Source organism: Salmo trutta, chromosome 3 (assembly GCF_901001165.1).
Source record: "Salmo trutta chromosome 3, fSalTru1.1, whole genome shotgun sequence".
Taxonomy (NCBI): Eukaryota; Metazoa; Chordata; class Actinopteri; order Salmoniformes; family Salmonidae; genus Salmo; species Salmo trutta.
The window spans coordinates 12,053,656-12,125,744 of NC_042959.1; the positions used below are offsets into that span (position 1 = coordinate 12,053,656).

Here is a 72,089-nt window from a genome sequence, read left to right on the forward strand (position 1 = left end):
ACAGCAGCACTAGAGACAGTACCAACGAACAGCAGCACTAGAGACAGTACCAACGAACAGCAGCACTAGGGACAGTACCAACGAACAGCAGCACTAGGGACAGTACCAACGAACAGCAGCACTAGAGACAGTACCAACGAACAGCAGCACTAGAGACAGTACCAACGAACAGCAGCACTAGAGACAGTACCAACGAACAGCAGCACTAGAGACAGTACCAACGAACAGCAGCACTAGGGACAGTACCAACGAACGGCAGCACTAGAGACAGTACCAACGAACAGCAGCACTAGGGACAGTACCAACGAACAGCAGCACTAGAGACAGTACCAACGAACAGCAGCACTAGGGACAGTACCAACGAACAGCAGCACTAGGGACAGTACCAACGAACAGCAGCACTAGAGACAGTACCAACGAACAGCAGCACTAGGGACAGTACCAACGAACAGCAGCACTAGGGACAGTACCAACGAACAGCAGCACTAGAGACAGTACCAACGAACAGCAGCACTAGAGACAGTACCAACGAACAGCAGCACTAGGGACAGTACCAACGAACAGCAGCACTAGGGACAGTACCAACGAACAGCAGCACTAGGGACAGTACCAACGAACAGCAGCACTAGAGACAGTACCAACCAACAGCAGCACTAGGGACAGTACCAACCAACAGCAGCACTAGAGACAGTACCAACGAACAGCAGCACTAGAGACAGTACCAACGAACAGCAGCACTAGAGACAGTACCAACGAACAGCAGCACTAGAGACAGTACCAACGAACAGCAGCACTAGAGACAGTACCAACCAACAGCAGCACTAGGGACAGTACCAACCAACAGCAGCACTAGGGACAGTACCAACGAACAGCAGCACTAGGGACAGTACCAACGAACAGCAGCACTAGGGACAGTACCAACGAACAGCAGCACTAGAGACAGTACCAACGAACAGCAGCACTAGGGACAGTACCAACCAACAGCAGCACTAGAGACAGTACCAACGAACAGCAGCACTAGGGACAGTACCAACCAACAGCAGCACTAGAGACAGTACCAACGAACAGCAGCACTAGAGACAGTACCAACCAACAGCAGCACTAGGGACAGTACCAACCAACAGCAGCACTAGAGACAGTACCAACGAACAGCAGCACTAGAGACAGTACCAACGAACAGCAGCACTAGGGACAGTACCAACGAACAGCAGCACTAGGGACAGTACCAACGAACAGCAGCACTAGGGACAGTACCAACGAACAGCAGCACTAGAGACAGTACCAACGAACAGCAGCACTAGGGACAGTACCAACGAACAGCAGCACTAGGGACAGTACCAACGAACAGCAGCACTAGGGACAGTACCAACCAACAGCAGCACTAGGGACAGTACCAACCAACAGCAGCACTAGGGACAGTACCAACGAACAGCAGCACTAGGGACAGTACCAACGAACAGCAGCACTAGGGACAGTACCAACGAACAGCAGCACTAGAGACAGTACCAACGAACAGCAGCACTAGGGACAGTACCAACCAACAGCAGCACTAGAGACAGTACCAACGAACAGCAGCACTAGGGACAGTACCAACCAACAGCAGCACTAGAGACAGTACCAACGAACAGCAGCACTAGAGACAGTACCAACCAACAGCAGCACTAGGGACAGTACCAACCAACAGCAGCACTAGAGACAGTACCAACGAACAGCAGCACTAGAGACAGTACCAACGAACAGCAGCACTAGGGACAGTACCAACGAACAGCAGCACTAGGGACAGTACCAACGAACAGCAGCACTAGAGACAGTACCAACGAACAGCAGCACTAGGGACAGTACCAACGAACAGCAGCACTAGAGACAGTACCAACGAACAGCAGCACTAGGGACAGTACCAACGAACAGCAGCACTAGGGACAGTACCAACGAACAGCAGCACTAGGGACAGTACCAACGAACAGCAGCACCAGGGACAGTACCAACGAACAGCAGCACCAGGGACAGTACCAACCAACAGCAGCACCAGGGACAGTACCAACCAACAGCAGCACCAGGGACAGTACCAACCAACAGCAGCACCAGGGACAGTACCAACCAACAGCAGCACCAGGGACAGTACCAACCAACAGCAGCACCAGGGACAGTACCAACCAACAGCAGCACCAGGGACAGTACCAACACTGATTTGAAACTCCTCAGGAGCGATGGGAACATTGTGTTCTCATGAAGTCTGGATAGTTGTATAGTTGTCCATCGTTATTTAACAATTGTTGATAATGCTGTTGTCAAACCACTTCTGGAAAAACAAACGTTTTTTTATCTTGTCTTTATTATTCAGAAAGTATTCACACCCCTTGATTTGTTTTCACAAAGCCTGAATAAAAAAATCTACACGATTGAGATGTTTTTTGTCACTGGCCTGCACCCAAAAATGTCAGTGTAATTATGTTTTTTTCATTAAAAATGAAAAGCTGTAAAGTCTTTAGTCAATAAGTATTCAACTCCTTGTTATGGCAAGCCTAAATAAGTTCAGGAGTAAAAACCTTCTGTGTGCAATAATAGTGTTTAACAGGATTTTTGAATGACTACCTCATCTCTGTACCCCACACATTCATTATCTGTAAGTTTCCTCAGTTTAGCAATGATTTTCTAACACAGATTCAACCACAAAGACCAGGGAGGTTTTCCAATGCTTCGCAAAGAAGGGCACCTATTGGTAGATGGGTTAAAAAAAGCAGACATTAAATATCCCTTTGAGCATGGAGAAGTTATTAATTATACTTTGGATGGTGTATCAATACGCCCAGTCACTACAAAGATACAGGTGTCCTTCCTTACTCAGTTGCCGGAGAGGAAGGAAACCACTCAGGGATTTCACCATGTCACAGAGTTTAATGGTCTGAATGGTGATCTTAGGCTTGTGTGCGGCTGCTCGGCCATGGAAACCCATTTCATGAAGCTCCCGATGAACAGTTATTGTGCTGACGTTGCTTCCAGAGGCAGTTTGGAACTCGGTAGTGATGTTGCAACACTCACATTTGCTAGTGAAAGAAATTAAATGCAAATACGAAAAATAACTGGTTGCATTTGTGTGAGTGTGATATAAATGTAATTCTGCGTCCCATTAGTTGTATTTCCCCCGTAACATTACAAGGATTATGCAACCTGACAGACTGTAACATTGAACTTCCCAATGCACCAGTCTGAGAAGGGAATTGCGAAATCCGCCCAATCCAACTCCTCACACAATTTGTTGAGCATTTCACGGGCCCAAGAGAAACAGGATAGCCCACTGCTCCCGGCTATAGGTCCAGACCTCCAGACCTGTAGAGAAGCACATTACACTGTTGACAATGCTCCTATTAAAGGCAATGTTCCCAACGTTTGCAGAGATCCCATTCACGGTTCACGCAGTGGATGTATGCTAAACCTTTAAAAGTCTAGTGCAATGCACTTCTCTACATGTACCTTGGACTGAATCCTGAATGTGGTAAACATTCACTCTCTCTCTCTCTCACACACACACACACACACACACACACACACACACACACACACACACACACACACACACACACACACACACACGCGCATACATAAACATACACTATCACAGATACACTCTCACACACACACAAACATACACACACTCTCACACACACACACAAACATACACACACTCTCACACACACACAAACATACACACACTCACACAAACATACACTCTCACACACACACACACAAACATACACTCACACACACACAAACATACACTCACACACACACAAACATACACTCACACACACACACAAACATGGATATCTGAACCTTCACTCTGTATCTATTTATGTAGCTAGCTCACGACATGCACGTACTCTAACCCTGAACATAACCCTAAAGCTCACATCCACAAGGTGCAGGAGGACACACGACACCAACACACATGGCACACCAACACACACATGGCACACCAACACACACATGGCACACCAACACACACGGGGCACACCAACACACATGGCACACCAACACACACATGGCACACCAACACACACATGGCACACCAACACACATGGCACACCAACACACATGGCACACCAACACACACATGGCACACCAACACACACGGGGCACACCAACACACACGGGGCACACCAACACACATGGCACACCAACACACATGGCACACCAACACACATGGCACACCAACACACACATGGCACACCAACACACACGGGGCACACCAACACACACATGGCACACCAACACACACATGGCACACCAACACACACATGGCACACCAACACACATGGCACACCAACACACACATGGCACACCAACACACACATGGCACACCAACACACATGGCACACCAACACACACGGGGCACACCAACACACACATGGCACACCAACACACACATGGCACACCAACACACACATGGCACACCAACACACATGGCACACCAACACACATGGCACACCAACACACACATGGCACACCAACACACACATGGCACACCAACACACACGGGGCACACCAACACACACATGGCACACCAACACACACATGGCACACCAACACACACGGGGCACACCAACACACACATGGCACACCAACACACACATGGCACACCAACACACACGGGGCACACCAACACACACATGGCACACCAACACACACATGGCACACCAACACACACATGGCACACCAACACACACATGGCACACCAACACACACGGGGCACACCAACACACACGGGGCACACCAACACACACATGGCACACCAACACACACATGGCACACCAACACACACATGGCACACCAACACACACATGGCACACCAACACACACGGGGCACACCAACACACACTCACACGACACCACGTACGATCTCAAATCAGCTCACGTGAAAGGTACATGTACAGTATGATACACTCATATCAGTGGACTTCAAAGGTTATGTACTGTCTATTTACCTAGGATGAGACCTATGGGAGAGAGCTGAACTAGTGGAATGGTCATCTTGTTTAGTCCACACTATGAGATCACTGATAAGGCTTTCTTTACCAGAGGGCATGCAGACAGAGAAAACAGAAACAGGGTGTGTCTAAACTGCCAACAGGATCTTGTTGGTATTTTGACAAAACAAGTGTTCTACAGTACAGCGTTAATAGTGTTGTTCTACAGTACAGTGTTAATAGTGTTGTTCTACAGTACAGCGTTAATAGTGGGAAAGTTGTAGTTCTACAGTACAGCGTTAATAGTGGGAAAGTTGTAGTTCTACAGTACAGCGTTAATAGTGGGAAAGTTGTTGTTCTACAGTACAGCGTTAATAGTGTTGTTCTACAGTACAGCGTTAATAGTGGGAAAGTTGTAGTTCTACAGTACAGCGTTAATAGTGGGAAAGTTGTTGTTCTACAGTACAGCGTTAATAGTGTTGTTCTACAGTACAGCGTTAATAGTGGGAAAGTTGTTGTTCTACAGTACAGCGTTAATAGTGTAGTTCTACAGTACAGCGTTAATAGTGGGAAAGTTGTAGTTCTACAGTACAGTGTTAATAGTGTTGTTCTACAGTACAGCGTTAATAGTGGGAACGTTGTGGACAATGCCATAAATAGATACATATTTCCACATACAACACAAAATACACCACACACCACACACACACCAAACACACACACACACCAAATATGTTCTGAACGTTAGAAAACTTGTCCCATTGACCTTTCCCATTGCCCTTTCACCCCACACCCCGACCCTCCTCCGGTTGCCTGTAGAGTCAGATGGGACGATGTGCTATTTTCGTACATCTTCTCAGTATAAACAGACATGCACACACAGGCATAGACACAGACATACACACACTCAATGTTGATGCCGCTGTGTGGCCTTGGCGACAGGATAAACAGCTACTCAAATAGCAGACCCACTGACACACACACACACACACATACATACACCAGCATGTTTCCCTGTAAGAGTATTCAATACTTTACTTCCATGATTCCTCTGCTGTCCCACCTTCTCTTTCAGACCAACAGATCGCTAGGGTTCATTCCAAATAGCACCCTATTCCCTACATAGTGCCCTACTTTTGACCAGAGCCCTATGGGCCCTCAGAAGTAGTAAACTATATAGGCAATAGGGTGCCATTTGGGATGCAACGGGGTCTGCCTGGGTAGAAATAGATAGGCTTGGGTTTTATTAATCCTGCTTGCCCAGTCTCATACAGCGGCTTTGGGAAGAGACTAGGTTTGAACAGACACTACTGAGACAGACACTAAGGTAACTAAATATGGATCTTTCCCATCAAATTGATCATATATCAGTTATATCCGGACAAGGCAATTGCATTGCATCGCATCATGCAATAAACCAGAGCAACACAGATATCCAAAGCAAAATGGGTCAAAAACCTTGACACTAATTAAGAAATGCTGATTATTTTCTAAACTACACTGAACAAAAATATAAACTCAACATTTAAAGTGTTGGTCCCATGTTTCATGAGCTGAAGTGAAAGATCCCAGAAACATTCCATATGTACAAAAATGCTTATTTCTCTAGTTTTGTGCACACATCTCTTTACATCCCAGTTAGTGAGCATTTCTCATTTGTCAAGATATTTCATCCACCTGACAGGTGTGGCATATTAAGAAGCTGATTAAACAGCATGATCATTACACAGGTGCACCTTATGCTTGGGACAATAAAAGGCCACTGTTAAATGTGCAGTTGGCATGCTGACTGCAGGAATGTCCACCAGAGCTGTTGCCAGATAATTGAATGTTCATTTCTCTACCATAAGCCACCTCAAACTTTATCTTAGAGAATTTGGCAATACGTCCAACCAGCCTCACAACTGCAGACCACGTGTATGACGTAGTGTGGGCGAGCGGTTTGATGATGACAACGTTGTGAACAGAGTGTCCGCATGGTGGTGGTAGGGTTATTGTATGGACAGGTATAAGCTACAGACAATGAACACAATTTCATTTATCGATGGTAATTTGAATTCACAGAGATACTGTGACGAGATCCTGAGGCCCATTGTCGTGCCATTCATCCGCTGCCATCACCTTATGTTTCAGCATGATAATGCACGGCTCCATGTCACAAGAATCTGGACACAATTCCTGGAAGCTGAAAATGTCCCAGTTCTTCCATGAATACTTTCTGAAGGCACTGTATTCCATGCCTGCACACTCACTAAACATGTAATCGATTGAGCATGTTTGGGATGCTCTGGATCGACATGTATGACAATGTCTTCCAGTTCCCACCAATATCCAGCAACTTCGCACAGCTATTGAAGAGTAGTGGGACAACATTCCACAGGCCACAATCAACAGCCTGATCAACTTTATGAGAAGGAGATGTGTCCCACTGCATGAGGCAAATGGTGGTCACACCAGATACTGACTGGTTTTCTGATCCACGCCCCTACCTCCCTTTTAAGGTGTTTGTGACCAACAGATACATATCTGTATTCCCAGTCATGTGAAATCCAAAGATTAGGACCTAATGATTTTATTTAAATTGACTGATTTCCTACTATGAACTCTCTCAGTAAAATCTTTGAAATTGTTACATGTTGCATTTATTTTTGTTCAGTATACAGTATGTAGGCCATTGATGTTTGACTATCATGAAAGAACAGGTGGCCCTCGCAGGAGAGCTTTCCTGGTTAAATAAGAACAAACTAAATAGCAAGCCAAAGGGTGGATTGCTTCAGTAATGTTCTAACGTTCTATAATGCTCTCATACAGTATGTCATGTGGGTTGATCTGGTAAGGGTCATGGTATGTTTCATGGAATACAATGTCACTTCTGTCATAAAGTATTACAGTACGTGTTCACCTCTGGTGCAGATGAATCCACCTGTTATCTAGTGAATGTGCTATTTATGGCTTTGGATTAAAACACCTGTGTATCTATGGAACAAAGACAGCAGGGGCTAGAGTAGAGATGGGGCTAGAGTAGAGATGGGGCTAGAGTAGAGATGGGGCTAGAGTAGAGATGGGGCTAGAGTAGAGATGGGGCTAGAGTAGAGATGGGGCTAGAGTAGAGATGGGGCTAGAGTAGAGATGGGGCTAGAAGAGATGGGGCTAGAAGAGATGGGGCTAGAGTAGAGATGGGGCTAGAGTAGAGATGGGGCTAGAGTAGAGATGGGGCTAGAGTAGAGATGGGGCTAGAAGAGATGGGGCTAGAGTAGAGATGGGGCTAGTGGCTAGAGTAGAGATAGTGTTAGGGGTTAGGGGCTAGAGTAGAGAGTGTTAGGGGCTAGAGTAGAGAGAGTGCTAAGGGTTAGGGGCTAGAGTAGAGATGGGGCTAGAGTAGAGATGGGACTAGAGTAGAGATGGGGCTAGAGTAGAGATGGGGCTAGAGTAGAGATGGGGCTAGAGTAGAGATGGGGCTAGAGTAGAGATGGGGCTAGAGTAGAGAGAGTGCTAAGGGTTAGGGGCTAGAGTAGAGATGGGGCTAGAGTAGAGATGGGACTAGAGTAGAGATGGGGCTAGAGTAGAGATGGGGCTAGGGGCTAGAGTAGAGATGGGGCTAGAGTAGAGATGGGGCTAGAGTAGAGATGGGGCTAGAAGAGATGGGGCTAGAGTAGAGATGGGGCTAGAGTAGAGATGGGGCTAGAGTAGAGATGGGGCTAGAGTAGAGATGGGGCTAGAGTAGAGATGGGGCTAGAGTAGAGATATAGCTAGATGCTAGGGGCTAGAAGAGATGGGGCTAGGGGCTAGAAGAGATGGGGCTAGTGGCTAGTAGAGATGGGACTAGGGTCTAGAGTAGAGATAGTGTTTGGGGCTAGGGTCTAGAGTAGAGATAGTGCTAAGGGTTAGGGTCTAGAGTAGAGATAGTGCTAAGGGTTAGGGTCTAGAGTAGAGATAGTGCTAAGGGTTAGGGTCTAGAGTAGAGATAGTGCTAAGGGTTAGGGGCTAGAGTAGAGATGGGGCTAGAGTAGAGATGGGGCTAGAGTAGAGATGGGGCTAGAGTAGAGATGGGGCTAGTGGCTAGAGTAGAGATGGGACTAGAGTAGAGATAGTGTTAGGGGTTAGGGGCTAGAGTAGAGAGTGTTAGGGGCTAGAGTAGAGATAGTGCTAAGGGTTAGGGTCTAGAGTAGAGATAGTGTTAGGGGCTAGGGTCTAGAGTAGAGATAGTGTTAGGGGTTAGGGTCTAGAGTAGAGATAGTGTTAGGCCTGGGCTGGGGGTTATGTGCTAGGAGCTAGAATAAAGATAGTGCTAGGGGAAAGGGGATGTGGGCTAGTCTTTCTGGGCCTGCTATAATTTGCTATTGCCTTTTACAGCTGCCATATGTCACATAGCTGTCTGTCTGATGCCACATGGAATGCGACTGTGTTTCACCACCCTGTCTCCTACCAGCGTGTGTGTGTGTGTGTGTGTGTGTGTGTGTGTGTGTGTGTGTGTGTGTGTGTGTGTGTGTGTGTGTGTGTGTGTGTGTGTGTGTGTGTGTGTGTGCACAGTTCGACGCTAGGGACATCGGAGATAGAGCAGCACTTGCGCTCTAAGTCTTTACATGTCACACCTGTCACACAGCTGAGTGACACTGACCTCTGCTGGTGAGAAGAAGGAGTTGCATCTGTCATGGAAATGTACTGTGGCCTACGCTAGGGGCTTGGCTACTCTGTTCATTACATAAAACCTACTCACAAACATAAAATTGTTTGATTTATAGATACAGTATTATGTGTGTGAGGGGCCATGTCAGGACCTATGATGTGGTAGCCTATGAAACACTAGTTGTATCTTTAATCTATTTATGAAGTAGTATAAATATAAACACAATTTCACGTCTGTGTTTTTTAGGATTTTTATAAGCAAGTAAAGTAGACCGTATTAATTCAATTGTCATTTTTCTACAGTTAGCCGATAGATCTTATGATAAAACAATATACTAATCAATCTAATCGAAGACACAATATATTGATAAATATTGGTTCCTAAATTTATAAGACTCATTCAATGTCCTATTTCTGTGTAACTCGTCACATCTTTCTGTGATGTATAATTAATGACCGAGCAAGTCAGATGGTCAGTAGTCTTCACTTTCGATGAATCCCATTCACCAGACTCTCACCGCTCTCCGCTCTGATTGGTCCGTGAAAACATCGGTCGTTCACCACAGCCAACCAGTGAAAGGCGGGTAATGCCGTTTCGAACGTGTTTTTTCTATGCAAACCCCTCGCGCCACCATCGGGTGACGTCACGGTCCCCACACAACAGAGAGATGCGCACTGAGTTATAGACGAGCTGGTTGTTCAGTGCGGTAAAAAAAAAATAGAAGAAAAGCAATAAGCAATAAAGATCCTGCCGAATAGCTTGTTTTTTTGAAAGAGGAGTTGGACTTTCTGTTGATAACGGATATCATTTCTCATAAGGTAGGTGATAATATTGTGGTCCATATGTCTGTTAACGTTGCCTGTCTCTAAGTTGCGGCCTGTTGGGAAATTGCAGCTCGACAGGGTTGTTCTTGGGCTTTGGCCCTGTGCAGGTGTTATTTGTATTCCATCCTTGTCTTATTGAGGCGACCACGCAGCTGGGCCTCTTTCTCCAGGTACGTTGTATCCAACAATACATTTGACATAATAGAAAGGGAGATAAAGTCGTGTCAGACATCATTAGTTATGATAGAATTCGTGATATATTGATTTCTATGTAGCCTAATATTTTGAAAGTGGCCTATTGCAGCAAACCAACTGATCTAGCCTTTATGCTATGCTGTAGATGTGTTTTTTTTTAAATCTAGTAGCTAGTTGTTAATAAAGCCAAAGATCCGAGTTAAGTGTCATTTTGTTCCTTTGATATGGCATCAATGCAACAACACTGTAGGCTAACATGAGACGCCACGACAACACTGTAGGCTAACATGAGACGCCACAACAACACTGTAGGCTTATACGAGATGCCAGTGAAGAAGAATAGCCTAATAGCCTATTTTACACAGAAAAATCCCCCTCATAAATGTAGCCTATAAAGGACGTGGCAGGAAAAATAAACCTAATTGAGGGAGTGTTTTAGACGATCAACTGCACCATGTTGAAATATCATCCCAGTTCTTTCCATTTCAACAGTCATCTCTTGGTGAATGATCTATGCCCCAGCTGGCTGTGGTTCTAATAGGCCTAGTTGACTGTTATAACCCTGGACATTTATTCATTTAGGACTGGGATCTTATTGTGTTTGAGAAGTATGTTCCATTCTTTCACCATATACTGGAACCATACCCTCACTCTTAGTGTAAAACTGCAACCATACCCTCACTCTCAGTGTAAAACTGGAACCATACCCTCACTCTTAGTGTAAAACTGCAACCATACCCTCACTCTCAGTGTAAAACTGGAACCATACCCTCACTCTCAGTGTACAACTGGAACCATACCCTCACTCTCAGTGTACAACTGGAACCATACCCTCACTCTCAGTGTAAAACTGGAACCATACCCTCACTCTCAGTGTAAAACTGGAACCATACCCTCACTCTCAGTGTAAAACTGGGACCATACCCTCACTCTCAGTGTAAAACTGGGACCATACCCTCACTCTCAGTGTAAAACTGGGACCATACCCTCACTCTCAGTGTACAACTGGGACCATACCCTCACTCTCAGTGTAAAACTGGAACCATACCCTCACTCTGTGTACAACTGGGACCATACCCTCACTCTCAGTGTACAACTGAAACCATACCCTCACTCTCAGTGTAAAACTGGAACCATACCCTCACTCTCAGTGTACAACTGGGACCATACCCTCACTCTCAGTGTAAAACTGGAACCATACCCTCAATCTCAGTGTAAAACTGGGACCATACCCTCACTCTCAGTGTAAAACTGGAACCATACCCTCACTCTGTGTACAACTGGGACCATACCCTCACTCTGTGTACAACTGGGACCATACCCTCACTCTCAGTGTACATCTGGGACCATACCCTCACTCTCAGTGTACAACTGGGACCATACCCTCACTCTCAGTGTACAACTGGGACCATACCCTCACTCTCAGTGTAAAACTGGGACCATACCCTCACTCTCAGTGTACAACTGGGACCATACCGTCACTCTCAGTGTACAACTGGGACCATACCCTCACTCTCAGTGTAAAACTGGGACCATACCCTCACTCTCAGTGTACAACTGGGACCATACCCTCACTCTCAGTGTAAAACTGGAACCATACCCTCACTCTGTGTACAACTGGGACCATACCCTCACTCTCAGTGTACAACTGAAACCATACCCTCTCTCAGTGTAAAACTGGAACCATACCCTCACTCTCAGTGTACAACTGGGACCATACCCTCACTCTCAGTGTAAAACTGGAACCATACCCTCACTCTCAGTGTAAAACTGGGACCATACCCTCACTCTCAGTGTAAAACTGGAACCATACCCTCACTCTGTGTACAACTGGGACCATACCCTCACTCTGTGTACAACTGGGACCATACCCTCACTCTCAGTGTACATCTGGGACCATACCCTCACTCTCAGTGTACAACTGGGACCATACCCTCACTCTCAGTGTACAACTGGGACCATACCCTCACTCTCAGTGTAAAACTGGGACCATACCCTCACTCTCAGTGTACAACTGGGACCATACCGTCACTCTCAGTGTACAACTGGGACCATACCCTCACTCTCAGTGTAAAACTGGGACCATACCCTCACTCTCAGTGTAAAACTGGAACCATACCCTCACTCTCAGTGTACAACTGGGACCATACCCTCACTCTCAGTGTACAACTGGGACCATACCCTCACTCTCAGTGTACAACTGGGACCATACCCTCACTCTCAGTGTAAAATTGGGACCATACCCTCACTCTCAGTGTACAACTGGGACCATACCCTCAATCTCAGTGTAAAACTGGGACCATACCCTCACTCTCAGTGTAAAACTGGAACCATACCCTCACTCTGTGTACAACTGGGACCATACCCTCACTCTGTGTACAACTGGGACCATACCCTCACTCTCAGTGTACATCTGGGACCATACCCTCACTCTCAGTGTACAACTGGGACCATACCCTCACTCTCAGTGTACAACTGGGACCATACCCTCACTCTCAGTGTAAAACTGGGACCATACCCTCACTCTCAGTGTACAACTGGGACCATACCGTCACTCTCAGTGTACAACTGGGACCATACCCTCACTCTCAGTGTAAAACTGGGACCATACCCTCACTCTCAGTGTACAACTGGGACCATACCCTCACTCTCAGTGTAAAACTGGAACCATACCCTCACTCTGTGTACAACTGGGACCATACCCTCACTCTCAGTGTACAACTGAAACCATACCCTCTCTCAGTGTAAAACTGGAACCATACCCTCACTCTCAGTGTACAACTGGGACCATACCCTCACTCTCAGTGTAAAACTGGAACCATACCCTCACTCTCAGTGTAAAACTGGGACCATACCCTCACTCTCAGTGTAAAACTGGAACCATACCCTCACTCTGTGTACAACTGGGACCATACCCTCACTCTGTGTACAACTGGGACCATACCCTCACTCTCAGTGTACAACTGGGACCATACCCTCACTCTCAGTGTACAACTGGGACCATACCCTCACTCTCAGTGTACAACTGGGACCATACCCTCACTCTCAGTGTAAAACTGGGACCATACCCTCACTCTCAGTGTACAACTGGGACCATACCGTCACTCTCAGTGTACAACTGGGACCATACCCTCACTCTCAGTGTAAAACTGGGACCATACCCTCACTCTCAGTGTAAAACTGGAACCATACCCTCACTCTCAGTGTACAACTGGGACCATACCCTCACTCTCAGTGTACAACTGGGACCATACCCTCACTCTCAGTGTACAACTGGGACCATACCCTCACTCTCAGTGTAAAATTGGGACCATACCCTCACTCTCAGTGTACAACTGGGACCATACCCTCACTCTCAGTGTACAACTGGGACCATACCGTCACTCTCAGTGTACAACTGGGACCATACCGTCACTCTCAGTGTACAACTGGGACCATACCCTCACTCTCAGTGTAAAACTGGAACCATACCCTCACTCTGTGTACAACTGGGACCATACCCTCACTCTCAGTGTACAACTGAAACCATACCCTCACTCTCAGTGTAAAACTGGAACCATACCCTCACTCTCAGTGTACAACTGGGACCATACCCTCACTCTCAGTGTAAAACTGGAACCATACCCTCACTCTCAGTGTAAAACTGGGACCATACCCTCACTCTCAGTGTAAAACTGGAACCATACCCTCACTCTGTGTACAACTGGGACCATACCCTCACTCTGTGTACAACTGGGACCATACCCTCACTCTCAGTGTACAACTGGGACCATACCCTCACTCTCAGTGTACAACTGGGACCATACCCTCACTCTCAGTGTACAACTGGGACCATACCCTCACTCTCAGTGTAAAACTGGGACCATACCCTCACTCTCAGTGTACAACTGGGACCATACCGTCACTCTCAGTGTACAACTGGGACCATACCCTCACTCTCAGTGTAAAACTGGGACCATACCCTCACTCTCAGTGTAAAACTGGGACCATACCCTCACTCTCAGTGTACAACTGGGACCATACCCTCACTCTCAGTGTACAACTGGGACCATACCCTCACTCTCAGTGTAAAACTGGGACCATACCCTCACTCTCAGTGTACAACTGGGACCATACCGTCACTCTCAGTGTACAACTGGGACCATACCCTCACTCTCAGTGTACAACTGGGACCATACCCTCACTCTCAGTGTAAAACTGGGACCATACCCTCACTCTCAGTGTACAACTGGGACCATACCCTCACTCTCAGTGTACAACTGGGACCATACCCTCACTCTCAGTGTAAAACTGGGACCATACCCTCACTCTCAGTGTACAACTGGGACCATACCGTCACTCTCAGTGTACAACTGGGACCATACCCTCACTCTCAGTGTACAACTGGGACCATACCCTCACTCTCAGTGTACAACTGGAACCATACCCTCACTCTCAGTGTACAACTGGAACCATACCCTCACTCTCAGTGTACAACTGGGACCATACCGTCACTCTCAGTGTACAACTGGGACCATACCGTCACTCTCAGTGTACAACTGGGACCATACCCTCACTCTCAGTGTACAACTGGGACCATACCCTCACTCTCAGTGTACAACTGGAACCATACCCTCACTCTCAGTGTAAAACTGGAACCATACCCTCACTCTCAGTGTAAAACTGGGACCATACCCTCACTCTCAGTGTAAAACTGGGACCATACCCTCACTCTCAGTGTAAAACTGGGACCATACCCTCACTCTCAGTGTACAACTGGGACCATACACTGTACAAAGACCCTATGTGGGAGAGACCCCTGACTATACAACTGAAGGCCTAGCTGTTTGTACCACTACCAAGTCATGAAGTGATACTTCTGTAAAGGGTGGATTAAATGGAGAGATAAGAGAGGCAAACTCTCTAGCCTTTCATTGGGGCAAGTGAGTCAGTGTGGTGCAGGGTTGGCCAGGCGACCGGTACAGCCAGGTACAGGTGAGGTCTGTTTTGCCTGAAGACTATAATACGGATCAAGGAGAAAGAGGTCAGAAGGGCCATGTTTCTTGTTGTTCTAGATGCTAGTTTCTGTGAGTAGATGTGTGTTGTTGTTCTAGATGCTAGTTTCTGTGAGTAGATGTGTGTTGTTGTTCTAGATGCTAGTTTCTGTGAGTAGATGTGTGTTGTTGTTCTAGATGCTAGTTTCTGTGAGTAGATGTGTGTTGTTGTTCTAGATGCTAGTTTCTGTGAGTAGATGTGTGTTGTTGTTCTAGATGCTAGTTTCTGTGAGTAGATGTGTGTTGTTGTTCTAGATGCTAGTTTCTGTGAGTAGATGTGTGTTGTTGTTCTAGATGCTAGTTTCTGTGAGTAGATGTGTGTTGTTGTTCTAGATGCTAGTTTCTGTGAGTAGATGTGTGTTGTTGTTCTAGATGCTAGTTTCTGTGACTAGATGTGTCTTGTTGTTCTAGATGCTAGTTTCTGTGAGTTGATGTGTCTTGTTGTTCTAGATGCTAGTTTCTGTGAGTTGATGTGTGTGTCCTGTTGTCATGGTTGTTAGCTAATTAGCTCACATGGGGTATAGAGGGGTACATAAGCCTACGATATATCTACCTGTCTCCTGAGTTAGCTAGACTTACAGATCAGCTGTAGTTTGTGATGTTACCTGTCTCCTGAGTTAGCTAGACTTACAGATCAGCTGTAGTTTTAGTGATGCTACCTGTCTCCTGAGTTAGCTAGACTTACAGATCAGCTGTAGTTTGTGATGTTTGAATTCAGTAGAATACCTTTGGTTGACAGCCCTACTTTGTTGTAGTGCAGTATGATTTTGCTCAACAATCATTGCTACTAACATTTATACTGTTGCACTAGGCTGTGTGTGTGAGAGAGGTGGAGAGAGACGGTGATGATGCCGTTTCTCTCTGCCTGTGTGTGTGTTGTGGAAACAGTGTCAGTCATGGGTCAGTACAATGCCTCGACACTGGAAGCCCTTTTCCATCAATGACAAACTGACGGACAGTCGGACACACACTAGAGCTCAAACACAACTGAACTGTACCTAGGACAGGAAGAGGAAGGTTAGCAAACATTTCTGATAAACCAGTCCGTTATGGGGAGGAGAGGAGGTTGTGTAACTAGAATGCCACAGTGTTCTTAGGGTCCCAGGACCAAATGTTCTCCAGGGTAACGCTGTGTGTGAATGGGGTTTTAGCGTTAGTGAAGGTAGTCATTGAGAATCCACAGGAGCATCTGTTCCTCACAGCTCAGGAGAGTAACCATGGTTACTCAACTACCTCACCTGCCATCTGTTAAGTGTGTACAGGTGACATGTTTGGTCATCGTTTCATAACCCTTCAAGTAAAATCAAGACGTACACACACAGAATATGTGTGGAGATTTTTCATATTTGCAGCAGCCAGCAGGAGAAGATTAGGCCGATTTACAACACGCAGATTAGAGGACGATTAGGCCGATTTACAACACGCAGATTAGAGGACGATTAGGCCGACTCACAACACGCAGATTAGAGGACGATTAGGCCGACTCACAACACGCAGATTAGAGGACGATTAGGCCGACTCACAACACGCAGAATAGAGGACGATTAGGCCGACTCACAACACGCAGATTAGAGGACGATTAGGCCGACTCACAACACGCAGATTAGAGGACGATTAGGCCGACTCACAACACGCAGATTAGAGGACGATTAGGCCGACTCACAACACGCAGAATAGAGGACGATTAGGCCGACTCACAACACGCAGAATAGAGGACGATTAGGCCGACTCACAACACGCAGATTAGAGGACGATTAGGCCGACTCACAACACGCAGATTAGAGGACGATTAGGCCGACTCACAACACGCAGAATAGAGGACGATTAGGCCGACTCACAACACGCAGATTAGAGGACGATTAGGCCGACTCACAACACGCAGATTAGAGGACGATTAGGCCGACTCACAACACGCAGATTAGAGGACGATTAGGCCGACTCACAACACGCAGATTAGAGGACGATTAGGCCGACTCACAACACGCAGATTAGAGGACGATTAGGCCGACTCACAACACGCAGATTAGAGGACGATTAGGCCGACTCACAACACGCAGATTAGAGGACGATTAGGCCGACTCACAACACGCAGATTAGAGGAAGTCAAATTATGTTGTGTTAACTTTGTAGGAAACATGACTTGTTCCTCTTTTAATCTGACCTGTCTAAATTTGGGACTTGTAGTGTGGTCTTCTAACATGCTCTTAGTAGTATCACCCACTCCAGCCTCCCTAGAACCTCATCACAGTCTTTACTTAACAAAAGGCACGTCTCAAAAGGTGGTCCAGGTGCTTTTTGGCACTAGCTAGGTATCTAGCTAGTAAACGTAACAACACACAATAATACCAAAATCAATATCAGCATGTGAAGTAGCTACACTGAACGAAAATATATAAGAACATGCAACAATGTCAAAGATTTTACTGAGTTACAGTTAGTTCATATAAGGAAATTAGTCAATTGAAATAAATAAATTGGGCCCTAATCTATGGGTTTCACATGACTGGGAATACAGATATGCATCTGTTGGTCCCAGAACCTTTAAAAGAAGGTAGGTGCGTGGATCAGAACCAGTCAGTATGTGGCATAATCACCATTTGCCTCATGCAGGGCGACACATCTCCTTTGCATAGTGTTGATCAGGCTGTTGATTGTGGCCTGTGGAATGTTGCCCCACTCCTCTTCAATGGCCGTGTGAAGTTGCTGGATATTGGCTGGAACCGGAACACGCTGCCGTACGTGTTGATCCAGAGCATTCCAAACATGCTCAATGTCTGGTGAGTATGTAGGCCATGGAAGACCTGGGACATGTTCAGCTTCCAGGAATTGTGTATAGATCCTTGTGACATGGGGTCGTGTATTATTAGGCTGAAACATGAGGTGATGGCGGCGAATGAATGGCACAACAATGTGCCTCAACTCATCACAGTATCTCTGTGCATTCAGATTGCCATTTATAAAATGCAGTTGTGTTCATTGTCTGTAGTTTTTTGCCTGTCCATACCATAACCCCACCGCCACCATGCGGCACTCTGTTCACAACGTTGACATCAGCAAACTGCTCGCCCACACGGCGCCAAACACACTCCATCTGCCCGGTACAGTTGAAACCGGGATTCATCCGTAAAGATCACACTTCTCCAGCGTGTCAGTGGCCATCGAAGGTCAAGACCCTGGCGAGGCCGACGAGCATGCAGATGAGCTTCCCTGAGACGCTTCTGACAGTTTGTGCAGACCTACAGTTTCATCAGCTGTCTGCGTGGCTGGTCTCAGACGATCCCGCAGGTGACGAAGCCAGATGTGGTGGTCCTGGACTGCGCTCAATTTTCGAGGCCGGTTGGACTTACTGCCAAATTGTCTAAAACGACGTTGGAGGCGGCTTATGGTAGAGAAATTATCTGGCAACAGAACTGGTGGACATTACTGCAGTCAACATGCCAATTGTACACTCCCTCAACTTCAGACATCTGTGGCATTGTGTTGTATGACAAAACTGCACATTTTAGTGGCCTTTTATTGTCCCCAGCACAAGGTGCACATGTGTAATGATTAAGCTGTTCAATTAGCTTCTTGATATGCCACACCTGTCAGGTGGATGGATTGTCTTGGCAAAGGAGCACAATTTGAGAGAAATAAGCTTTTTGTGCATATGGACATTTCTGGGATCTTTTATTTCAGCTCATGAAACATGGTCCCAACACTTTACATGTTATGTTTTATATTTTTGTTCAGTGTTAGTGCAGTTTGTTTAGGCGATTTTACAGCTATCAATTTAGGAGTCTAGAATCTCACTGTGTTCAACCAATGTTTAATCTTACTATGTAACATGGTACCGCAAAACAAACGACCCCTATGGTAGAAGGGTTGTCTTGATGAGAGGAGAATGGTATATACAAAGAATTATGTTGTGAAGAGGCATTTAGAAAGATGGGTCAGGTGATCTGGGTCAGGTGATCTGGGTCAGGTGATCTGGGTCAGGTGATTTGGGTCAGGTGATGTTCTCTATACAATGCTCTGATTGTTGAGGGAGGTTGAGAAAGATAGAGATAGATGAGAAAGAAGTTAGCTCGGCTTTAGATGTTTACAGTAAACACTGTGAATATAGCCCAGCGAACGATGGAGGGACAGAGGAATGGGGGATGGAGGGACAACGCCTCACTGGCCCACTTTCCTTCTGTCCTGCAGTTTGTTGTGCTGTGGCATTCCCAGCTGATGGGGGAGGGGCAGTGTTTCACTACTAAACAGACCCAACGTAGGGCTTAATGGTCTTCTGGCCTAGAATCTAAACCCGCAGAATGCTCTACATGTACGTCTACCTTGTTACGACGACTGAATTTCTTGAGTCCTCTCGCTTGCTCTCTAACTCCCTCTTGCTCTCTCTGTCTCTCTCACACACACACACACACACACACACACACACACACACACACACACACACACACACACACACACACACGGCTAGTGGTCACAGCCAGTAGCTGCTTCCTAATTTTAAAGTGTGAATTATTGACTGTGCGTTTAGTCTCTTCTTGCCGTGAGTCCATTGTTAGCTGGATAGAGGGCAGAGAGGTTAGGCCACTCCATCTCAGGTTCAGGGGTGTGAGTCACAATGCACTCAGGCTTTGTATGATGTCATGAGAAAGATATGCAGTACTCGTCTCTTTGTACTTTACTACTTCCTTTAGGGTGCTAGCAAATGTATAGGTTGGATGTACGTGTGTGGAAGCACTTCCTCATAGAAGGGTTGAAACCTCTAGCTGACAGACTTCTCTGGTATGATGGACATTTCTAGAAATACAACTAGAAGCATGTGGCCATGCGTTTGACCTACACAAGGAAAACGGTCATACAACAGTGACATTGTACAATGACAACTAGGGATCAAGATGTTATTTTGTTGTTTATTTTAACTCTTATTTTCACAATGTATCTGCTGTTATTTCTTACAACCAACACGAACTCTTGAACATCACATCGGCTGTTACTTAAACCAATTCCAGCTTCCACTTCCACTCATCTGCCCTGGGCTCTCAGTAATTTCAACCCAAGAGGAAACTCCGGCGTTACAGAGGCAAGAGACGGGGGATCCTGGTGAGATGAAGGCGAAGGGAAAACTGTCCACCTCTTCCTTCCATTCTACAGTCACTTGATAATAAGAGGATGACCGTGCAGGTTTTTTTACCAACGGGGCTCTCGGAACGCGATAGATTCACCGGGCGGACAAGGCAGTAGAGTCGGGGAAATTGAGGGGGGAGGGGTTTACCTCGATCAACTACAACTGGTGTACCAATTTGCATACCACCTCCAATTTGCATACCGCCCCAACAGATCCATAGATGACGCAATCTCAATTTTATTTAATTTTTTTCAAATTTTCAAAATTTGACCCTTGGGTCTTGACTTGATGTGCATTTGCAATATGAACATTTACGGTGGAGCACGCTCGCCATCTATTGGATTTTTGCTGTGTGACACTTGGCATTTGCCATATGGCATTTGCAATATGTTTTGAATGAAACGCCGTCCAATTGAGTGGTATTGTACATCGTGTAGATGTTCGTACGGTGCCAATAAGATCCCATTCATTTTTGACCATTTCAGGGGAGTATTCCCCTACCATGACAAGCACTGGCTAAAGGGACTCCTGGCTAAAGGGACTCCTAGGGGCTTTCTCTCACACACACTTGTCTACTGTTATCTCCAGCCTGTGTTGACTCTCTGCAGGGCTGTGAAACTGCAACAATACATTTGTTTGTCGCTCTCCTCCAATCTCTTTTTTTTCCCTAAATGCTCCTTCCTCCTCTCTGTTCAGTTACATTCAACATAACTTTATTGGCTTCATTATAGGAGCAATACAAAAGGAATTGTGTTTACACATTAGAATAAACATTAAACATCTCTCTTCCTCTCCCCATCCGTCCCTCTCTTCCTCTCCCTCCCTCTCTTTCTACAGGTGTCTCTGTTGTCTAGCAGATGAATTTTGAGCAGCCTCCTCCGTACCAGGCCCCTGGTTACCCCCAGCAGGGTTACCTCCAGCAGGGTTACCCCCAGCAGGGATACCCTCCCCAGGGTTACCCCGTAAACATGGAGCAACCTGGAGGATTCCCTCCTCAAAACCCAGGCTACCCTGCTGGCCCCGGGGGACCTCCTGGACCCTACCCTGGCCAGGGACAAGCAGGCCCCTACCAGGAGGGCTACCCTGGACAGCCCCAGTTTGGATGGCAGGGAGGATCACCCCCAGGACCCATGTATGGAGAGGCACCTAAAAACACAGGTGAGAGGGAGGCAGAATGAGGAGAGTGGAAGAGGAAGAGGCAGAATGAGGAGAGTGGAAGAGGAAGAGGCAGAATGAGGAGAGTGGAAGCGGGGTGAGGGGAGGAAAAGAAGCGGGAGAAGGAGGGGTGAGGAGGAGAGAGAGGGGATGAAGAATACAGGGAGAAGGAGAGGACAGGGGTAAGGGGATGAAGAATACAGGGAGAAGGAGAGGACAGGGGTAAGGGGATGAAGAATACAGGGAGAAGGAGAGGACAGGGGTAAGGGGATGAAGAATACAGGGAGAAGGAGAGGACAGGGGTAAGGGGATGAAGAATACAGGGAGAAGGAGAGGACAGGGGTAAGGGGATGAAGAATACAGGGAGAAGGAGAGGACAGGGGTAAGGGGATGAAGAATACAGGGAGAAGGAGAGGACAGGGTAAGGGGATGAAGAATACAGGGAGAAGGAGAGGACAGGGGTAAGGGGATGAAGAATACAGGGAGAAGGAGAGGACAGGGGTAAGGGGATGAAGAATACAGGGAGAAGGAGAGGACAGGGGTAAGGGGATGAAGAATACAGGGAGAAGGAGAGGACAGGGGTAAGGGGATGAAGAATACAGGGAGAAGGAGAGGACAGGGGTAAGGGGATGAAGAATACAGGGAGAAGGAGAGGACAGGGGTAAGGGGATGAAGAATACAGGGAGAAGGAGAGGACAGGGGTAAGGGGATGAAGAATACAGGGAGAAGGAGAGGACAGGGGTAAGGGGATGAAGAATACAGGGAGAAGGAGAGGACAGGGGTAAGGGGATGAAGAATACAGGGAGAAGGAGAGGACAGGGGTAAGGGGATGAAGAATACAGGGAGAAGGAGAGGACAGGGGTAAGGGGATGAAGAATACAGGGAGAAGGAGAGGACAGGGGTAAGGGGATGAAGAATACAGGGAGAAGGAGAGGACAGGGGTAAGGGGATGAAGAATACAGGGAGAAGGAGAGGACAGGGGTAAGGGGATGAAGAATACAGGGAGAAGGAGAGGACAGGGGTAAGGGGATGAAGAATACAGGGAGAAGGAGAGGACAGGGGTAAGGGGATGAAGAATACAGGGAGAAGGAGAGGACAGGGGTAAGGGGATGAAGAATACAGGGAGAAGGAGAGGACAGGGGTAAGGGGATGAAGAATACAGGGAGAAGGAGAGGACAGGGGTAAGGGGATGAAGAATACAGGGAGAAGGAGAGGACAGGGGTAAGGGGATGAAGAATACAGGGGTAAGGAGAGGACAGGGGTAAGGGGATGAAGAATACAGGGAGAAGGAAAGGGAAGGATTTTGTTTGCCTTGACTTAGGGCTGTCCCCTGAAAAAATAAAAATGTTGGTCAACCGAGAGTCGTCGATTGGTCGAAATGTTGAAATTTATTTTTCAGGATGTAGACAGACACCCTATGTGTTTTGAATAAAATCAACTACATATGCACTGAGCTTGTCGGAAGCTTTAAGAACACTGTTTGATTAAATAATTCAGAGGCACAAATTACTCAGAGCCTGATGGTCACACTGTGTTAAAAAAATGATAGTGAGTGCCTATGTGACTGGCACACGTTGTCTCGCTCTCCTCCCTACTGCAGCGAAAAGGCACCACAGCACAATAAGTTACCAAAATCCCAAGTTCCCGAAATCCCAAATTTGTTTTCAAAAAAACATTCCCTCAACCCTTGCTCTCTTTACATGAAACATGTAAGCATCACATGCATGTGACCAATAGGGCCTATAGCCTATCATAATCACATAAATAAATTGGTTATGACAAACGACAGCAAAATGGATGCAGAGGACGTGAAATAAAAACTTGAAATGGGTGAATGTTTACTGGTTGCTCAGGAGGGAAAGAGGAAGTCAGATGTGTGGAAGACATTTGACTTAGTTGTGGAAACTACTGGAGATCCAGATAAAGGAGGGTATATGAGCAAGCACTGTGTGAGTTATGTGTGCCAAGTTGCTGTTAGATTACAATATTATATTTATATATTTTGTTTTTTTCATTTGGAACAAGTGTACCAGTCTATTCTAATGAAAAAAAGATTATATAAAGCCTTTATTACAGCAGACTAAAAACAGTTACATCGTCAATTGCGGTTTATTGTTTAGGCTAGTTATTCAAATCTCCATTTGTTATTTAATTTTAAAACTAAAATGCTTAATTGCATTTCAAAGCATGAATGTCTCATATGATGTATGATGGCAATAACGAATTAATGATTGATTGATTGATACAGTAGCCCATATATTGAAATATAGGCCTAAGTAAGTTACAGTATTAAGACTAAACAGGAGACCTACAGTTCGATGGTGGTTATACAAGGATACTATACAAAGACCACTAATGACATGACTTATTATCATAATAATAGTAATAATAACAATAAGGAGATCAAGAAAAAGGAGGCTATAGGAGTGAGAGCTGTGTGTATATTATGTGTGACAAACAGGTGCTGTTAGATTACAATATCATTGTTCTGCCTGTTTGAAACAGTGTAAACAAATCTAATTCTAAGTAATACCAGTCTGTTCTAACAAAAATAATTGTAAAGCCTTTATTACAGCAGAGCAAAGATTAAAACAGCCAAATCTGTGAAATTTCTTTATCCAACAATTTGCTGCTGCATGAGGCTTGGTGCTCACGGAATCAGTAAGTTATTAAACACACAGTCAAACAGGCAACAGAAGCAGGATGGGTCTTATTTCTGGAGATGTTTGTATGTATATGGATGATTTATAAAGCCAGGCACATTTAACAGTTGATTATAGACCTAATTAAATGGGGGTTTCCTCCGCCACATTGTTCTCAATCCCAATATGCTGGTTAACTTTGGTATTATGCACATAGGTATAGGTGGCAATTCTACGGCGTACTGAAGATTGTTTCAGAACGGTGGACAGCGACCGTATCCAATGCGGGGAAAAGCACATTTGTTATAATATTAGATTTATTAGTATTGCCATAATTATTACATAATATAACCATATGTCAGTATCACATGTCTTAGAGTGATGGACTGTCCCATCCCCGTGGCCTCCACGATGGATTAGTCCACTGAGACGGGCATAAATCAGACGGGTGTCTTGTGCTTGACTAAAGAAATCTCTCGACCAAATAATCGACCAGTCGACTAAATGGGGTCAGCCCTACCTTGACTTCTCTGAATGCAAAGACGCTGGAGGTGCTTTGGGAACAATGTCTCCCCGGAGATCCCCAGCTGATCCATGTATTTGATCTATTGGGGGCTCCTGAGTGGCGCAGCGGTCTAAGGCACTGCATCTCAGTGCTAGAGGCGTCACTACAGACCCTGGTTCAGCGGTCTAAGGCACTGCATCTCAGTGCTAGCGGCGTCACTACAGACCCTGGTTCAGCGGTCTAAGGCACTGCTTCTCAGTGCTAGAGGCGTCACTACAGACCCTGGTTCAGCGGTCTGAGGCTCTGCATCTCAGTGCTAGAGGCGTCACTACAGACCCTGGTTCAGCGGTCTAAGGCACTGCATCTCAGTGCTAGAGGCGTCACTACAGACCCTGATTCAGTGGTCTAAGGCACTGCATCTCAGTGCTAGAGGCGTCACTACAGACCCTGATTCGATTCCAGGCTCTATCACAACCAGCCGTGATTGGTAGTCCCATAGGGCGGCACACAATTGGCCCAGCATCATCCAGGTTTGGCCGGGGTAGGCCGTTATTGTAAATAAGAATTTGTTCTTAACTGACTTGCCTAGTTAAATAAAATATTCCAGAGGTAGCACACTTGATTGAACTTGTCAACAAATCATCAAGCCCTTGACTAAGGGAATCAGGTGAGCTAGTTTACCTAGTTCAGGCCCTTGACTAGGGGAATCAGGTGAGCAAGTTTACCTAGTTCAGGCCCTTGACTAGTTCAGGCCCTTGACTAGGGGAATCATTTAAATTGTGAAACATTTGGGAACCAGTGGGTCAGACAGTTCTATCTAGGGTTGCAAAGCTACCGGTAATTTACCAAAGTTGCCAGAATCTTCAGTAATTTAGGTAATGAATAGAATCTATCATAACTTTGGTAATTCATACTTGAATAACTTTTAAAAAGAAAGTATTCATTTATAGTATACATGTTTTATATCTGGATCCAAATTGTCAATGAGTTTCTAGTAGACAGACCATATGGTTCAAGAGAAAAGCCAAATTATTGAAAAATGCATCTAATCAACAATGGCACTATTTTCTCTGCAACACATCCAACTATAGACTTTTTTCACAACTGCCACCAGTTGACGCCTAACATTGACAACAAACACATATTGGCATAGTAAAATAAGTTTGAAAAAAAATATATACATAAATAAATAAATATACATACATACAGTGCATTCAGAAAGTATTCAGATCCCTGGACTTTTCCCACCTTTTATTACATTAGTCTTATTCTAAAATGGATTAAATAAATGTTTTAATCATAGTGCTTGATGGTTTTTGCAACTGCAGTTGAAGAAAAAAGTTATTGAAATGTTCCGGATTGATTGACCTTTGTCTTGAAGTAATGATGCACTGTTGTTTCTCTTTGCTTATTTGAGCTGTTCTTGCCATAATATGGACTTGGTCTTTTACCAAATAGGGCTATCTTCTGTATAGCCCCCCTACCTTGTCACAACACAACTGATTGGCTCAAACACATTAAAAAGGAAAGAAATTCTACAAATGAACTTTTAACAAGGCACACCTGTTAATTGAAATGCATTCCAGGTGACTACCTCATGAAGCTGGTTGAGAGAATGGCAAGTGTGCAAAGCTGTCATCTAGGCAAAGGGTGGCTACTTTGAATAATCTCAAATATAAAATATATTTTGATTTGTTTAACACTTTTTGGGGGTTATTACATGATTCCGTATGTGTTATTTCATAGATTTGATGTCTTCACTATTATTCTACAATGTAGAAAAACCCTTAAATGAGTAGGTGTGTCCAAACTTTTGACTGGTACTTTAAGTATTCAAACCATTTACTCAGTACTTTGTTGAAGCACTTTGGCAGCCATTACAGCCTTGAGTCTTCTTGGGTACAATGCTACAAGCTTGGCACATCTGTATTTGGGGAGTTTCTCCCATTCTTCTCTGCAGATACTCTCAAGCTCTGTCAGGTTGGGTGGGGAGCGTCGCTGCACAGCTATTTTCAGGTCTCTCCAGAGATGTTCGATCGGGTTCAAGTCCAAGTTCTGGCTGGGCCACACAAGGACATTCAGAGACTTGTCTTGAAGCCACTCCTGCCTTGTCTTGGCTGTGTGCTTAGGGTCGTTATCCTGTTGGAAGGTGAACATTCGTCCCAGTCTGAGATCCTGAGCGCTCTACAGCAGGTTTTCATCAAGGATCTCTCTGTTCTTTGCTCCGTTCGTCTTTCCCTTGGTCCTGACTAGTCTCACAGTCCCTGCTGCTGAAAACATCCCCACAGCATGATGCTTCCACCATCATGCTTCATCGTAGGGATGGTGCCATGTTTCCTCCAGATGTGACGCTTTGCATTCAGGCCAAAGAGTTCAATCTTGGTTTCATCAGAACAGAGAATCTTGTTTCTTATGGTCTGAGAGTCTTTAACTCCAAGCGGGCTGTCATGTGCCTTTTACTGAGGAGTGGCTTCCTTCTGGCCACTCTACCGTAAAGGTGGAGTGCTGTAGAGATGGTTGTTCTTCTGGAAGGTTCTCCCATCTCCAGAGAGGAATTCTAGAGCTTGGTCAGTGTGATCATCGGGTTCTTGGTCACCTCCCTGACCAAGGCCCTTCTCCCTCGATGGCGGCCAGCTCTAGGAAGAGTCTTGGTGATTCTAAACTTCTTCCAGTTTAAAAATGGAGAACACTGTGTTCTTGGGGACCTTCAATGCTGCAGAAATGTTTTTGTACCTTTCCCCAGATCTGTGCCTCGACACAATCCTGTCACAGAGCTCTGTGGACAATTCCTTCGACCTCATGGTGGACTCCAATCAAGTTAGAGAAACATTTCAAGGATGAACAATGGAAACAGGATGCAACTGAGCTCAATTTTGTGTCTCATAGCAAATGGTCTGAATACTTATGTAAATAGTATATATTTTTTCTATTCATTTGCAAAAACGTCGAAAAACCTGTTTTTGCTCTGTCATTATGGGGTGTTGTGTGTAGATTGAATACTTTTATTTAATCCATTTTAGAATAAAGGCTGTAACGTGGAGAAAGTCAAGGGTTCTGAGTACTTTCCGAATGCACTGTATAAGGTTCTTTTATATCAGCATCCCATTGTGTGTTCTTAAAGGAGAAGGTTGTTGCTAACCACATGATAGCCAGATCAGTTTCTGCTTTTGTTCTTGTCATATGATTTAAAGGGGTGTTGTCTAAAACACACTTGTCAGGCCCTGTATTTGTTTACCTGGATAATACCTTCTCAGTGGTGAATAGTGGACTGCCACATTCATAACCAAGTGGGAGGTGGGAATTTACCAGTTGTGAAGTCGTAAATACCAGTTGGATGCATTCACTCACTTGTGACTGACCAGCTGAAATCAGTCTCATGTAGCAAAAACATAAGAGACTCAGCGCTACACAATGGTATATCATACACTGCAATTGAGGAACAATGGGAAAGTAGATCAACTTGTAAAGGGCCTTTGAAAGTTTTGGTACCTACTCAAGTCCTTTTCACACCCTCTTAAGCCAGCCCCGCCCGTCTCTTTAAGGATTCACATGTGAGGTCGTGCGCTAAACAGTGAGTAGTAAAGATTAAGACTAAAAGTGGTAGCCGACAATAAGGAACAATTCCAGGTAAATGTTACTTGTCTAAATTGATGGGTCATGTGAAATAAATGCTGTAACCCCCAGCCACATCCAGTGTTAGTAAAAGTAGAAATCATTCCAAATTCCTTAAACCAGACAGAACAAATATATTTTTTCCCCTTTTGAAAAAAGCCAGGGGCAAACTCCAACAATTTACAAACGAAGCAGTCCAGGTCACAACAGGTATTCTCTCACTCATCATAACACTCTTGGTTCTCTCCTACTCTGCCCCTTTGTGCAGGCTGCTGCCTCCTTTATCCCCAAGCACTCCCTGGCTTAACGAGCAACAGCCTTGCCTCGTTGGGGCAGGAAGTCCATATAAGGCCAGGGGGTGGAGCCAACCGGCTGCCAGATATCTTCCCTCAATAACCACTCCCCTCATCTCTCCCTGCCGTATGCCACACTGTATACATGGATGAAAGCTTCACGTTAGGGTCATTGTTAGTTAGCAAGCCGGCCATCGAACCCCAGCCGGCTAGCTAACAGCAAGCTTTAATATGCAATGAAAACAACTTTCTGACATAATTAGAAACGTGTAATATCTGTAATTAGATTCTTACCTGTATACATGGATGAAAGCTTCACGACAGACTGCAACACCTTTTATAAAACATCCTGTGTTGTTTCTGTTTAGTTTGCACAGCTTGTTTGGCCAGTTGTGTTCCACTGATTTCAAAACGTGTTATTTTAAGAGTGAGAGAGGGTCAGCATTGCTTGGCACGATCGTTGTCCAGAAAGTAGTCCATCACAACTTTTTCCCACTGACCTTTGTCAATAGCACCTGATAAATTCAGGGCAGCAATGTTATTGAGAGCAGTAGCAACGTATTTCAGGTCATTTTATAGACACAAGATGCAACACCACAGACCAATCCAAACTCATCTCTCGGCATGTCCAGCCCACTCATTATCTCAGCCAATCATGGCTAGTGGGAAGGTAGCTGTCTTTCTCTGTGGCTAAACCAACTAGGCTCGTAATTTAACAATTTTATTCTTATTTACAGATGACATACAAGTTTGATTCTAAGGCACATGAAAGTTCACATGTTCAAGAAGGCATTTGCCAAAAAATGCATTTTGATTAATTTTTTTTCTTCTAAACATTCAAAAGGCTCTCCTGTGAAGTCGTGACTTGCGACATACGCCTAGTTTCCTGAATCGGGTCACCTTTGAACTTGTTGAGAAATGCTGATTAGCTAATTGCCAACAAGCGGCCTAAACCATAAACTAAAAAAAAGTATAGCTACAGTATCATGCTTGTAAACAAAGTATAGTGTTCCAAAACCATATGAATAGATTGCTTTTTATAGATGGTTTCTGCATTAAACTGCAAAAAATGCTGTTACCAAGGTCCTTTCCTTAGTAGGCGACGTCAGAGCCCCGCATGATAAATTAGTTTTCCACTCGTAATTACCAGTTGGGGGGGCCATCCGAAGACGTGGACGTAGATTAAGGCAGCCCTCTGCATCTCTCTGATTCAGAGGGGTTGGGTTAAATGCCGAATACACGTTTCAGTTGAATACATTCAGTTGGACAACTGACTAGGTATCCCCTTTCCTTTCAAGTGTTTTTCTTTCCAGTTGTATTTGGTAAATACCACCTTCCCACTTGGTTATGAACACAGCAAGCTTACTGCCTAGCAACTGTTGCTAGAGAGCAGTCCCTTTTGTACTAGGGTAGTACCTTGCCACTCAGGTAACACATAGCTGACCTGACTCACTGCAGATGGCAGCCTTTGTAAGGTGTGTGTGTGTTTGCACATTAATCATTAACAGCAAATATACCAACGATAACAAGAAGAGTAGGTTGTTAGGGCTAAGTGTGTGTGACTTGTGTATTCCAAGTATGTGTATTCCAAGGGCGGCAGGTAGCCTAGCGATTAGAGCGTTTGGCCAGTAACCGAAAGCTCGCTGGTTTGAGTACCCAAGCCGACATGTTGAAAAATCTGTCTGTGCCCTTGAGCAGGGCTAATAACCCTAATTTCATTGCACCTATCTGGTGTATGTGACAATAAGACATATTTTTTTTTACTGCCAGTTGTAAAGGTTTAACTTTAATAAATGAATGTCTACCTCTCTTTCCCCATCCCTCCCTTCCTCTAGTGTACGTGGTGGAGGAGAGAAGGAGAGATGATTCAGGAGACACGTGTCTGACTGCCTGTTGGACGGCTCTCTGCTGCTGCTGCTTGTGGGACATGCTCACATAACCTCTGACCCCTGACATTTACCCATACCTGCTTTGACCCTTACCCTTTACCTCCTAACCCTTAACCCAAAGTCCCTCTCATCTGTAATAGAAAACAAGTACTGGAAGCAATAGAACACTATGAAAATCTGGGAAACCAGGCCTGGTATTTATAGCGGACTTTGAAAAGGCCTTTGATAAAGTACAACTAGAATTTATATGTAAATGCCTGGACTATTTTAATTTTGGAGAGTGTCTTATACAATGGCTTAAAGTTATGTATAGTAACCCCAGGTGTAAAATAGTAAATATTGGCTACTTCTCAGGAAGTATTAAATTGTCAAGAGGAGTAAATCAAGGTTGTCCACTATCGGCATATCTATTTATTATGGCCATTGAAATGTTAGCTATTGAAATCAGATCCAATAATATCAAGGGGCTAGAATTCCAGGGCTTAAAAACAAAGGTGTCATTGTACGCTGATCATTCATGTTTTCTTTTAAATACTCAATTTGGATCCCTGCACAGCCTCCTAGAGGATGTAGATAATTTTTCTAACCTCTGGATTAAAACCAGAATGATGATGATAAATGCTCCATATTATGTATTGGATCACTAAAAAAGACAACTTTTACATTACCATGTAGTTTACCAATAAAATGGTCTGACGATGTAGTGGACATACTTGGTATACATATCCCAAAAGAAAGAAATGATCTCGCTACAATAAATATTTATAGAAAGTTAGCCAAATTAGATACGATTTTGCTACCATGGAAAGGACAACATCTGTTTATTTGTGGAAAAATTACCCTGATTTAATTATTTTGTCATATTCCAGTTCACCTATTTACTTACTTATGGCCCTGCCTACACCTAACGACTTGTTTTTTGAAATTATATGAGCAAAAAAATTCCACCTTATTTTGAATAGCAAGCCAGACAAACTTAAACGGGCCTATTTATATAATGATTATGAATTTGAAGGGCAGAAATGATTAAACAAAAAAGGATTGGACCTCTCACTAAAGACTTCAGTCATACAAACACTACATAAATCTGAACTGGTTCTCGAGCAGATGAAAAAAAAAAAAGGTTTAAAAATGTTATAATCTTTGGAAATTATATCATAAATAGGACTGGTGGAATTATGTCACACATGCAGTTAACAAAAAAATATAGAAATGTCTGCTCTATCCAAAATTACAACCAACTGATTGCAGCATTGTGGAAAGGGGAGAAGGTAAGGAACTTGACTGTTGGCCCTGCGTTAAAGACCAAAATTGGTTAAAGAAAATTGTGATAAATAAAAAAAAGTATGCCAGTTTCATTTAAGCACCAAAAAATTGATAGCTGCGCCATACAGGTTGCAAAATAGTTGGGAGATTTTCGATGTTCCGATTCTATAGTACCTGGTTTATGAACTGATACACAAAACGACGCTGGATTCTAAACGTAGAGTTTTTCAATTTAAATTATTATACACAATTCTTGCAACCAAAATAATGTCATATATGGGGGATACAATCTTCCCAGCTCTGCAGATTTTGCTGTGAAGAGACAGAATCATTAGATCATTTGTTTTGGTACTGTCCATATGTAGCTTGTTTTTGGTCACAGGTTCAGGAATGGATGAAGAATTACAACATTTACCTAGAACTAACACTGCAGATAGCAATACTGAGTGATTTGAAAAGTCATAGTCAATCGATCAATAATATAATAATACACTTAGCACATTTTTTAAATTTAATTTACAATCTGTAGAAACTATGAGAATTGAAAGTTTCAAAGCTTTTGTGAAACAACACAGTGGAAATATATATGGCAGCCAAAATCAAAACCAAATGGTCTTCAGAGATGGATGGGAGGGGTTGAGTGTAGCTGAAGGCTGGGATGCTAATGTAAAATATATTGTCCATAAATTGTATATAGTATGTATAGGCAGGAAGTAGAAGCCTAAGTATCGTTGTCCATTAGTTTACTTCAATTAGGGGAGTTGTGGTAGGGTTAGGGGAAAATAAGCAAGTTTTTAAAAAGTCCCTCATCTTACCCTGACCTACCTGTTACACTGTCCCTCCCTCTGGCCTTACTTCCTGTTAGTCCACCTTAATCCTTCTCTCTCCCCCTAACTATCAGCCTTACCCCTTGAACTCCTGCTGTCCGTCCCAAACGTCCAGCCGGAACCCCTGTACCTCCTGAACCATGGTAGCATTATATGATAACCTCTATGCATCTATCATAGTGCTCCTACACCTGACTTAACCCCTCTGTAGCAGTTTAGCTACTATATGTTCCCTAAATCTCAGGCACTGTACTGTAGATGTTGCTTCTTATGGAACACAAATTAATTCTCAAACACCACACACACAATATGCACTCATATCTCAGGTGTTCTACTGTAGAGGATTCACAAACGAACACACACACCATGCACTCTCTCTCTCTCTCTCCTGGGCACTTTAACATCTTACCTCTGTAAGGTACTTCTCCTGCCTCCCTCCTCCCAAACAAACCTCTAGTCATACCACCCCATATTCCCTAAACCCTATACCACCCTAACAAATGACTCTCTACACCATATCCGTCATGGCTACCTAGACCACTAGATGCCAGTAAGCTACAGTGCTCCTTGCCAACCCCCTGCCCCCCCGCTGTACCATGCTGAAGCTTGAACTGTCCTCTCCGTTATGTTTGCACAACAGCTACTGTGGTTTCCTGTTTGTCATAGGATGAATCCTATGAGCTGGCATTGAATGCATTTTTTTTTTAAAGACGATGACAATAAATATTTGAATGTTTGATTACATGTAATATTGTTCAATGCTTGCAATGTTTTTTTCCTGTTAATTTCTAGATCCTGGAAGAGTATGATTTGATTGCTATGTTATTTTTAATATTCTCATTCCTTGAAGGAGAGAACATGAAACATAAAAAAGTGAATGTTTGTTATGTAGATGCCTTTGCCTAACATGAGAATCTTGCGTTAAGAATAAATTACTCCCAAAACAGTCAACATTGTCTGGTGTCTTTCACTCTGGTCTGTGTTCAGTTAGTCAGTTGTGGGTGTGTCTGTGTGTTTTACTGTGCTTGCTGTAGCAGAGGTTGAGTGTGTTATAGATCTCTATGGTTAGTAATTGGTTCCAGGATAGATCTGAGTCTATTTATACCACTGGACTGCTGCGACCTTGGCTGGGGAGTCACACTGGACTGCTGTGACCTTGGCTGGGGAGTCACACTGGACTGCTGTGACCTTGGCTGGGGAGTCACACTGGGCTGCTGTGACCTTGGCTGGGGAGTCACACTGGGCTGCTGTGACCTTGGCTGGGGAGTCACACTGGGCTGCTGTGACCTTGGCTGGGGAGTCACACTGGGCTGCTGTGACCTTGGCTGGGGAGTCACACTGGGCTGCTGTGACCTTGGCTGGGGAGTCACACTGGGCTGCTGTGACCTTGGCTGGCGAGTCTTGTGTAACAACCGTGATTTAGACTACAGCAGTAGATGAGGATGAGGATAAATGACGACATGGATAATATAGAGCTGGCTGGCTTCTCCGTGCATCGGCAGGACAGAGCAGTTACGTCTGGTAAGACGAGGGGCGGGGGTGTGGGTCAGTAACTGCTGGTGCGCGATGTCTAATATTAAAGAAGTCTCGAGGTATTGCTCGCCTGAGGTAGAATACCTCATGATAAGCTGTAGATCACACTATCTACCAAGAGAGTTCTCATCTGTATTATTCGTAGCCGTCTATTTACCACCACAAACATGCTGACACTAGACCGCACTCAATGAGCTGTATAAGGCCATAAGCAAACAAAATGCTCATCCAGAAGTGGCACCCCTAGTGGCTAGTGAGTTTAATGCAGGCAAGCTGAAATCCATTTTCCCTCATTTCTACCAGCATGTGCAACCAGAGGAAGAAAAAGCTAGACCACCGTTACTCCACACACAGAGATGCATACAAAGCTCTCCCTCACCCTCCATTTTGCAAATCTGACCATAATTCTATCCTGATTCCTGCTTACAAGCAAAAACTAAAGCAGGAAGTACCAATGACTCGCTCAATACAGAAGTGGTCAGATGACGCGGATGCTACGCTACAGGACTGTTTTGCGAGCACAGACTGGAATATGTTCCGGGATTCATCCAATGGCATTGATGAGTATACCACCTCATTCACCGGCTTCATCAATAAGTGCATCGATGACGTCGTCCCCACAGTGACCGTACGTTCATATCCCAACCAGAAGCCATGGATTACAGGCAATATCCGCATCGAGCTAAAGACTAGAGCTGCCGCTTTCAAGGAGCAGGACACTAATCCGGACGCTTATAAGAGATCTTGCTATGCCCTCAGACGAACCATCAAACAGGCAAAGTGTCAATACAGGACTAAGATTGAATCCTACTACACCGGCTCTGATGCTTGTCAGATGTGGTTAGGGCTTGAAAACTATTACGGACTACAAAGGGAAACCTAGCCGCAAGCTGCCCAGTGACGCGAGCCTACCAGACGAGCTAAATGCCTTTTATGCTCGCTTTGAGGCAAGCAACACTGAAGCAAGCGTGAGAGCACCAGCTGTTCCGGCCGACTGTGTGATCATGCTCTCTGTAGCCGATGTGAGCAAGACTTTTAAACAGGTCAACATTCACAAAGCCACGTGACTAGACGGATTACCAGGACGTGTACTCAAAGCATGCGCGGACCAACAGACAGTTATCTTCACTGACACTTTCAACCTGTCCCTGACTGAGTCTGTAATACCTACATGTTTCAAACAGACCACCATAGTCCCTGTGCCAAGAAAGCAAAGGTAACCTGCCTAATTGATTAACGTCGGTAACCATGATGAGCTTTGAAAGGCTTGTCATGGCTCACATCAACACCATCATGCCGGAAACCCTAGACCCACTCCAATTTGCATACCGCCCCAACAGATCCACAGATGACGCGATCTCAATCGCATTCCACACTTGCCTTTTTCACATGGACAAAAGGAACACCTATGTGAGAATGCTGTTCATTGACTACAGCTTAGTGTTCAACACCATAGTACCCACAAAGCTCATCACTATCATGGTCCAAACACACCAAGACAGTTGTGAAGAGGGCATGACAACACCCTTTCCCACTCAGGAGACTGAAAAGATTTGCTATGGGTCCCCAGATCCTCAAAAAGTTCTACAGCTGCATCATGACAGTCTGCATCACCACCTGGTATGGTAACTGCTCGGCATCTGACTGTAAGGCGCTACAGAGGCTAGAGCATACGGCCCAGTATATCTCTGGGGCGAAGCTTCCTGACATCCAGGACCTATATACTAGGCGTCAGAGGAAGGCCCAAAAAATTGAGCGCCAAGATTAGGACCAAAAAGCTCCTTAACAGCTTCTACCCCAAGCCATAAGACTGCTGAACAATTAATGAAATGCCACCCTGATTATTTACATATTTACATTGACACTCTGCTGCTACTCGCTGTTTATTATCTATGCATAGTCACTTTACAAATTACCTTTATTGAAGCAAGCATACTTCCAAAGTTGTGGCAAAATAGCTTAAGGACAACAAAGTCAAGGTATTGGAGTGGACATCACAAAGCCTTAACCTCAATCCTAAAGCAAGGAGGCCTAGAAACCTGACTCAGTTACACCCGCTCTGTCAGGAGGAATGGGCCAAAGTTCACCCAACTTATTGTGGGAAGCTTGTGGAAGGCTACCTGAAACGTTTGACCCAAGTTAAACAATTTAAAGGCAATGCTACCAAATACTAATTCAGTGTATGTAAACTTCTGACCCACTGGGAATGTGATGAAAGAAATAAAAGCTGAAATAAATAATTCTCTACTATTAAGCTGACATTTCACATTCTTAAAATAAAGTGGTGAACCTAACTGACCTAAGACAGGGAATTTTTACTAGGATTAAATGTCAGGAATTGTGATAAACTGAGTTTAAATGTATTTGGCGAAAGTGTATGTAAATTTCCGACTTCAACTCTATTCTATACTACGGTATCTTAGTCACTTAATGTTTACATCTGGCATTACTCATCTCATGTGTATATACTGTTTTCTATACCATTCTACGCTATCTCATTCACATAATAATGCTTACATATCTTGCATTACTCATCTCATAAGTATATACTGTATTCTATACTATTCTACTGTATCTTAGTCCGTTCCACTCTGACATCGCTTGTCCATATGTGTATATAGTCTTAATTCATTCCTACTTAGATTTGTGTGTATTGGGTATATGTTGTGTAATTTGTTAGATGTTACTTGTTAGATATTACTGCACTGTTGGAGCTAGAAGCACAAGCATTTCTCTACACCTGCAGTAACATCTGCTAATCACGTGTATGTGACCAATAACATTTTATCTGGATATGAGCATCTGCTAAATGACTTAAATGTAAATGTAATGTAAATGTTTGCAAGTATGGGCCCCCAGTAAAGAGGAAAATAAAACTTGACGCCAATGAATGAAGTAAACAATTACTTTTTATTGATAAGTTTCTCAGAAGAGTCTCTTTTCAGTGTATAAGAATCATTGTTATTCCTTCCTTGTTGTTATTATTATTATTATTATTAATAAATCAATAATACTGATTTGGTACATTATGACATCCAGTACTGAACGAGCCTCTTCACAGTGACATGAATCAATCCGCTTCTACGCTTTTTGGGATCTAGAACAGCAATATCTCTGCATCAAAACAAAACCAATAACAGTGGAAAACAACAAACTGGGGATTGATATTGTAGATATTGGGATAATAGATATGATTAGAGTCACACAACTCTAGAGTAGGTAATACCAGCTAAAGGTTAGCACATTACAAGCCACTTCCTCAATAGAAATTTAAAACTGGATATTCTGAACAATATTCTACTGTGCTGCTGCTGCATAAAGGTAAGTCTATACACTGTACATCCAGATATATTTCCAAAAAACAGGTTCACAGTTTTAGACTTCATTTAAATTATACATTTTTAATTTTTTTTAAAAAACACTTTCTTACATAAACCATTATTTTGGAGTGTGACTATTATTTGCTCTGGGAGCAAATGTTTAAATGAATACAAAAAAAACCATATTGAACATTTACATATTTTACAAAATAAAATAAACGTAAAGTCCTCTTCGATAAAACTAGTGACTCCCTTCATGATTGTCATTTAGTACTACGAATAATAAATACATGTACAAATAATAAAATAATATAAATAGCTTTTGATAATACTAGTTCTGTATGTATTCTGGACTTAGTGTATGGTAGGTGTTTTTAGATTGTTTCTGTACAGAAGTGCCTTGGTGAAAGTTTTACAATTCTACTGCGACTGAAACACACAACTACTGCTTCTACCGCTACTATACGTAACATCCTGAACTGTAGTATAGTAGTCTGAACTGTAGTATAGTAGTCTGAACTGTAGTATAGTAGTCTGAACTGTAGTGTAGTAGTCTGAACTGTAGTCTGAACTGTAGTATAGTAGTCTGAACTGTAGTGTAGTAGTCTGAACTGTAGTATAGTAGTCTGAACTGTAGTATAGTAGTCTGAACTGTAGTATAGTAGTCTAAACTGTAGTATAGTAGTCTGAACTGTAGTATAGTAGTCTGAACTGTAGTATAGTAGTCTGAACTGTAGTGTTGTAGTCTGAACTGTAGTGTAGTAGTCTGAACTGTAGTGTGGTAGTCTGAACCGTAGTATAATAGTCTGAACCAATGAATGAAGTAAACAATTGGACAGTAGTCTGAACTGTAGTATAGTAGTCTGAACTGTAGTATTGTAGTCTGAACTGTAGTATAGTAGTCTGAACTGTAGTGTAGTAGTCTGAACTGTAGTGTAGTAGTCTGAACTGTAGTGTTGTAGTCTGAAATGTAGTCTGAACTGTAGTGTAGTAGTCTGAACTGTAGTATAGTAGTCTGAACTGTAGTGTGGTAGTCTGAACTGTAGTGTTGTAGTCTGAACTGTAGTGTAATAGTCTGAACTGTAGTGTAGTAGTCTGAACTGTAGTCTGAACTGTAGTATAGTAGTCTGAACTGTAGTATTGTAGTCTGAACTGTAGTGTAGTAGTCTGAACCGTAGTATAATAGTCTGAACCAATGAATGAAGTAAACAATTGGACAGTAGTCTGAACTGTAGTATAGTAGTCTGAACTGTAGTATAGTAGTCTGAACTGTAGTATTGTAGTTTGAACTGTAGTATTGTAGTCTGAACTGTAGTATAGTAGTCTGAACTGTAGTATTGTAGTCTGAACTGTAGTGTAGTAGTCTGAACGGTAGCATTGTAGTCTGAACTGTAGTATAGTAGTCTGAACTGTAGTGTAGTAGGCTGAACTGTAGTCTGAACTGTAGTATAGTAGTCTGAACTGTAGTATAGTAGTCTAAACTGTAGTGTAGTAGTCTGAACTGTAGTCTGAACTGTAGTATAGTAGTCTGAACTGTAGTATAGTAGTCTGAACTGTAGTGTAGTAGTCTGACACATATGGACACATTCTGATACATTTTCACAATATTTTTTTTCTCCCTCGAACTTTGTGTCTAAAAAGTTTGTTTTCTTTTGTTTGAAGTCTTTATGAGTTAAAGGATCTCAGTGGTGTGAGTATTGGTTGCTAGGATATGTTGCTGCAATAGCTGAGAACAGTTTTGTGGACAAATGGAGGCCTGAGACTGATGACTAGTAGTTTTACTCCGTTTACGTGACGCTGCGGTGCTTGTTGCTGATCTCTTCTGATCAGTGTTGTGATTCGCTGGGCCCTGTGGTGGCTCTGCCTCCCTATTGGTCCCTTTGATCTACAAGTTAATTTCAGGTGCAGGCCCTTACCAGAGCACCCAGCACAACACAGCGCCACCATCAGTTCAGAGTCTGTCATTACGCCCTCAAAGTCCCCAAAAATATGGGTGAAAATATCGATTTCTTTTTTAAAAACGGGAATCTTAGTTATTAAGCAACAGTTTGTTTTTCAAGGTTCACGAGTGCCTTTCTCCACAGTTTGTTTTCAACAACAAATAAAATAAACTTCTGTCTAAATGTTAGATGTTTTGCCCTTGGCAGTAAAAGTAACAACAAAAAAAGTTGAGTATATTCTTCTTTTCAAAAGTCCCTGCAGCGTTCAGTGAGAAACCCCATTTGTTGGTTTATTTTCTGCGGGGTTGGAGAGGAAAGGGGAGAAGGTGGGGGGGGGAGCGAAGAGAGGAAGGAACTAGTAACTAGGGTGAGAAGATGAAAGGGATGAGAAGGAGAAGGGGAGGAGAGTCAGTGAGAGAGAAAGAGTCAGCAAGTCCTCCATCCCAGTCCAGGAGTGCTGTTACCTCTTGCCCATCTCGTTCTGTCTCAGGAACTGGATGTTGGTGCTGCTGTCAGCCAGTTCTGGATACTGTTCCACGGGTAAAACATAATACCCGTCATACCCCTGTACCCTCCCCGCGGTCAGCAGCTGCTGCTTCTCTCCCTCCGTCCACAGCCGGCTCCCCTCCTTCCCATCCTTGGCCCTCTGCCGCTCCCTCAGCCAGGCCCCAGCCAGGGCCCTCTGCCGGGCTAGTTCCAGCAGCCTCACCCTCTCCTCATCCACCACGTCCAGTGCTAGCCCATACCGCACGCTGAGGGCTAACGACGGCACCGAAAACTCCACTGTGGCGCCGCGCCGCGACCTCCCGCTCACAGTCACGTTGATCCCGCTCTCCAGCGCCTTGCGTCCGTTGGTCAGCCCCAGCGCCAGTAAATCACTATCGGCCGAACCGACTTTAACGAAGAAGTGACAGTCATGTCCGGCCTGCGTGTAGTGCGTTCCATCCAGGTAGATGGCGCCATTGAGGACTAAGGACACTTTCCGGCTGTCGTCGGTTGCCATGGAGCTAACTGCCGCCACCACACGTCCTTCCTTCAGCGCTAGCATCACTCCCCGGCCGATGATGGGTGTTGATGTGCCGAACCAGTGTCCGGGCTTGTCGCGGCGGTCGTGGGGGTCCTTGTTAAGGAGCCGTCCCTCCAGGGCCATGAAGGCCTGGTTGTGGCGCTCCGCTGCCTGCTGCACCCCCGTTATCAGCTACAAGAGAGAGAGGGGTAGAAGAGGGGTAAAAAGTCAATGGTCAAGCAGAAGAATGCAGACGAGGATACACTTATACTGTCTGGTTTACAGTTATTCTCATCTATTAATGTCCAGATTTCACTGTAATCATTGAAGGTTCATATTAGTGATCCCACAGTATCTTCAATGTCTCACCCGGCTCTCAGAAGAAGAGAGAGGACCATTGTTCTGTAATAGCAGGCCTCATTTAGCTCGCAGGCCGTATATTTCAGATTCTGGTTAACATACAGTGAGGGAAAAAAGTATTTGATCCCCTGCTGATTTTGTACGTTTGCCCACTGACAAAGAAATGATCAGTCTATAATTTTAATGGTAGGTTCATTTGAACAGTGAGAGACAGAATAACAACAAAAAAATCCAGAAAAACGCATGTCAAAAATGTTGTAAATTGATTTGCATTTTAATGAGGGAAATAAGTATTTGACCCCCTCTCAGTCAGAAAGATTTCTGGCTCCCAGCTGTCTTTTATACAGGTAACGAGCTGAGATTAGGAGCACACTCTTAAAGGGAGTGCTCCTAATCTCAGTTTGTTACCTGTATAAAAGACACCTGTCCACAGAATCAATCAATCAATCAGATTCCAAACTCTCCACCATGGCCAAGACCAAAGAGCTCTCCAAGGATGTCAGGGACAAGATTGTAGACCTACACAAGACTGGAATGGGCTACAAGACCATCGCCAAGCAGCTTGGTGAGAAGGTGACAACATTTTGTGCGATTATTCGCAAATGGAAGAAACACAAAAGAACTGTCAATCTCCCTCGGCCTGGGGCTCCATGCAAGATCTCACCTCGTGGAGTTGCAATGATCATGAGAACGGTGAGGAATCAGCCCAGAACTACACGGGAGGATCTTGTCAATGATCTCAAGGCAGCTGGGACCATAGTCACCAAGAGAACAATTGGTAACACACTACGCCGTGAAGGACTGAAATCCTGCAGCGCCCCCAAGGTCCCCCTGCTCAAGAAAGCACATGCCCGTCTGAAGTTTGCCAATGAACATCTGAATGATTCAGAGGACAACTGGGTGAAAGTGTTGTGGTCAGATGAGACCAAAATGGATCTCTTTGGCATCAACTCAACTCGCCGTGTTTGGAGGAGGAGGAATGCTGCCTATGACACCAAGAACACCATCCCCACCGTCAAACATGGAGGTGGAAACATTATGCTTTGGGGGTGTTTTTCTGCTAAGGGGACAGGACAACTTCACCGCATCAAAGGGACGATGGACGGGGCCATGTACCGTCAAATCTTGGGTGAGAACCTCCTTCCCTCAGCCAGGGCATTGAAAATGGGTCGTGGATGGGTATTCCAGCATGACAATTACCCAAAACACACGGCCAAGGTAACAAAGGAGTGGTTCAAGATGAAGCACATTAAGGTCCTGGAGTGGCCTAGCCAGTCTCCAGACCTTAATCCCATAGAAAATCTGTGGAGGGAGCTGAAGGTTCGAGTTGCCAAACGTCAGCCTCGAAACCTTAATGACTTGGAGAAGATCTGCAAAGAGGAGCGGGACAAAATCCCTCCTGAGATGTGTGCAAACCTGGTGGCCAACTACAAGAAACGTCTGACCTCTGTGATTGCCAACAAGGGTTTTGCCACCAAGTACTAAGTCATGTTTTGCAGAGGGGTCAAATACTTATTTCCCTCATTAAAATGCAAATCATTTTATACAATTTTTGACATGCGTTTTTCAGGATTTTTTCATTGTTATTCTGTCTCTCACTGTTCAAATAAACCTACCATTAAAATTATAGACTGATCATTTCTTTGTCAGTGGGCAAACGTACAAAATCAGCAGGGGATCAAATACTTTTTTCCCTCACTGTAGAATCAGTGCAATGGAGCTGTCGGCTGTCCCAGGCCTTCTCACCTGTCCGTTTTCACAGTCCTTGCTGGCCTGCAACTCGAAGGGAGGTTCCACGAAGTAGAGGGTGTGACGGGGGAACCCTGGAATGATGTTACTGAGCTGGAAACCAAACATCACCAGCCAACTCTTCACGTCTGGGGAGCAAAGACAACATAGTAAAAAAAATATTTTTAATAAGGCTAGCTAGCAAGTCAGAAATATTAGAAAATGTTAAGAAGTTTGAAAATGCTATAATAATCTGCGTAGTATTAGGGAACATATTTTAAGTGTAGTAAAATATTCTATGTATTTTTTGGGATGTTCTTCGAATCTAAATGACAAAGAAAGAGAACTACAATACACAGTGACAATGATAACACAACGCCCCCACTCTGCTCTCTCTCCTTTACCTGTAATAACGATAATGCATGTGTTTTATAAAGCGCTTTTCAAGGATCCAAAGACGCTCTACCTGTGACGTAGTTCTTGATGTCCAACAAATCGCTGAGAGGGTTGTTGTTCTTGAACATGTACAGGTTGAAGGGTGCAGGGTCCTTGCCGATCTTGGGCCAGCTGGCATAGTCTGGCGAGGTCCAACGGCCTGCCAGGACGTCATAGTCCCTCTGGGTGAAGTGGACCAGCTTGGTCAGGGTGTCATAGAGACCGCCATGGAAACCAACCACCAGCTGGAACTCTGGGTTGGAGTCCAGGTACACCTCCCCGTACGCTGTGTACTGCACCTGGAGGTCACAGCAAACACAGGCGCATGTTTCACTTCAATTCATGTTTCACTTCAATTTTATCCCCTCTGGGGCAATTAGGAAAGACAAAGTTGGGTTACTTGGTCAGTTTTTGTATTTTTAATTTGAACAATCAAATTTACCTCTCTGGACATCAAGTACCAATTTATCTTTTCTTATCTAAACATGTGGATAACGGGCCTTGAGATATTTAACAATCATGCAACAAAAAGAATGATCATTAATAGTATTTTTATTACTGTCATCATGATTACCTGTTTGATCATCTGTCCGTTGCTGCTGAAGACAGCCAGTGGTGTTCCTGTGTTGTCTGAGGCGATGTAATACTCCTCTCCACTACTCACCTCCATAGCAAACAGATGGCCCTGAGGGGAAGCAGTACGGGTTTTACATCATAACTCACAGGCAGTCATGTCACCATAACTCACAGGCAGTCACATCACCATAACTCACAGACAGTTACGTCACCATAACTCACAGACAGTTACGTCACCATAATTCACAGACAGTTACGTCCAGTGGTTAATTTGAGTCGGATCCTGCCAGAACATGATCCAGCACCTTTTCATTTTGGACTGTTTTGTTCCGGAATCTATTTGGCTGGATCCGGTACCTCTCCTGGCATGAAAAATAATTTAAACCTTTTGCATGTAAACATTCTAATAAAAGTGATCAAAGTTTATTTGAGTTGCATCTTTATTAATTCTCCTGCCCCCACAAAAAAATGTGATGTGAAACAATTGATTTTAAGCCCGGACCTAATATTCTAAGAGTTGATTTGGGTTGGGCCGGCCCGGATTTATGGTTTGTGCAACATTGTAACCTATGTTTCAGACCAACGCGTGGCCGTGGCTGTGTGAGAAGTGCGCCAGTACCTCTCACATAGCTAGTGTGGTGTACCGCGGACAAGCCACCAGGGGGAGACTCGTCGAGGCCTGGTGACAGACAGAGTCTACATTACGCGTCTGTGGCTCCCTCTGCTGGATGTGCCAGGTCTCGACGCGTCCTCCGGCCAGGACTAATTCAGGCTGATTTGAGGCTGGTGAGTAATCAAGGGGCTGATTGATCACCAGCCGTACGGGTCCCATAAAGCTGTCAGGAGGGCAGCACACGGGAGGGTTGGAGGTAGTAAGAGGTTACATCTACTGGATAGATGTCCTCACGGTCTACTAGAACCAAGGGGCTCGGTGTTCTACCCCAGAGGAGACAGCTTTCCCTGGAGCCCAGAACGCGGTAATCCAGAAAAGGTCTCTTGGAGGAGACTGGTTTCTTTCTTTTTCTTTAATGTTTTAAATAAACACCCTTGAAACTGAGGTATCACACTTGTGTCTAATCTGTGTAAACATCTTGATCAAACCCCCTGGTCTGCCACAAGTGGTGGAGAATGAGGGCAAATCTGACAACGTGGTCAGACCAGCGTTGACGTTTAGGTAGTATCAGCATTGATGAGTTAGCGCAGTTCGTTCGGGCCCAACAAGCGCCACAGGACATTCAGGAACGAATGCTGGAAGAACAGTGTCTACAGAATGTCTACATGCTTGAGGAAATCAGGAAGCTGTGAGGAGAAACACAGACCGAATCCCAATCCGTTTCTAATCAAGCTAACGGAGGATGACGACATCGAGACCTACCTCTGCACGTTCAAACGGATAGCACTACGGGAAGTATTGTCCAAGGCAAAGTGGGCAAGTCTGTTGGCCCCGTTCCTGTCCGGAGATGCCCAAAATGTGTATTATTACCTAAACACCGAACAGGTGGCTAACTACGACTGTCTCAAGAGGGAGGTACTCAGCCGCCCCGGGTACAGCCTAGCCCGTCGGGCCCAACTTGTCCACGAATCTTCCTCCCGAGCACAGATGAGCGACCTACTGCGCATCACCAGGGAATGGCTCCTAACCGACGTAGCCACCCTCCCCGTTATCGACATAAATTGGTCATGGATCACTTCTTACAGGCACTACCTCATGACATGAAGAGGGCGGCGAGCCTACACACACCTCAGACCTTGGAGGATCTCTTGGGAGCCGCACCAGAATACCGAGGCCCTGCTGAAGGGGATGCAGGCCAAGTCCGGGAGCTGTCGGAGGACATGGAAGGACGACCCCACCACCGTACAATCCAACAGTCAGCCGGGCTAAAGGACTGCAGACCTACGGAGAGACAGCCAGGGGAGAAGACTAAAGGACGTGTTTTGAGTGTAGCGCCAGGGGACACCTTGCATGAAATTGCCCGAGTCGAGAGGAGTCGAGGCCCCGGAGACGAGTCGGGCAATGCAGTAAACTACTTCACCTCCTGTTGGACCCACAGCGAACCACCAGCACCCATGGTCCCTGTGAAAGTCGACAGTCGTGACACCCAGGCTCTGTTGGATTCCGGGAGTGTGGTAACGCTCGTACAAGCATGCCTGCTGGCCCATCCGACTGACCGTGGTGAGGAGATGTCCGTCTCCTGTGTCCATGGTGAAACCAAGAGGTATTCGACCGGGCAGGCCACCATCGTGACGCCACAAGGGAGCTGCCAGATGGTGGTGGGTGCCGTACCTGAGTTGTCGGTATCCCTCCTCGTGGGATGAGATTGTCCAATGTCCTCAGCATTGTGGAGGCACGAGCTGGGGAAAAAAGTAAGAGCCGGCGACCGACGAGAGCAGGGGTGGACCATCGCCTGCGTGGCCCGGAAGCATGCGGTTGCCAACCGCGTGTCTACAGACCCAGAGTCGGGGTCCGAGGGGGCGCCAGAACCATCCACACCTGGTGAACAACTGGAGGACCCCTATACTCCCCCTCCTCGATTTTGAGGGACCCGGCAAGACAACTGCCCTGAGCCCTCTGAGGGGACAGTGTGGGACTGCTCAGTGGGACTGTTTAGTGGAAAGTGATAGCAGTGGATGGCCAGCTTCTTCCGGGGGTGAGTGACTGGCGATACCCCCATTTCCAAATAAAAAATAATCTGTTGTATCAGGTGTCGCACGAAAAGGGGGAAGTCTGAGAGGTGCTGTTGCTGCCCCGCCGGTATGTCGGAACCATTATTCAGCTGGCCCGCACCCAGTTGTTGGGGGCACACCTGGGAATGGAGAAGACCTGGGAAAGGATCACCGCCCGGTTCCGCTGTTCCAGGATGAGGCAGGCCATGGAAGTCTATTGCCGCAGCTGCCCCGGAGTGTCAAATCACCGCCCCAAAAGCACACTTCCAGAACCTGCTGGTTCCCCTACTGATCTTTGGAGTGCTGTTTGAACGCATCAACATGGACATAGTGGGCCCCCTGGTAAAAACGTCCCGGTATATCATGGTATAGTAGATTATGCCACCCGATATCCTGAAGCCATTTCCCTTAACCTCTCTTGGGTAGGGGGCAGTATTTTCGTGGCCGGATGAAAAACGTACCCAAATTAAACGGCCTACTACTTACAATATGCATATTATTAGTAGATTTGGATAGAAAACACTCTGAAGTTTCTAAAACTGTTTGAATGATGTCTGTGAGTATAACAGAACTTATATGGCAGGCAAAAACCTGAGAAAAATCCAACCAGGAAGTGTGAAATCTGGTCCTTGTAGTCTTTTCAAGTCATTGCCTATCTAACACAGTGACTCATTTTGCACTTCCCAAGGCTTCCACTAGATGTCAACAGTCTTTAGAACCTAGTTTCAGGCTTTTGCAGTGAACAGAGAGCGAACAAGAAGACCGGGAAGTTGGTGACTCAGAAAATGACATGAGTTTTGTGGCGCGTGTTCACGTGATGAGGTATCTGTGTTCCAAAACGTTTTTCAAGACATTGGAATTGTCCGGTTGGAATATTATTGAAGTTTTATGTTAAAAAGGCCCTAAAGATTGATGCTATACAACGTTTGACATGTTTCAACGAACGTAAATATAACTTTTTTTAAACTTTTAGTCGTGAAATTTGGGCGCGCTTCCTACATTTGGAGTAGCTTACTGAACACGCAAACAACAAGGAGGTATTTGGACATAAATGATGGACTTTATTGAACAAAACAACATTTATTGTGGACCTGGGATTCCTGGAAGTGCCTTCTGATGAAGATCATCAAAGGTAAGTGAATATTTATAATGCTATTTATGATTTTAGATGACTCCAAAATGGCGGGTATCTGTATTGCCTGGTGTATGTTTCTGAGTGCTGTACTCAGATGATTGCAAAGTGTGCTTTCCCCGTAAAGCTTTTTTGAAATCTGTCACAGCGGTTGCATAAAGGAGATGGTTATCTATAATTCTTTGAATAACAGTTTAATATTTTATCAGCGTTTATGATGAGTATTTTTGTAAATTGTTGTGCTGATTCACCGGCAGTTTTGGGAGCAAAATATTTTCTGAACATCATGCGCCAATGTAAAATGCTGTTTTTGGATATAAATATGAACTTTATCGAACAAAACATACATGTATTGTATAACATTGTGTCCTAGGAGTGTCATCTGATGAAGATCATCAAAGGTTAGTGCTTCATTTTAGCTGAATTTTTGGTATTTGTGACCCCTCTCCTGCTTGGAAAATGGCTGTGTGGTTTTTCTTGTGTTGTACCTGTCCTAACATAATCTAACTTTATGCTTTCGCCGTATAGCCTTTTTGAAATCGGACAATGTGGTTACATTAAGGAGAAGTGTACCTTTAAAATGGTGTAAAATAGTTGTATGTTTGAGAACTTTGAATTATGACATTTTGTTGTTTTGAATTTGGCGCTCTGATTTTTCACTGGCTGTTGAATAGTGTGTCACCTGCCCAAGAGAGGTTAAGGCAGCAGTCTCCAAGGGAATCGCCCGGGAGTTGTTCCACCTCTTCAGCCGGGTGGGCATCTCGAATGAGATCCTGACCGACCAAGGTACCAAGTTCATGTACCGACTAATGAAAGATTTGTGTGCTCTCCTACAGACAAAGCAGATCCGGACATCCGTTTTTTACCCGCAGAGGGATGGGCTCACCGAAAGGTTCAATAAGACGATCAAACAAATGCTGTGGAAGGTCATCGAGCGGGACGGGAAGAACTGGGACCAGCTACTACCCCACCTAATGTTCTCAATCCAAGAAGTGCCACAGGCCTCCACTGGGTTTTCCCCTTTTGAACTCCTCTATGGGAGGAGACCACATGACCTACTGGATCTCGCCAAGGAGGTGTGGGAAGCCCAGCCGACCCCCTTACGCAGCGTGGTGGAACACGTAGAGTCGATGAGGGAGTGTATGACAGACATATAGCCAGTGGTAAGGGAACATATAGAGAAGGCCCAGTGCACCCAAGCCAAGGTCTACATTTGGGGTACCCAACCCCAAGAGTTCCATGTGGGTAACAAGGTGCTAGTTTTAATCTCCACCACAGAAAGTAACTTCCTGGGAACATGGCACAGGTCGTACGATGACAGAGAAGCTGGGACCCATAAATGACTGCGTACGGCAGCCGGGGAGACGGAAACCCCAACAGATTTACCACATGAACCGATAGAAAAGGTGGCCTGTGAGGACAGCCTTGGCCGCGTTGTGGTCAAAACCCGGAACGTCGACGGGACCAGTGGTGGTCCCGAGCAATGAGGACCTTAGACCGGCTCAGAAGCAAGCGCTCCAGGAGCTCTTCGATCAGAACACCGCCGTGTTTTCCGAGAAGTCGGGCCGAACGACCCTCATTGAACAATACATCCGCACCCGGGCCGGAGAAATGGTACGAAAGAGGCCATACCGGATCCCCGAGGCCCGAAGAAAGGCTGTGAAGCAGGAGGTGGAGGCTATGCGGAGGCAGGGAGTCATCGAGGAGTCCCGCTGCGCATGGTGCAGCCCCATCGTGTTGGTGCCCAAACTGGACAGTAGTCTGCGTTTCTGCAATGACTTCCGGGGGGTGAACGACATCAGTTTGTTCAACGCCTACCCCATGCCGAGGTTGGATGAGCTCATCGACCGATTGGGAAAAGCCCGGTTCATCAGCACCCTGGACCTGACCAAGGGATATTGGCAGGTACCCTTGGCAGCCTCCTCCCGGGAGAAGACGGCATTCGACACAGGACGGCTTATACCAATACCGGGTCCGCCTGTTTGGTCTCCATGGAGCCCCGCCCACGTTCCAGCGCCTGATGGACCAAGTCATCCGACCCCACCAACAGTACACAGCGGCCTATTTGGATGACATCATCATCCACAGCCAAGGTTGGAAAGATCACCTCCAGGCTGTACTGGACGCGCTCAGGGAAGCCAGGTTGACAGCGAATCCCAAGAAATGCAAGCTGGGGTTCGAGGAGGTGGAATACCTGGGGTATTTGATCGGACGGGGGAACGTCAAGCCCCAGGAGAGGAAGGTCTAGGCGGTTTGCACCAAGGCACAGGTAAAGTCCTTCCTGGGGCTGGTGGGATACGATAGCCGGTTTATCCCCAACTTTGCGGCTATAGCCTCCCCCTTACTGATCTGACCAGGGCCCGCCTCCCGGAAACAGTGAAGTGGTCGGATGAGCCCGAAGTGGCATTTATGCAACTGAAGGAAGTCCTGTGCTCCCATGCGATTCTCATGACTCCCAATTTCCAGGTACCGATGCTGGTGCAGACTGCGATATGGGAGCACAGGGCTAGACACTCTTAAGTATTACCTGTTGGGCACCCACTTCATCATGGTCACAGACCATTCTCCCCTGGTCTAGATGGCCACGGGAAAGGACACAAACGATCGAGTCACAAGGTGGTTCTTGTCACTTCCTCGCTTCTCTTTTTCTGTTGTGCACAGGTCAGAGGCGAAGCATGGGAAAGCGGATACCCTATCGACTAGGGAGATGTACATCGCACTGACGACCGCCCCCTCCTCGACAGGGCTAACGTCTTGATCAAACCCTCTGGTCTGCCAAACTAGAATGAGGAACTGCAGTATCCCTGATAAATTGAAATACAAATCTGACAGTGAAAAAATACCACGCAGACAAAGCAAGCCTTTCGCAATATTTCAAATACAATCGAGGGAAAACAGGTTGGGAAGCAAAGCTAGTGTTAGGGCTCCTGCTGAAAAGACTGTGCTGTAGGCTACCAAAATATTTGATCAACTTCCAAATACTGTTTTACAAAAGAGAGAGAGAGAGAGATAGGCTTTTGGCAAGAGGGCATCGACAATCACCAGTGAGTGAGCTGCGCATCATTGGGTGAGTCAGTGAAACTGGAAAGCATTTTTAGGACTATAATTTCATTCTCATATTGTAGCCTACAATATGTGTCTCCACACAACTAGGCCTAGGCTATTGATGGATTCAAGACAAGGTTGTTTTTGTCGGTGTCAAAGTAGCCTGCCATTTTTATCATTTGTGTGTTTAATAAAAGTCAACTCTTTTATTAAAAAAGATTCTGCTACAGTCTCCAGTCATCTAAAATTAAGTAGAATTGCATGAAATGCGTTTATAAAAGGCCAACATTTTTCTGGACTGTAAGCTACTAAAAATGTTTCCCATGTGTGCAAGTTCTGTAAGTGCCTACTCTACTGCTCTATGCCACTACGCAAATGTGATGATATGCATGCAATGCTTTATTATGAAGTTATTTTTTTCTCATGCGTTCTGGTACCTCAGAACTCCCCAGGTCACCCCTCTCTAATGCTCACTTTTTGTTCCGGCACCTCACGATTGACAAATTAAGCCCTGGTCACATCACCATAACTCACAGACAGTCACGTCACCATAACGTAACGATAGCATCACAAAAACTTGATTATATCACAACAATAACAAAATCATAACACAATCACGATGAACAGTATTTATGACATGTAGCCTGTAGATGAACACACTTTTCCCTAACAATTTGGTAGCCTACCTGCAAGTCATAGTACAGTGAAGCGATATCTGAGCTGGAGTGGTTAAATATATGTGTGACTCTAGCCGGGTGGTTCAGATCAGCGTAAAAGAACTGGAGGTGTTGTCCCAGACTGGTCCGAGTGGACACTCTCCTTCCCAGTCCGTCATAATGGTACTGGACATTCCAGCCTCCCAGTAGCTTGCTATATGCTCTGAGGAGCTGGCCCTTGGAGTTGTAGTCAAAGACATCCGAGCCTCGCTGGCTCAGGAAGCCATCCTCATCCAGATGGTACTGCACGTCGCCCAGGCGCGTGATGCGGTCTCGGAGATCGTAGCGGAGTGGCGTGAGGCGGGCGCTGTTCCCAGGGTTGAGGAGGTGCAGGTTACCGTTCAGGTCGTAGCTGTAGCGCCATGTGGACCAGTCATTCACCTGGAGGCATAGACAATGAAAATAACTCTTTAAAAACACACCTGAAGTCAACTCTTTAATAACACAGGTGCGTAGCAGAATCAATGGCTCCTTATAGAAGCCAAGGGCTTAAGTCAGGTAAGTCAACATAGGAAAATCAAAAAGTGAAGTGTAAAGTGAAAAGGAATACCATACTGTGTGTGTTTGCAAAGAACAACAGCATTTAATCAAGGCTAAAGTTTCTGTAGTAATCTTCTAGGATTGTGATTTGGTGCTCAACTACTGCAGGACTAGTATCTCACTGGTAACGTCAAATCTCCTACCTTCACCCCGCTGAGCTGTCCGTCCCCATCATACTCATAGCGGTACTGTGTTGTGTTGGCGTACGGTCCTATCTTCAGCTCTCTCTTCACCACGCGTCCCATACTGTCGTACTGCACTGTCATCCAGTACATCAGAGACCTGAAGATCTCGTACTGCACCTCCTTGATGCGCCCGTGGGTGTCAAAGTGCTTGCTGAGGGTCATCACAGCCGTGGTTATGATCTGGTTGATGTCATAGTAGATCACACCAAACTTCCCAAAGTGTTCCACCTGTAGCCAAGATAAGAGTTAAGAGTTAAGTAAAATATTGTACAGAGGGTCTAGGTCCCACTTTAATCTAGTATAGGTGATTTATGCTCAATCTATCAACTGTAACTGACATCCTGCAAGGGGTTTGGTTGTTAGGGTTAGGGATGAGGGTTGAGTTAGGGTTGAGGTTGAAGCTAGGGTTGGGGTTTTTATTTAATTTTTATTTCACCTTTATTTAACTAGGCAAGTCAGTAAAGAACAAATTCTTACTTACAATGACGGCCTACCCTGGCCAAACCTTAACCCGGACGACGCTGGGCCAATTGTGCGCTGCCCTATGGGACTCCCAATCACGGCCGGTTGTGATATAGACTGGAATCAAACCAGGGTCTGTAGTGATGCCTTTAGCACTGAGATGCAGTGCCTTAGACCGCTGCGCCACTCGGGAGCACCACAAAAAAAGGATTGAGGCTGGAGCAAGTGTTAGGGTTGAGATTGGAGCTGGAGCTAGTGTTGAGGCTGGAGCTGGAGCTAGGCTTGAGGCTGGGGAGCTAGTGTTAGGATTGAGGCTGGAGTTGGAGCTAGTGTTAGGGTTTTGGCTGGAGCTGGAGCTAGTGTTAGGCTTGAGGCTGGAGCTGGAGCTAGTGTTAGGGTTATGGCTGGAGCTAGTGTTAGGCTTGAGGCTGGAGCTAGTGTTAGGGTTGTGGCTGGAGCTAGTGTTAGGGTTGTGGCTGGAGCTAGTGTTAGGGTTGTGGCTGGAGCTAGTGTTAGGGTTGAGGCTGGAGCTAGTGTTAGGGTTGTGGCTGGAGCTAGTGTTAGGGTTGTGGCTGGAGCTAGTGTTAGGGTTATGGCTGGAGCTAGTGTTAGGGTTGTGGCTGGAGCTGGAGCTAGTGTTAGGGTTATGGCTGGAGCTAGTGTTAGGGTTGTGGCTGGAGCTAGTGTTATGGTTGTGGCTGGAGCTAGTGTTAGGTTTGAGGCTGGAGCTAGTGTTAGGGTTGTGGCTGGAGCTGGAGCTAGTGTTAGGGTTGTGGCTGGAGCTGGAGCTAGTGTTAGGGTTGTGGCAGGAGCTAGTGTTAGGGTTGTGGCTGGAGCTAGTGTTAGGGTTGTGGCTGGAGCTAGTGTTAGGGTTGTGGCTGGAGCTGGAGCTAGTGTCAGGGTTGTGGCTGGAGCTGGAGCTAGTGTTAGGGTTGATGCTGGAGCTAGTGTTAGGGTTCTGGCTGGAGCTGGAGCTAGTGTTAGGGTTCTGGCTGGAGCTGGAGCTAGTGTTAGGGTTGTGGCTGGAGCTAGTGTTAGGTTTGAGGCTGGAGCTGGAGCTAGTGTTAGGGTTATGGCTGGAGCTAGTGTTAGGGTTGTGGCTGGAGCTAGTGTTAGGGTTGAGGCTGGAGCTGGAGCTAGTGTTAGGGTTATGGCTGGAGCTAGTGTTAGGTTTGAGGCTGGAGCTAGTGTTAGGGTTGATGCTGGAGCTAGTGTTAGGGTTGATGCTGGAGCTGGAGCTGGGTTTGAGACTGGAGCTAGTGTTAGGGTTATGGCTGGAGCTAGTGTTAGGGTTATGGCTGGAGCTAGTGTTAGGGTTATGGCTGGAGCTAGTGTTAGGGTTGATGCTGGAGCTAGTGTTAGGGTTGATGCTGGAGCTGGAGCTAGTGTTAGGGTTATGGCTGGAGCTGGAGCTGGAGCTAGGTTTGAGACTGGAGCTAGTGTTAGGGTTATGGCTGGAGCTAGTGTTAGGGTTGTGGCTGGAGCTGGAGCTAGTGTTAGGGTTGTGGCTGGAGCTGGAGCTAATGTTAGAGTTGATGCTGGAGCTAGTGTTAGGGTTGATGCTGGAGCTAGTGTTAGGGTTTGGGTTGTGGCTGGAGTTAGGGTTAAGATTGAGGCTAGAGCTAGGAATAAACTGTGACGTGGAAAGGAAGCTAGAGTTAGGGTTAGGGTTAAGGTTAGGGTTAAACTGGGGTATGGACATTAAGCTAGGGTTAATCTTGAGGCTTAAGGTTAGAGTTAAACTGGGATGTGGACAGGGTTAGGGTAAGGGCTGTGGTTGAAGTTAGGGTTAGAGTTGAAGCTAGGGTTAGGGTTAAACCAAGATATGGACCTGATGCTAGGTTTAGGGGTAGGGTTGAGGCTAGAGTTGAAGTTAGGGTTAGGGTTGAAGGTTAGGTTTAAGGGGGTTTCTGTTTATGCTGGTATCAAGCCTTGGGTTGCACGGGCCTATTGCAACTTTCTGACCTGTTTCTATATTGTACATCCGACCGGTCTGAAGTTAGGGTTAGGGTTGAGGCTAGGGTTAGGGTTGTGGGTGGAGCTAGGGTTAAGGTTAGTAGTGTAGTCATCTACCCACCTTTCCAGAGATCTCGTCATAGCGGTAGAGGTCCACAGGCAGAGGAGTCTCACTGATGACTGGCTTCATACTAGCGATACGGAAGCTGTTGTCATGGTACGTGTAGTCAAACCTAGCATTCACCATCCCCTCCTCACTGAACCGGTAGATCTGCTTGTCGATCAGCGGACCCATCTTACGGTAACGTATCGTACAGGAGAACCCGCCGCTCTGTAAGTTCACCATCTTCAGAACCCCAGCCGTCTCGTCATAACCAAACGTCACCGTGGTGCTGTCGTAGAGGATTTCAGCTAGCTTGGCCAGCTTGCCGTACTTGTAGAGGACACGTCGGCCGGTGCCGAGGTAGTGGGTGGCCTTGGGGCGGCCATCTTCGCTGAAGTCGTGGATGATGGAGGCGTTGCTCTCTGGAGGGTTGTAGGTGTTGCGGATGTAACCGATAGAGACGTGGGTGAACATGGTGTGGCGGGCTACACTAGGCATGGTGACGGCTGTTATGCGCCCCGAGGTGTCAAACTCAAATATGTACTGTCTCTGGCTCTGCAGGAGAAGGACCATGGACTGGAGAGAGAGAAGGAGGGAGAGAAGTGGAGAGGAAACATAAGTCATCATCACTAGCATCATTTTATGCACTTTTCACTTCTCTCAATCAGCTTGTCATTGCTATTCCTGCTGCCTCTACAGTAAGTAATGTCTCACAGGTGCTATGATGCCTTCACTTTATCTATGTAGCTATAGCTCCACACAGATAAGATCAACAGTACCAGTACCAATAACAGTAGCAGTAGCAGTACCAGTACCAGTACCAGTAGCAGTAACAGTAGCAGTAGAGTACCATTAGCAGTACTAGTAATAGTAGCAGTACCAATACCAGTAATAGTAGCAGTACCAGTACCAGTAATAGTACCAGTACCAGTAATAGTAGCAGTACCAGTAATAGTACCAGTACCAGTAATAGTAGCAGTACCAGTAATAGTAGCAGTACCAGTACCAGTAATAGTAGCAGTACCAGTACCAGTAATAGTAACAGTACCAGTAGCAGTATCAGTAACATTAGCAGTACCATTAGCAGTACCAGTACTAGTACCATTAGCAGTACCAGTACCATTAGCAGTACCAGTACCAGTAATAGTAGCAGTACCAGACAGTAATATGTCCTCACCTTATCCAGGTAACTATAGCTCCACACCTTGCCGTCTATGAACGACCGTGACAGAATACGTCCCTGAGGGTCAAACTCTGTCTTCTCGCTCATACTGCCCCTCTGCAGCCCCACCAGCTGACCCGTGGTCGAGTACGACACGTTCACCACTGCCAGGCTGCTGCTAGGCAACCACATGGCGGGCCGGCCCTGCGCGTCGTACATGATGCGGAGCGTGAACTTGCGGTGGTCGTCATAGATCTTCTCCGTCCGAGTGTTGCGGTCGAAGTCGATGGAGAGGAGGTTACGACCATGTGCCTGGAAGAAGATAGAGTGATGTCATCTCTGTAGGCAGAGTCAGTGATGTCATCTCTGTAGGCAGAGTCAGTGATGTCATCTCTACACAGAGTAAGTGATGTAATCTCTGTAGGCAGAGTCAGTGATGTCATCTCTACACAGTGCCAGTGATGTCATCTCTGTAGGCAGAGTCAGTGATGTCATCTCTGTAGGCAGAGTCAGTGATGTCATCTCTGTAGGCAGAGTCAGTGATGTCATCTCTGTAGGCAGAGTCAGTGATGTCATCTCTACACAGTCAGTGATGTCATCTCTACACAGAGTCAGTGATGTCATCTCTACACAGAGTCAGTGATGTCATCTCTACACAGAGTCAGTGATGTCATCTCTACACAGAGTAAGTGATGTCATCTCTGTAGGCAGAGTGAGTGATGTCATCTTTACACATAGTCAGTGATGTCATCTCTGTAGGCAGAGTCAGTGATGTCATCTCTACACACAGTAAGTGACGTCATCTTTACACAGTCAGTGATATAATCTCTGTAGACTGAGTAAGTGATGTCATCTCTAATGACTAAATTACACACAGAAAGGAAGTGAGGTTCTCAGCTCACCCTCAGCTTCCTGCCAAAAACAGTGACCTTCCCCTTGGTCTGTTCCTTGCGGAGCCGCCACTCGATGGAGTTGAGTCCGTTGTCAGTGGGTAGTGTGATGTTCCTACGGCCGATTGTAGGACTGACCGACCCGGCCAGGATGTGGGGCTCAGTGTGGAAGCTGATACCCATCCCGTTGGCATACATCACCCGCAGGGTGCCGTTGTTACACAGCTGGTAGCTGTTCCTCACCTGGTCTGTAGGGGGCGATGGGGACAAGGAGAGAGAAGGGAGTTATATGATTTGGCTCCTCTACTGGCATCTTCCTGTGTTATGTTTATATGCTGAAAAAAGATCAAGTCGCAGATTAAATTGAAATGGATTTCTGTTGCCCTTCACAAGCAGAATTCCTTCCCTGAACAAAAAAAAGTACAATTTGTTTTATGATTTGTTTGGCAACTTGTCGGTATTGTTTCTGATCAGCAAACTCCACACTCAGAGTGAACCATAATAAAAGTAAATCTGCGTCTGGTTTATAGAACAGCTTGCAACCTTGCTAAATGAATAATCTGTCACTCTGTCATTTCAGCATTTCTATCACCCACAAACATATACACAAAACAGTGTCTGATGTGGCGTAGCCTCTGGAAAGACAGTGTCTGATGTGGCGTAGCCTCTGGAAAGACAGTGTCTGATGTGGCGTAGCCTCTGGAAAGACAGTGTCTGATGTGGCGTAGCCTCTGGAAAGACAGTGTCTGATGTGGCGTAGCCTCTGGAAAGACAGTGTCTGATGTGGCGTAGCCTCTGGAAAGACAGTGTCTGATGTGGCGTAGCCTCTGGAAAGACAGTGTCTGATGTGGCGTAGCCTCTGGAAAGACAGTGTCTGATGTGGCGTAGCCTCTGGAAAGCGACAGGGGGATTGAGGGCCCATTCTTCTTCTCTATAGGAGGCATAAAGAACAGCAGCCTGATAACAACGTGATTGAAGATAAGATAACAGTGATTGTCTGGCCGACGCAGCGGAAGAGTCTTTTATTTCATTTGAAAAAGGCAGGGGATCATGCACACGCACTGTTGCATGCACACACACACAAGCGCATGTGGAAATTCACACGCACGCACACACACATGCATGCACGCAAACACACAGACACACATACACACACACAGCCTTTGAGCCACCACCATAAACGGCAATAATCCATAAAGCCAATTTGTTATAAACCTCCAGGCAGCGTTTTACCAACACTTCAAACACACAGAGATGACTTTCTGTCAACTCTGCAGTAGACTACCCTCTCTCTATCTGAAAAATGTATTTGTGATGAAAATGGAGAGAGAGAGAGATGAGAGGGAGACAATACAGAAATACACTACGGAAAAAGAAGGAACAGCACGTCAGAAATCAGCTCAATGTAGTTGAAGAATCCATAGACTAAACACTTCTGGGAAAATTGGAAAACACTAAACAAACAACACGAAGAATGATCTATCAAAAATGGAGATGTGTGGGTAAACCACTTCTCCAATCTTTTTGGCTCTATAACAAAGAACAAACAGCAAAAACATATACATGATCAAATACAAATCTTAGAATCAACTATTAAAGACTACCAGAACCCACTGGATTCTCCAATTACATTGAATGAACTACAGGACAAAATAAAAACCCTCTAACCCAAAAATACTTGTGGTGTTGATGGTATCATCAATGAAATTATCAAATATATAGACAACAAATTCCAATTGGCTATAGTAAAACTCTTTAACATCATCCTTAGCTCTGGCATCTTCCCCAATATTTGGAACCAAGGACTTATCACCCCAATCTACAAAAGTGGAGACAAATTTGACCCCAATAACTTCCGTGGGATATGCGTCAACAGCAACCTTGGGAAAATCCTTTGCATTATCATTAACAGCAGACTCGTACATATCCTCAGTGAAAACAATGTGCTGAGCAAATGTCAAATTCGCTTTTTACCAAATTATCGTACGACAGACCACGTATTCACCCTGCACACCCTAATTGACAAACAAACAAACCAAAACAAAGGCAAAGTCTTCTCATGCTTTGTTGATTTCCAAAAAGCGTTGGACTCAATTTGGCATGAGGGTCTGCTATACAAATTGATGGAAAGTGGTGTTGGGGGAAAAACATACAACATAAAAAAATCCATGTACACAAACAACAAGTGTGCGGTTAAAATTGGCAAAAAAACACACATTTCTTCCCACAGGGCCATGGGGTAAGACAGGGATACAGCGTAAGCCCCACCTTATTCAACATATATATCAATGAATTGGCGAGGGTACTAGAAAAGTCTGTAGCACCCTGCCTCACCCTACTAGAATCTGAAGTCAAATGTCTACTGTTTGCTGATGATCTGGTGCTTCTGTCACCAAACAAGGAGGGCCTACAGCAGCACCTAGATCTTCTGCACAGATTCTGCCAGACCTGGGCCCTGACGGTAAATCTCAGTAAGATAAAAATAATGTTGTTCCAAAAAAGGTCCAGTCGCCAGGACCACAAATACAAATTCCATCTAGACACTGTTGCCCTAGAGCACACAAAAAACTATACATACCTTGGCCTAAACATCAGCGTCACAGGTAATTTCCACAAAGCTGTTAACGATCTGAGAGACTAGACAAGAAGGGCCTTCTATGCCATCAAAAGGAACATAACATTTGACATACCAATTAGGATCTGGCAAAAAATACTTGAATCAGTTATAGAACAGATTGCCCTTTATAGTTGTGAGGTCTGGGGTCCGCTCACCAACCAAGAATCCACAAAATGGGACAAACAACAAATTGAGACTCTGCATGAGAATTCTGCAAAAATATCCTCCATGTACAACATAGAACACCAAATAATGCATGCAGAGCAGAATTAGGCCGATACCTGCTAATTATCAAAATCCAGAAAAGAGGTGTTAAATTCTACAACCACCTAAAAGGAAACGATTCCCAAACCTTCCATAACAAAGCCATCACCTACAGAGAGATGAACCTGGAGAAGAGTCCCCAAAGCAAGCTGGTCCTGGGGCTCTGTTCACAAACACAAACAGACCCCACAGAGCCCCAGGACAGCAACACAATTATACCCAACCAAATCACGAGAAAACAAAAAGATAATTACTTGAGACATTGGAAAGAATTAACAAAAAAACAGGGAAAACTAGAATGCTATTTTGGACCTAAACAGAGAGTACACAGTGGCAGAATACCTGACCACTGTGACTGACCCAAATTTAAGGAAAGCTTTGACTATGTACAGAGTCAGTGAGTATAGCCTTGCTATTGAGAAAGGCAGCCATAGGCAGACCTGGCTCTCAAGAGAAGACAGGCTATGTGCACACTGCCCAAAAAATGAGGTGGAAACTGAGCTGCACTTCCTAACCTCCTGCCCAATGTATGACCATATTAGAGACACATATTTCCCTCAGATTCCACATATCCACAAAGAATTTGAAAACAAACCCGATTTTGATAAACTCCCATATCTACTGGGTGAAATACCACAGTGTGCCATCACAGCAGCAAGATTTCTGACCTGTTACCATAAGAAAAGGTCAACCAGTGAAGAACAAACACCATTTTAAATACAACCCATATTTATGCTTATTTATTTTCCCTTTTGTACTTTAACCATTTGCACATCATTACAACACTGTATATATATATAATATGACATTTGTAATGTCTTTATTCTTTTGGAACTTCTGTGAGTGTAATGTTTACTGTTCATTTTTATTGTTTATTTCACTTTTGTATATTATCTACTTCACTTGCTTTGGTAATGTTAACATATGTTCCCCATGCCAATAAAGCCCCTTGAATTGAAGTGAATATATATATATAGAGAGAGGGAGGTAGAGAGAGAGGGAGAGGTGAGAGGGAGGAAGAGAAAGAGATGAGTGGGAGGTAGAGAGAGAGAAAGAGAGATGAGAGAGAGAAAGAAAGGTGAGAGAAAGAGAGAGAAAGAGAGAGAAAGAGAAAGAGAGAGGTGGCGGGGAAGAGAAAGAGAGAGGGGGGAGCAAAGCAAGCTGTTAAAACCAGTGTCTCAGCACAGCAGACCAGAACACTGTGCTGTAATACATGTAACACACACAGACAGACACGCAGACACGCACAAACATACACACACACACGCACACAGAGACACACGCACACACACAGAGACACACGCACACACACAGAGACACACACACAGAAACACACAGAAACACACAAAGATAGAGACACGGCCAGCCCGCTCACTAGGCAGGATTAGGCTGAGCCTATTGCGGCAGATTGACTGACCAAGTCACCAACAACACATAAAACTTCACATAATTCTGCCCGACAACAATGACAATTTCTTTCAACCAGTGGCATATGGACTTTTTAGGTGAGCGCTGATGCCTCCCTGTGATAAGCAGTGCCCACTTTGTCAAAGGCAGTGACTCTCTTGTCCATTCCCAGCGCGCCTCTCCAGGGTGCTGTGGGAGAGACACATCGCTGCGGAGCTCCACCAACATCCCGTCAAAAAAAAGATCTAAAATAAATCAGTAGTGTAAAGTACTTGATTAAAAATACTTTAAAGTACTACTTAAGTCGTTTTTTTGTATCTGTACTTTACTATTTATGTTTTTGAATAATTTTACTTCACTACATTCCTAAAGAAAATAATGTACTTTTAACTACATTTTGAATGCTTAACAGGGCAGGACAAGGGTCCAATTCACAGACTTGTCAAGAGAAAATCCCTGGTCATCCCCACTGCCTCTGATCTAGCGGACTCACTACAAATCAAATGCTTAGTTTGTAAATAATGTCTAAGTGTTGTAGTGTGCCACTGGCTGTCTGTAAATAATGTCTAAGTGTTGTAGTGTGCCACTGGCTGTCTGTAAATAATGTCTAAGTGTTGTAGTGTGCCACTGGCTGTCTGTAAATAATGTCTAAGTGTTGTAGTGTGCCACTGGCTGTCTGTAAATGATGTCTAAGTGTTGTAGTGTGCCACTGGCTGTCTGTAAATTATGTCTAAGTGTTGTAGTGTGCCACTGGCTGTCTGTAAACAATGTCTAAGTGTTGTAGTGTGCCACTGGCTGTCTGTAAATAATGTCTAAGTGTTGTAGTGTGCCACTGGCTGTCTGTAAATAATGTCTAAGTGTTGTAGTGTGCCACTGGCTGTCTGTAAATTATGTCTAAGTGTTGTAGTGTGCCACTGGCTGTCTGTAAATTATGTCTAAGTGTTGTAGTGTGCCACTGGCTGTCTGTAAATAATGTCTAAGTGTTGTAGTGTGCCACTGGCTGTCTGTAAATTATGTCTAAGTGTTGTAGTGTGCCACTGGCTGTCTGTAAATTATGTCTAAGTGTTGTAGTGTGCCACTGGCTGTCTGTAAATAATGTCTAAGTGTTGTAGTGTGCCACTGGCTGTCTGTAAATTATGTCTAAGTGTTGTAGTGTGCCACTGGCTGTCTGTAAATGAAAAAAAACAAGAAAATGGTGCAGTCTGGTTTGCTTAATATAAGGAATGATATATTATTTATATTTTTTACTTTTGATACTTAAGTATATTTTAGCAATTACATTTACTTTTGATACTGACGTATATTTAAAACAAAATACTTTTAGACTTTTACTAAAGTCTTTTACTGGGTGACTTTCACTTTTACTTGAGTCATTTTCTATTAAGGTATCTTTACTTTTACTCAAGTATGACACTTGGGTACTTTTCCACCACTGACATAAATTATAACATATATAGCATTATGGTACAAAAGAGAATGCGACCTTTTCTATAGCCTACAGACTGGAGATAAAATGTATGATAATGTAATGAGAGACACTTTTTACACCATGCAGGTTTCTCCGATCAAATGGCCTAACCTAAATGGCGGCCAAATAAAAGAAATGTGCTAACATGTTAAACAGCATATAATAAAAACAGGACAGTTCAAAGAATAATGGACAATATGGATAATCAGGCTACTGTCCAGGAGTTTCATCCTGTGGTCTAAACTGTCATGATCAGCGGTTTGAAGTTTGTATCTGTACATTTTTTATGAGCTGATCATAGTGAAATGGAACATACTTCTGCATTTCCCACTGTGTAAACACATTGCAAATAGGCTCAGGAGAACTCCTCTGGATAAAGTTGGGTAGCTGATACTCACAGCTTAAATAGCCAAATTGATTAGTCACAGGAATCAGGACTAAAAAAGCCATTACAACAGCCTGTTTTACAAATGGTGGGCCTGACACCACTCTGGCCTCAGAGGACTGGAATTGCACATCCCTGCTGTTGGCTATACCTCAGTAAGCACGGACCGATGCTGACTCCTTTTGGACATTTTTGTTTTGGTCCTGTCTGGAAAGGAATTCTTTTTTTGGTGCAATCTGGACCGGCCCTGATTTCCACGTCCACGGACGTCGTTTTTTGGTTCAGTCCGGATCAAATCTGAACCAATTGTCACGTCCTGACCAGTAAAAGGGGTTACTTGTCATTGTAGTTTGGTCAGGGCGTGGCAGGGGGTGTTTGTTTTGTGTGTTTCTGTGTTTTTGGTTTAGGTTCTATGTTTTCTATTTCTATGTTTAAATGTAGTTTTCTATTTCTATGTTGGGGTTTTGGTAGGACCTCCAATTAGAGTCAGCTGGTTGTCGTTGCCTCTAATTGGAGGCCATATTTAGTTGGGGTTTGTTTATTTTGTTTAAGAGTTTTCATCAAATAAATTAAGTATTAGCACTTTACACGCTGCGCCTTGGTCCTATCCTTACGACGCCCATGACACCAATCATAGACGTCTATGTTTGGTTCAGACTTCGTCCAGTCAGGACCATCCTTGATTTGGCCCAAACATAGACGTCTAAAAATGACATATTTTCAACTTTTATTCAGAACCAAAAATCAACCTGATTTCATTGTCTAGAAAATATGTACAGTACTAGTCAAACGTACACCTACTCATTCCAGGGTTTTTCTTTATTTTTTACATTTTAGAATAATAGTGAAGACATTACAACTATGAAATAACAAATATGGAATAATGTAATAACCAAAAAAGTGTTCATTAAACAAATCAAAATATATTTTATATTTGAGATTCTTCAAAGTAGCCACCCTTTGCCTTGATGACAGCTTTGCACAATCTTGGCATTCTCTCAACCAGCTTTATGAGGCAGTCACCTGGAATGCATTTCAATTAACAGGTGTGCCTTGTTAAAAGTTCATTTATGGAATTCCTTTCCGTCTTAATGCATTTGAGCCAATCAGTTGTGTTGTGACAAGGTAGGGGTGGTATACAGAAGATAGCCCTATTTGGTAAAAGACCAAGTCCATATTATGGCAAGAACAGCTCAAATAAGCAAAGAGAAAGGACAGTCCATCATTACTTTAAGACATGAAGGTCAGTCAATCTGGAAAATGTCAAGAACTTTGAAAGTTTCTTCAAATGCAGTCACAAAAACCATCAAGCGCTATGATGAAACTGGCTCTCATGAGGACCGCCACAGGAAAGGAAGACCCAGAGTTACCTCTGCTGCAGAGGATAAGTTCATTAGAGTTAACTGCACCTCAGATTGCAGCCCAAATAAATGCTTCACAGAGTTCAAGTAACATACACATCTCAACATCAACTGTTCAGAGGAGACTGTGTGAATCAGGCCTTCATGGTCAAATTGCTGCAAAGAAACCACTACTAAAGGACACCAATAAGAAGAAGAGACTTGCTTGGGCCAAGAAACACGAACAATGGATATTAGACCGGTGAAAATCTCTCCTTTGGTCTGATGAGTCCAAATTTGAGTTTTTTGGTTCAAACTAGGTGAACGGATGATCTCTGCATGTGTGGTTCCCACTGTGAAGAATGGAGGAGGAGGTGTGATGGTGCTTTACTGGGGACACTGTCAGTGATTTATTTAGTATTCAAGGCACACTTAACCAGGATGGCTAGCACAGCATTCTGCAGCGATACTCCATCCCATCTGGTTTGCGCTTAGTGGCACTATCATTTGTTTTTCAACAGGACAATGACCCAAAACATACCTCCAGGCTGTGTAAGGGCTATTTGACCAAGGAGAGTGATGGAGTCCTGCATCAGATGACCTGGCCTCCACAATCACATGACCTCAACCCAATTGAGATGGTTTGGGATGAGTTGGACTGCAGAGTGAAGGAAAAGCAGCCAACAAGTGCTCAGCATATGTGGGAACTCCTACAAGACTGTTGAAAAGCATTCCTCATGAAGCTGTTTGAGAGAATGCCAAGAGTGTGCAAAGCTGTCATTAAGGCAAAGGGTGGCTTTTGGTTACTACATGACTCCATATGTGTTATTTCATAGTTTTGATGTCTTCACTACTATTCTACAATGTAGAAAATAGTAAAAATAAAGAAAAACCCTTGAATGAGTAGGTGTGTCCAAACTTTTGACTGGAACTGTATTTTCAACGCCTGAAAAATACGTATTTTCAACTTTCATTCAGAACCAAACATTTACTACACACACACACACACACACACACGCCTTAGATAACTCTTGTTGTTCCCACTAGATAAATAACTTCTCTCCAATTACTACCCTGGAGTGGAGCTCTGTATAGATAGACAACCATTAATACTCTGAGACATTGCTGACTTAACACAGCAGTCTGTAGTCTAGTTGGAACGTAGCTACAACTTGAAGTTACAGCTTGACCGTGGTTTTGACTATCATGGTCCAAACTTACCAAGACAGTCGTGAAGAGGACACAACAAAACATTTTCCCCCTCAGGAAACTAAAAAGATTTGGCATGGGTCCCCAGATCCTCAAAAGGTTCTACAGCTGCACCATTGAGAGCATCCTGACTGGTTGCATCACCGCCTGGTATGGCAACTGCTCGGCATCTGACCGTAAGGCGCTACAGAGGGTAGAGCGTATGGCCCAGTACATCACTGGGGCCAAGCTTCCAGCCATCCAGGACCTATATTTTAGGCGGTGTCAGAGGAAAGCCCAGAAAATTGTCAGAGACTCCAGTCACCCAAGTCATAGACTGTTTTCTCTGCTACCGCACTGCAAGCGGTACCGGAGCGCCAAGTCTAGGACCAAGAGGCTCCTCAACAGTTTCTAACACCAAGCCATTAGACTGCTGAACAATTCATACAAATCACCACCGGACAATTTACATTGACCCCTCCACCCCTCCCTTTTTTACATTGCTGCTACTCCCTGTTTATTAACTATGCATAGTCACTTCACCCCTACCTACATGTACAGATTACCTCAACTAGCCTGTACCCCTGCACACTGACTCGGTACCGGTGCCCCCTGTATATAGCCTCGTTATTGTCATTCTTATTGTGTTACTTTTTATTATTATTTTTTACTTTAGTCTATTTGGTAAATATTTTCTTAACTCTTCTTGAACTGCACTGTTGGTAAAGGGCTTGTAAGTAAGCATTTCACAGTAAGGTCTATACTTTTTGTATTCGGCACATGTGACAAACAAATAAATAAATACATTTGATTTGATACTAATATGCTGTATCTCACTTTGAACCACGGTGTGTGTGTATGTGCGTGTGTCCCTTGCACTGTGGGGTGTGTGTATGCATGTGTGTGTATGCATGTGTGTGTATGCATGTGTGTGTATGCATGTGTGTGTATGTCCCACCTTGCACCACGGTGTATGAGGCCTCCACAGAGGACAGGTTGGTGATAACGGTGACATCATCGTCTCTGCTGGAGCTCTCAATGTCAATGTTGATGGAACGTTCTATCTCACGGTGCAGACTGGTCACCATGCCAGTAGGATAGGTTACATTGGTCAGACGACCCTCACTGTCATACCTGGAGGAGAGAGACATATAGAGTTTACTTCTCACTGTCCCACCTGGAGGAGAGATATAGAGGTTACTTCTCACTGTCCCACCTGGAGGAGAGATATAGAGGTTACTTCTCACTGTCCCACCTGGAGGAGAGATATAGAGGTTACTTCTCACTGTCCCACCTGGAGGAGAGAGACATATAGAGGTTACTTCTCACTGTCCCACCTGGAGGAGAGAGACATATAGAGTTTACTTCTCACTGTCCCACCTGGAGGAGAGATATAGAGGTTACTTCTCACTGTCCCACCTGGAGGAGAGAGACATATAGAGGTTACTTCTCACTGTCCCACCTGGAGGAGAGAGACATATAGAGGTTACTTCTCACTGTCCTACCTGGAGGAGAGAGACATATAGAGGTTACTTCTCACTGTCATACCTGGAGGAGAGATATAGAGGTTACTTCTCACTGTCCCACCTGGAGGAGAGAGACATATAGAGGTTACTTCTCACTGTCCCACCTGGAGGAGAGAGACATATAGAGGTTACTTCTCACTGTCATACCTGGAGGAGAGATATAGAGGTTACTTCTCACTGTCCCACCTGGAGGAGAGATATAGAGGTTACTTCTCACTGTCCCACCTGGAGGAGAGAGACATATAGAGGTTACTTCTCACTGTCATACCTGGAGGAGAGATATATAGGTTACTTCTCACTGTCCCACCTGGAGGAGAGAGACATATAGAGGTTACTTCTCACTGTCCCACCTGGAGGAGAGAGACATATAGAGGTTACTTCTCACTGTCCTACCTGGAGGAGAGAGACATATAGAGGTTACTTCTCACTGTCCCACCTGGAGGAGAGAGACATATAGAGGTTACTTCTTACTGTCCCACCTGGAGGAGAGAGACATATAGAGGTTACTTCTCACTGTCCCACCTGGAGGAGAGAGACATATAGAGGTTACTTCTCACTGTCATACCTGGAGGAGAGATATAGAGGTTACTTCTCACTGTCCCACCTGGAGGAGAGATATAGAGGTTACTTCTCACTGTCCCACCTGGAGGAGAGATATAGAGGTTACTTCTCACTGTCCCACCTGGAGGAGAGATATAGAGGTTACTTCTCACTGTCCCACCTGGAGGAGAGAGACATATAGAGGTTACTTCTCACTGTCATACCTGGAGGAGAGAGACATATAGAGGTTACTTCTCACTGTCATACCTGGAGGAGAGAGACATATAGAGGTTACTTCTCACTGTCCCACCTGGAGGAGAGAGACATATAGAGGTTACTTCTCACTGTCCTACCTGGAGGAGAGAGACATATAGAGGTTACTTCTCACTGTCCCACCTGGAGGAGAGAGACATATAGAGGTTACTTCTTACTGTCCCACCTGGGAAGATAGGGATAACTAGTGACAAAATAGTCCTTAATCAATGTGATTTCAGAGTTGTCATTTTCAGTCCTCTCCTCTCCTCTCCTCTCCTCTCCTCTCTTCTCCTCTCCTCTCACAGCTTACTTTTACAGAGGAGCTGGGAATAGCTGGTCTCCGTGGATTTCTCTTAACATGGCAGGTCTCAGCAGAAAGTGTGTGTATGGGTGTGTGTGCAGTGACAAAAGCAAACCTCTATGGACCTCTAACACCTGTCAGTTCTGTTAACTCTGACTGAAGCACACACTTGTGTGACAGAAGTTAACTCCAGGGGGCAGCAGTGGACTGTAAACAAATCCTAGCTCGATGTGTGCCAGGCAATGCAGCTAATATGTGACCCTGAGTGCTGCTGAAGTGTCCGCTTTTGACAGATGCATAAAAACACCCCACCCTCACATCCCACTCACTGGTAGAAGGTGGTCCATCCGGTCTCGTCGGCCTTGGTGGCCAGTAGTCCTGTACTCTCAGAGTACCCCAGTAGGGCCACCTCTTGTCCCTGGGTTGAGACACTCCTCAACCCCCCAGCAGGGTCCAGACCCAGGGTCACCACCTGGTTCTCTGGCAGTAACACCAGTCTGAGGAGGCCAGAACTCCCCCCCTGGCCCAGACCCTCCCTTCTCACCCTGACAGTGTTGTTGCAGTTGTCCACCACCATGGCTAGCTCTCTGTCCGGCCCGTAGGTGAAGTTATATAACGGTTCTCCTGTGACCAGACTCACGGTCTGTAGATGTTGACCATCACCGTTGAACACGTAGAGCTCCTGTTCCTGTGGCGACGCTACTTCGTATTGTCCCATCATCGATCCTGATCCCGCCCCCGAGGCTGACGGGCCGGGTCGATTGGCTCGTACAGCTCTGATGCGTATGTTGTTAAGATCGGCGATGAAAAGCGTTCCGTCGGGTGAGACGGCGAGCGAGGCGGGGGAGTTGAGGCCGGAGTCGGGCGCGTAGCCGTCGTCGCCGTAGAAACAGTTGCAGTTGACATCATTCTTGCAGTCGCAGTCTGACGTGGCGCCGGCCAGCAGAGACATCTCGCCATTAGTGGATACCTGAGAGAGAGGGAAGGGGGGAAAGACAACAAACGAGAGAGAGAGAATGACAGAGATGAGACAAGGAAGAGAGGAAAGACATGTTTTAGAAAAGAGATGGAGGACAGAAAAGTGAAGTTTCAAGTTTTAATGTCACGTGCACAAGTACAGTTAAATGTCTTTCTTGCAAACTCCAAACCCAACAATGCAGTAAGGTAAAGCTACTTTTTAATGTTTAAAAACAAAGGTGTTGTACCTGTCTGACGCGGTTGATTTTCTTCTCGTCCGTCTCAGCGATGTAGAGAACTCCGGTGTAAGACAGGGCGATGGCTGTAGCGCTCTCCAACGCAGCGTGGATGGCAAGCTTACTCAGGCTGTAGTCTATACCTGGAACCTGACAATGCATGGGCCGTCCTGCTATGATGCTCACCTGGGGGAAATAATGTTATTTAAGATACAGATTATATAATAATACATATATGATAATAGCATCATGATTTTGTTTAAGTCACGATAACCTCTTGTATTGCAATAACTGATTATATCGTGATAATTGCTTATATCGTGATAACTGCTTGTATTGTGATAATTGATTATATCGTGATAACGGATTATATTCCGACAGTTGTTTAATCGTAATAACTGCTTATATGGCGATAATTGATATGGAAGCAAAGCTCACTTGGTGGTTCTCAGTGATGCGCAGTACAACGTTGTTCTCCAGTACATACAGAGAGTTATCCATGGGGTTTACTGCCAGGTCTGTAGGCCACTCCAGACGCACCTGATAAGCAAAATAACAAACAAATCCAGGGTTGATCACAAAAGCGACATAACAAAAAGTATGTGGACACCACTGCAAATTAGTGGATTCGGCTATTTCACTCTCACTCATTGCTGACAGGTGTATAAAATCAATCGCACAGCCATGCAATCTCCATAGACAAACATTTGCAGTAGAAGGGCCTTACTGAAGAGCTCAGTGACTTTCAACGTGGCAATGTCATAGGATGCCACCTTTCTAACAAGTCAGTTTGTCAAATTTCTGTCCTGCTAGAGCTGCCCCGGTCAACTGTAAGTGCAGTTATTGTGAAATGGAAACGTCTAGGAGCAACAACGGCTCAGCTGTGAAGTGGTAGGCCACACAAGCTTACAGAACGGGACCGCCGAGTACTGAAGCGCGTAGAGCGTAAAAATCGTCTTTCCTCGGTTGCAACATCACTACTGAGTTCCAAACTGCCTCTGGAAGCAACTTCAGCACAATAACTATTCATCTGGAGCTTCATGAAATGGGTTTATATGGCCGACCAGCTGCACACAAGCCTTAAATCACCATGCACAATGCCAAGCGTTGGCTGGAGTGGTGTAAAGCTTGCCACCATTGAACTCTGGAACAGTGGAAACACGTACTCTGGAGTGATGAATCATGCTTCACCATCTGGCAGTCTAGATGGACAAATCTGGGTTTGGCGGATGCCAGGAGAAGGCTACCTGCCCGAATGCATAGCACCAACTGTAAAGTTTGGTGGAGGAGGAATAATGGTCTGGGGCTGTTTCATGGTTTGGGCTAGGCCCCTTAGTTCCAGTGAAGGAACATTTTAACGCTACACCATACAATTACATTTTAGATGACTCTGTGCTTCCAACTTTGTGGCAACAGTTTGTTTCAGTATGACAATGCCCCTGGACACAAAGTGAGGTCGATACAGAAATGGTTTGTCAAGATCAGTGTGGAAGAACTTGACTGGCCTGCACAGAGCCCTGACCTCAACCCCATCGAACACCTTTGGGATGAATTGGAACGTCGACTGCGAGCCAGGTCTAATTGCCCAACATCAGTGCCCGACCTCACTAATGCTCTTGTGGCGGAATGGAAGCAAGTCCCCACAGCAATGTTCCAACATCTAGTGGAAAGCCTTCCCAGAAGAGTGGAGGCTGTTATAGCAGCAAAGGGGGGACCAACTCATATTAATGCCTATGATTTTGTTAGGAGATGTTCGACGAGCAGGTGTCCACATACTTTTGGTAATGTAGTGTATTTTCAGAATTTTACAGGAGACCGAAAACAAAGCGTTCATTGCATGTAAACCAGATCAGGTTGTTTTCAACCTGTTTTCAACGTTCCAAACTGATTTAAATGACATATTTTTGGCTCCAACCAAATAAAGTTCCTCCCTCCCTCTCTCCCTACCTGGCTGACGTCCATGCTAGTGTCACAGCTGAGTGGTCGTACTGCGGTCAGGTCGTTGGCGCCCAGTAGAGTGGAGATGATCCCGTTTTGGTCAACCTTACGGATCATAGTGGCATCCACAAAATACATCAGACCATTCTTATCCACAGCAATACCTGGAGAGACACACACACACACACACACACACACACACACACACACACACACACACACACACACACACACACACACACACACACACACACACACACACACACACACACTGCATCAGACCAATCTTATCCACAGCAATACCTGGGAGGGGGAAGGAGGACGTTTTAATTCACCTTAATACATAAGTGGGTACAAAATAAATACATTGTTCTTTTATAAGATGGAACAACTTGGTAATTAGTAAGTTATGTGATGATCAGTATTGACCTTGTAACATTACTTTCCAAAGTCCCTCAGGGTAACCCTGTGTCCTTGCATTTTCTACTTTCTGTTCACCATTACTTTCCAAAGTCCCTCAGGGTAACCCTGTGTCCTTGCATTTTCTACTTTCTGTTCACCAGCAAGTTGATCAAATGTCTTTGGAAAGTAAAGACTGATATGATGCATTTATCTCCTGCTCCCATTTCACCCGTCAGTGGTGCCACTCTGTCCATTGCAGACAGACAGACAGACAGACAGACAGACAGACAGACAGACAGACAGACAGACAGACAGACAGTTGTGCTGTGTGTCAGTGGTGTCACTCTGTCCATAGCAGGCAGGCAGACAGACAGACAGACAGACAGACAGACAGACAGACAGACAGACAGACAGACAGTTGTGCTGTGTGTCAGTGGTGTCACTCTGTCCATAGCAGGCAGACAGACAGATAAGTAGACAGACAGTTGTGTATTCTCTTGAAAACACACCACCCTAAATATAACTATGATGTACACACACACAGACAGACAGGCAGACAGACAG

General features: G+C 45.0%; 2 protein-coding genes across 3 annotated transcripts in view; one reads left to right on the forward strand and one right to left on the reverse strand.

Annotated features, from left to right (window-relative positions):
• Positions 1 to 10,067: 10,067 nt before the first annotated feature.
• LOC115168406 (cysteine-rich and transmembrane domain-containing protein 1) lies at positions 10,068 to 32,186 on the forward strand. Of its 2 annotated transcripts, none has more exons than XM_029723653.1 (3): positions 10,068 to 10,409; positions 21,597 to 21,917; positions 30,802 to 32,186. In XM_029723653.1, the coding sequence occupies exons 2-3, from the start codon at positions 21,617 to 21,619 to the stop codon at positions 30,903 to 30,905; spliced, it is 405 nt and encodes a 134-aa protein (XP_029579513.1). In that variant the 5' UTR covers positions 10,068 to 10,409; positions 21,597 to 21,616; the 3' UTR covers positions 30,906 to 32,186. The 2 variants fall into 2 exon arrangements, with proteins under 2 accessions (XP_029579513.1, XP_029579519.1); XM_029723659.1 differs by lacking the exon at positions 10,068 to 10,409 and adding an exon at positions 15,566 to 15,633.
• A 7,115-nt stretch (positions 32,187 to 39,301) lies between these two features.
• The window catches only part of LOC115168418 (teneurin-2), a gene marked incomplete in the record, with an annotated part of 309,391 nt that continues 276,603 nt past the window's right edge, over positions 39,302 to 72,089 (reverse strand). Inside the window, 14 exon segments of the mRNA XM_029723673.1 lie at positions 39,302 to 40,939; positions 42,854 to 42,984; positions 43,302 to 43,569; positions 43,845 to 43,955; positions 51,374 to 51,784; positions 52,087 to 52,356; positions 54,668 to 55,225; positions 55,827 to 56,123; positions 56,714 to 56,949; positions 66,329 to 66,504; positions 68,322 to 68,962; positions 69,198 to 69,371; positions 69,624 to 69,725; positions 71,133 to 71,287. Of these exon segments, the coding sequence (XP_029579533.1) occupies positions 40,202 to 40,939; positions 42,854 to 42,984; positions 43,302 to 43,569; positions 43,845 to 43,955; positions 51,374 to 51,784; positions 52,087 to 52,356; positions 54,668 to 55,225; positions 55,827 to 56,123; positions 56,714 to 56,949; positions 66,329 to 66,504; positions 68,322 to 68,962; positions 69,198 to 69,371; positions 69,624 to 69,725; positions 71,133 to 71,287 (4,268 nt within the window).

Bases quoted from the DNA above. Each gene is read 5' to 3' on its own strand.
- LOC115168406 (XM_029723653.1), top strand. From the start codon at position 21,617: ATGAATTTTGAGCAGCCTCCTCCGTACCAGGCCCCTGGTTACCCCCAG. The intron at 21,918-30,801 runs GTGAGAGGGAGG...CCCTTCCTCTAG, and splicing joins AGAGGCACCTAAAAACACAG to TGTACGTGGTGGAGGAGAGA.